General features: G+C 51.7%; 1 protein-coding gene across 5 annotated transcripts; it reads right to left on the bottom strand.

Moving 5' to 3' along the window:
- Positions 1–12,111: 12,111 nt before the first annotated feature.
- Positions 12,112–48,294, bottom strand: GPT (glutamic--pyruvic transaminase). Of its 5 annotated transcripts, none has more exons than XM_083359707.1 (12): positions 48,260–48,294; positions 27,258–27,426; positions 24,340–24,429; positions 24,011–24,119; positions 22,548–22,681; positions 21,158–21,401; positions 18,577–18,656; positions 18,096–18,232; positions 16,369–16,543; positions 14,279–14,434; positions 13,521–13,633; positions 12,112–12,826 (listed from the first exon to the last, which is right to left on the bottom strand). In XM_083359707.1, exons 2-12 carry the CDS (start codon positions 27,393–27,395, stop codon positions 12,730–12,732), a joined length of 1,473 nt encoding a protein of 490 aa, XP_083215833.1. In that variant the 5' UTR covers positions 27,396–27,426; positions 48,260–48,294; the 3' UTR covers positions 12,112–12,729. The 5 variants fall into 5 exon arrangements, with proteins under 5 accessions (XP_083215833.1, XP_083215831.1, XP_083215832.1 ...); XM_083359705.1 differs by lacking the exon at positions 48,260–48,294 and adding an exon at positions 40,418–40,829; XM_083359706.1 differs by lacking the exon at positions 48,260–48,294 and adding an exon at positions 30,994–31,180.
- Positions 48,295–56,808: the final 8,514 nt, after the last annotated feature.

The raw sequence follows: 56,808 nt of genomic DNA, 5'->3' as shown, positions 1-56,808 counted from the left end.
GGCGTGAGAGGGGAAGCACGTGGGGTGCTGGAGGGGGTCCAGAGGGCACTTTGCCCCAGACTTCTGGGTCCCAGCTGGCACTTGGCTGGCTTCGCCACCAGGGACGGTGCCGATGTTATCCATCCAGTTGTGTCCAACGCTGGGAGGAACTTAAAACGCTCCGAGAGGGAGGCTCCTGCAGATCTTCGGGACACCTCCTGCTCAGAAGACGTAGGAGGTCCTCTCGGAAGGTCTCCCCCCACGGCCCTTGGATCCCTGCCAGCTCCCCCATCCTACAACAAGAGTGCCCCCCCATGGACGACTCAGGGGGGAGCAGCAGAAAGCCACTTCAGCTGACCTGAAGCCCTTCGGTCAGGTGGGTGTCCTGCTTGGCCTCTGGACCCTGTTCTTCTGCTCTCCGTGACCATAGCTGGACAGAGTACAGGGAGTCCTCAACTTAGGACCGTTCATTTAGTGACTGCTCAGACTTACAATGGCACTGAAAAAAGGACCATTTTTCGCCCTTACGACCGTTGCAGCCTCCCCGTGGTCACGTCTTCAAAATTCGGAGGCTCGGCAACTGGCATGAACCTAGGACTGTTGCAGCATCCCAGAGGGGTCACGTGATCCCCTTTTGGGACCTTCCGATGAGCAAAATCCACGGGGAGGCCAGATTCGCTTAACGACCATGTTACTAGCTTAAAAACTGCAGTGATTCGCTTAACAATTGTGGCGAGAAAGGTCGTAAAATGGGGCAAAACTCACTTTACAAACTGTCTCGCTTAGCAGCAGAAATTTTGGGCTCAATTGTGGTTATAAACTGAGGAGTCCCTGCACAGTGACTGCAATTAAGGGGCTCATTTTTCAGCCTGGTGCATGACTAGATGACCTCCAAGGTCCCTTCCAATTCTGTTATTCTGTTAATTACTATTTAGTGTTTGTTGCCCGTAAATTAAGGAACACATTTATCAAACCAACTGAGCTGGTCCACTGGCTAATTCTTCTCATAGTCAGGAAGTTTCTCCTTATTTCCAGGTTGCTCCTCTCCTTGATGAGTTTCCATCCGTTGCTTCTTATCCTGCTTTCAGGTGCTTTGGAGAATAGCTTGACTCCCTCTTCTTTGGGGCCGCCCCTGAGATACTGGAAGAGTTGCTATCATGTCCCCCCTCGTCCTTCTCTTCATTAGACTAATTAATAATAATAATAATAATAATAATAATAATAATAATAATAATAATAATAATAATAAGAAGAAGAAGAAGAAGAAGAAGAAGAAAAAGAAGAAGAAAAAGAAAAAGAAAAAGAAAAAGAAGAAGAAAAAGAAGAAGAAGAAAAAGAAGAAGAAAAAGAAGAAAAAGAAAAAGAAAAAGAAGAAGAAGAAGAAGAAAAAGAAGAAGAAGAAAAAGAAGAAGGAGAAGGAGAAGGAGAAGAAGAAAAAGTAGTAGTAGAAGAAGAAGAAGAAGAAGAAGAAGAAGGAGAAGGAGAAGGAGGAGGAGGAGGAGGAGGAGGAGGAGGAGGAGAAGAAGAAGAAGAAGAAGAAGAAGAAGAAGAAGAAGAAGAAGAAGAAGAAGAAGAAGAAGAAGAAGAAGAAGAAGAAGAAGCAGCAGCTCTGGCATTGGGGCAACCCCTGGTCACTTTAGGACCAACTGACTCCCATCACGGGGGGGGGGGGGGAAGTCTTCTCCAAATTAACACCTACCAAATGGCTGAACTATAACTCCCATCTCCCCCAGCCAGGCCACTGGGGGGGGGGAGCTGCAAGGCAAGGCACCTGGAAGACCACAGTGCCAGGCTCTGCTGCAACAATGAGATCCGGGTGGGCTTCTGTCAGCCGGGGCAGCGATGCGGCTCAGCTCTCTGGAAGAACGTTGGAAAAGCGCCCAGCGGGCCAGGTGCCCGGAGGGCAGATCGTATCTTGCCGAGGGAAGACAAAAGAGGGGAACGAACGTCACGGCCTCTGGTGTTCTTTCAAAGAAAGGATTTGTGAGGTGTTCTCACAATGAATTGTTAAAGGTGCTTCCAAGCAAAGGCATCACGCAGAGATGCAATCGTATTATCTTTATTTATGATAGATCAAAGAGAAAGAAATACTTGGCATGAAAGCATTCATGCCTGCATGTAAGAGAGAAATAAAATAAAACAAGCTAGCATAACATGACTAAAAGAAGGACTAAGAGCTAGGAGAGTAGAAATGGAGACTAGAAGCTGAACTTAGAACTAGAACAAAGAGCAGCCCCTCGTGCAGAGGTATTTATGGGGGGTCTTGGCCCCTCCTTGACCATAAAACACTTTCACCAATGGGGCTGTGGGTCCGAGACCCTTGGCTCATCAGTGGAAGCAAAGAAGCCTCTTTGCCTCCATCTGATGACCCTTTTGGGGAACTGCCAATGGCTGGCACTAATCATCTAACAATTCCCCTTCTTGCCAGCCAATGACAGGGACCAGTGAATGTGTGTGAGGGGCGAGCAGGTGTCATTGACATGCATAAAAACATTCAGAAGGCCAAACACAAACGCTTACACAGAAGGTTGTGCCGGTCAATGGGAACAGGCTTGGTAAACAGATCAGCTATCTGGTCAGCTGTATTACAGTGCTCAACATGTATAAAACCCCTTTTGGTAAGCTGCCTGACATTTTCGTAGCGTATGTCTATATGGCGAGATCTAGATCCTACTGCATAAGCCTCTGAGATTGCAATGGCAGCTGTGTTGTCCTCTAGAATTTGGATGGGCAGAGGGGGAGATGCCCAGATGCTTGTTATCAGCTCATTGAACCAAGTCAAATCATTGGCCGTGTCTGACAGGCTGGCAAATTCAGCCTCGGCCGTGGAGCAAGAAATAAATTTTTGCTGCCTAACATTCCAATGTACTGGGCAGCCATTTAGCAATATGAGGAAACCAGAAGTGCTCCGTCTAGTTTTGGTGTCGCCAGCCCAGTCTGCGTCTGAGTAAGCGGAGAGCTGGGCCGTCTTCCCCTTCTCTGGTTCTAGCATAAGGAGAGCATCAGCTGTGCCCTTTAGGTATCTAAGCACCCTTTTAACAGCAGTCCAGTGGAATTCCTTTGGGTGTTCCACATGCCTGGACAATAGATTCACAGCTAAAGCTATGTCAGGTCTGCTCCAGTTGCTGATGTATAGCAAGGAGCCAATCACAGATCTGTAAAGCGTGTTATCTGTGAACTCAGGACCGTCCTTATGGGTGTGGTTGTAAAAGTCGCTTTGCATTGGGCTATGCGTAGGATTAGATTCTGTCATTTTGCATTTGGCCAGTAATTCCTCTATCTTTTCTTTTTGAGATAGAGCGAACCCCCCTTTAGTGGCCAAAATATGCACACCCAAGTACTTGTCAACCCGCCCCAAAGACTTCAGAGTAAACTTTTCTTCCAGGGCCTTGGCAAATTCATCACACCCTTTCTTGTTAGGCCCTACATATAATAGATCGTCCACATAAACTAACACCCGTTCTGTGGTACCCTTGGAGTTGCGTGTGAAAACACATTGGTCTGCATGAGATGTATGGAAACCAACTCACTCTAAATTCTTTCTAAGACAGTCATACCATAATTTCCTTGACTGCTTAAGACCATATAACCCTTTGTGAAGCAACCATGTATTTCCCCCTTCTTGCTGGTAGCCAGGTGGGGCCCTCACGTAGATCTGCCGGTCCAAGTTGGCGTGGAGGTAAGCCGTCTGGATGTCGAATTGGAAGACTTCTTCTCCCAGAGCGGCTGCAGTCACGAGGGCGGCCTTGACGCTCTCTGCCCGGACGGTTGGAGAGTAAGTCTCCGAGTAGTCCTCCATATAACGCTGAGCGAAGCCCTGGGCTACCAAACGGGCTTTATACAGGTAGAGGCCATTGGCAAGTGGTTTTGCCTTGTAAACCCACCTTGTGCCAATGACTTTCCTCTCCTTTGGAGGTTGTTGGGGGGTGAAGACCTTAAGTTGTTTTAAGCTCTGCATTTCCTTCTCCATCGCGAGCTGCCATTTCTCCTGCTCTTCGATGGGCAGCTCCTGGATGTCAGAGAAGGATTTTGGGGTGACCACAACGCTGTTGACAGACGCTATGTGGCCAATGTCAATTCTCTTTGGCGGGACCCCCTTGTTGGACCGCTTTGACCTCCTTACCTTCTGCCACTCACCGCTCTTTTCTTCCGTGGGTCTCTGAGGCATCGCTGGGGGTGAAGACGGTGTGTCTTCCTCCATGGGACTGGATGCATCTTCGTCTTGTTCCTCACTTTCGTCGGTGGCAGGATACGAGGTCGCCTCTGATGATGTCGCGGTCAGTGTGTCCTTGCTGGGTCGGTTGGCATATGGGCTCAGATCATTTGAGTGGATCTGAGTCCAATTGGAATCCTCTTCGAAAGAGGCAGATTGGGAAGTCACAGGCCTGCTCCCTTCTCCCAGGAAACGATAGGCCTTGGAGCCAGGAGCATAGCCCAAGAACCTTAGTCTCTGGGAAACAGGTTTCCCCTTCTTCCGCAGCTGCTTGGGGATATGTACCCATGCATAGGTACCAAACACGCGCAAATGTGCCAGATTTGGTTTCCTACCGTGAACCAGGAAATATGGGGTCTGGTTCACAACACTGCTCCAGGTGCGGTTTAAAGTGTAATTGGCATAATGAATTGCCTCCCCCCCAGTATGATTCTGCGACACCCGCGTCTGCAATCAGACTACGCATCATGGTTTGCAGGATTCCATTCCTTTTCTCAGCTACACCATTTTGCGACAGGGTGAATGGTGCAGTTAGAAAATGGCGGATGCCCTTATGCCTTACCCAGTCCTGGAACTTCTGAGACATGAACTCAGCCCCGCGATCGCTCTGCAATTGTGCGATCTTGGTTTTGTACTGGGTCTCTACGAAGTTGTACAGCGACTTTATGGCGTCAAAGGCTTCAGACTTCTCTGTGAGAGTATACACGTGACCGTAACGTGAAAAATCATCAACGGCAGTGAGAAAATACCTTTTCTTTCCTAGGGATGGTGTAAAAGGCCCAACCAAATCAACATGTACTAGTTGGTAAGGGAATTGAGTCTTACGGGATGACACCTTTGGTATAGGAGCAGCCTTCCTCTTTGTTTTCTTGCAAATGGCACAGTCCAGAAACACGTCACAGTCCTTGAGCTGGACTCCCTCAGCAAACTCTCCCATCTTTTTAACTACAGGGAAGCTTGCATGTCCTAGCCTTCTGTGCATGAGGTGGACGCACTTATTGTGAATTGGGTTTCCCATTGACACTCTCTTGGCTCTTGTTGCTTTGAGTGTTGCTGTAGGTGCCTGCTGAGATTCAGGCTCCTTGCCCACACTGCCTTTGGAAAGCCTTGGGGCAGGTTGTGGTGCCTTGGGAGAAAAATATGGCAAGCCATTTATTATTGTAATATTTCCAATGACCTTCTGGTCTCGGGTGACATGACCTCCCCCCTTGCGAAATAGGACTTCCACTTTGTCATCGTCACACAATTTGGTGATGCTCAAAAGGTTGTTGGCTATGGAAGGCGCGTGCAAGACACCTTCAACTTTCCCAAGTCCAGGTACAGAAACAAAACCCTCCCCAACAACTAAAGCAGTATCACCGTTTGCAACCTTGACAGATGAGGTAATTTTCTTTAACCTTTTAAAACCTTGACTCATATTAGTAATGTGAGAAGAAGCTCCAGAGTCCAGTAACCATAAGTCAGTGGAGCTATCAGCCTTTGTTGTGGGGGTGAGGGAACAAGTATGCAGTGAATTTCCCTTGCCCCTGCCACGCCCCCTTCCTCCCCCTTTGCCTCTTACTTGATTGGGACCACGTTTAGGGGCTTGATGTTGATGGGGGCAGTCTTTCTTGAGGTGCTCCTCAGAGCCACAGATGAAACATTTAAGCAGAGCATTAATTTGCTCTGAGTTGTGGCGCCCCCTTCTGGCTTGCTGAGTGGCGACTCTAGCGTATTCTCCAGCATTTCTCCTTCTCCGATCTTCTTCAATCAGTCTCCCTGTGAGGTAGGACAGATTTATGTCTTCCCTCTTGACCGCTTCGAGTGAAACAATGAAATTGCTCCAACTCCTGTCTAGAGAAGTAAAAATTATGGAGAGCATGCTCACATCAGACACAGGAAAATCTCTGGAAATCAATTCTGCCCTGAGTGCCTTTAATTTTGCAAGATATTCAGGCATGCTGGCACCAAATTTCAGTTTGGTTGTATAGAGCTCAGTTGTATATCTGGTGATGGAACCAATGGTATCGCTGTTGAATAATTTATATAACAGTTCCCAGACCTGAGCAGCTCTGAGACCAGCTGGGATGCTAGGGAACAAGTTATTGTCCAGGGAACTGAGTAGAGCAGAATAAGCCTGCAAGTGTCGCAGCTCTTCTTGACGTCCCCATGGGGGAGGGGGTGGTTTTCGAACCATTTGTAGAATCCCATTCTTTAAGAGATATAGCTGTATATCTTTACTCCAACTGCTATAATTTTCTCCCGCTAGTTGCAGTTTTTTAAAATCTCTAGGAAGGTCTGTGGCTAGAAACTCGGACCCATATTCAAAAAATTCTGAAACGTCCATTGATGTAAAAGGAAGCGGAAAAATGCTTACTCCTGAAGTTGTTCCTTCATTGAATCCTTCAGTGAAAGGGGTCCCTCTAGTGGTCGAGGAGGGAATCCTTTCTTGATTATTTATTGACTCCAGATGGGCATGCCCGGAGACCATGTGACCCGGGGGAGGGCGTTGTTCAGGGTTTCTCCCTTCTTCCCATGAGGCATTGGGGGGGCGGAGCCCAGATTTACCAGCCCGGGGTTGCTTCAATGGATCCTCCCGAGAATTAAAACCACATGGATTTTCATCATTGCCTGGCTTGCCTTGAGGAGCCCATTTCTGGTCCTGAAGACCTGAAGAGAAGGTGGGAGGCCGCGGGGGTTGATTGTTGGGAGGCTGCAGGCTGGATTCCCCCCGGCAGTTGGGCCCTGGGGAGAGGATGGGAGGCCTTGGGGGGGGTGGGCACCCCCGGCGTCTGTTTGGCCGCTGTCTTGCTGGCCTCAAAGGCAGTGGCCAGAGCTTGCATGGCTGTCTGGAGAGCCGTTGTAACAGTTTTGGCTGGACAGACATCATTGCTATCATAGCATTTTAGGCTTTGTGGTGGGGAAAACTCAGGATCTTGCATGCTGTCTTGGCTGGAAGCCAGGGATTGCATGTCATTTCTGCTGTATGCCAGGGACTGCTGGCTATTTTGGTTGGAAGCCAGGGACTGCTGACTTTCCAGACTTAAAGAAATCAAGTCTTTGTTAGACCGTGTGGGCTTACAGGGGGCGGCCATCTTGGTTCCTGTTCCAGACCACGTGGGCGGAACCATCTTGTTTCTGCTTGCCCCAGGAAGTTGTAGCTCACGGCTGGGAGGGGGGTTTGCGCCAAAAGCCCTGGGGTCCCGGGGTCACTAAGGGTGGCAGGCGCCATATTTGGGAGCCTCGTGGTGTCTAGGGAGAGACTCACCAGGGTTTCTGAGGCTTCGGTTTCCTGGGCTGCCTTCCCCCTCCCTTTCCCCTGCATTGCAAGGATCTCTTTAAGCAGCTCTTCACGTTCCTGTGCAGTCAGTTTACTCACGCGGCGTTTGGTTTCAGCCAGGTCCGTCTCTGCAGCATCTGAGCAGTCTTGGACAGTCTGCAAACCTTGTATGCTCTCCTCTGTGGCATTCAGTTGTAGAGAGGCATGTGAAGGGGTCCTGGACGCTCTGCTGGATCCTCTGATGGAATGAAGGTCATTTGCGCTCTCATCTGCAGCTGAGGTTGCTTCAGGGACTGGTCTTGGATGTAGGCAGGGAGGCTGTCTTCGATCGATGACTTCTGGTCACGATAGTAGAAGTCCTGCCATCTGTTATAAATGGATTGGAGCTGGGCCTTTCAGACATCTTGTTGGCTAGTTCCTGGCTGGCTTGGAAGCTTTCCTTTAAACCATCCTCTGGCTACCAACTTGTGAGGTGTTCTCACAATGAATCGTTAAAGGTGCTTCCAAGCAAAGGCATCACGCAGAGATGCAATCATATTATCTTTATTCATGATAGATCAAAGAGAAAGAAATACTTGGCATGAAAGCATTCATGCCTGCATGTAAGAGAGAAATAAAATAAAACAAGCTAGCATAACATGACTAAAAGAAGGACTAAGAGCTAGGAGAGTAGAAATGGAGACTAGAAGCTGAACTTAGAACTAGAACAAAGAGCAGCCCCTCGTGCAGAGGTATTTATGGGGGGTCTTGGCCCCTCCTTGACCATAAAACACTCTCACCAATGGGGCTGTGGGTCTGAGACCCTTGGCTCATCAGTGGAAGCAAAGAAGCCTCTTTGCCTCCATCTGATGACCCTTTTGGGGAACTGCCAATGGCTGGCACTAAACATCTAACAGGATTGTCTGTGGCCAGGACCGGGGCAGGATTGACCCGCCGTGATGAGAAAGAGGTTGCAGGTTCGCTGCCTTCCAAGGCTCCCGTCTGCTCTCTGGGGTAACGTCTCCCCCAAAGGCCCAGGCTGAAGCCTCTTCTCTACAGGGCTTAGCTCCCTCTCCTGATCCGGGAGCGGCTCAGCCCAGACGTAACAGAGGCGGAAGGGGCACCTCGGACCCCTGCCTTGATCTCTTTGTGGAAAACAAAAAGATTGGCTATGGTTTTTCGATGCCCAGGTGAGCAGAGGGTCAGCAGAAAGCGTTAAGATCGTTGGCGGTTTTAGGATGAGAAAGGGTATAAAAGGTTGGGACTGGACCCGATTGATTTGCCACTGGCCTAAGGCTGTCCTTACTGGAACTGCTATGTCGCTGGACCTCATTGCAAAGGGTTTTTAACGTAAGTGATGCTTATGTGTCTGTTCCAAATTACTGCTGAAATACACCTCTGGATCTTAGAGAAATGTTGTTTTGTGTTGCTATCCCTTGTCTTTTTCACTGGGTTTTTCCACAACACCTTTAAGAAAGCACTCAAGAGGGAGGGCTCTCGTCCCAACAGTCATCAGTCACTGGAGGTTTTACAGACTGGACAACCCTTTGACTGGGATGGTACAAAGTTCCTGCCTTGAGCAGAAGGTTGGGCTACACCAGGGCTAGGCCACCTCGGCTCTTTTAGGACTCCTGGACTTCAACTCCCAGAATTCCTGAGCAGCCACGCTGACAGGAAAGGGAGAGGTTTCCAAGCTGAGCCATGCTGGCTCAGGAATTCTGGGAGTTGAAGTCCGCAAGTCATGAAGGGGCCAAAGTTCCCCATGCTGGCTCAGGAATTCTGGGAGTTGAAGTCCACCAGTCATGAAGGGGCCATAGTTCCCCCATGCTGGCTCAGGAATTCTGGGAGTTGAAGTCCAGGAGTCATGAAGGGGCCATAGTTCCCCCATGCTGGCTCAGGAATTCTGGGAGTTTATTTATTTATTTATTTATTATTTAAATTTATATACCACCCTATTCCCGTAGGACTCAGGGCGGTTTACAGGGAAAATTAAAATACATAGTATACAATTCAATCAATTGAAGTCCACGAGTTATAAAAGAGCCAAGGTTGCCTACCCCTGGGCTACAAGGTGTGCACAATTCTTAGGCAAGGGAGTATTTTGACTATGTCACCAATTTCATGCATATTGGTCACCTCCAAGCTGTATAAACTCAAAGGCTTAGTGCAGGGTTCTTCAAACTTGGTCCTTTTATGACTTGTGGACTTCGAATCCCAGAACTCTTCAGCCAGTTATACTGGCTGAGAAATTCTGGGAGTTGAAGTCCACAAGTCACAAAAGGGCTATGTTTGAAAACCCCTGGCTTAGTAAGGTAAAGGTAGTCGTTTCTGACTCTAGGGGCCAGTGCTCATCTCCGTTTCAAAGCCGAAGAGCCAGGCTTGTCCGAGGACGTCTCCGTGGTCATGTGGCCGGCATGACTAGATGCCAAAGGCACATGGAACGCTGTTACCTTCCCACCGTAGTGGTCCCTATTTTTCTACTTGCATTTTTACGTGCTTTCGAACTGCTAGGTTGGCAGAAGCTGGGACGAGTAACAGGCGCTCACTCTGCTCCGCGGCAGTCGGGATTCGACCCGCCAAACTGCCGACCTTCTGATCGACAGGCTCAGTGTCCTAACCCACTAAGTAGATATAAGCATATCAGGCGATGCATATTTGTGTAGTGAGGGAGTGTGTGGCCCAAGGAGATCTTTTCCTCAGGCAAAATGAGCCAAAAAAGAAAAGAAGAGAGATTTATCTGACTGTGAAAAGTCAAAAGTTATACTTCTGGGCACTTCAGGTAGGTTACAGTTCTGGAATATGACAGCACTGGAGGATGATGGGTCCCTGGTAGCATCATGTTTGATTTTTCTCCAATCTTTGGCAGTTAATGTGCGTCTTTCCTCCCCCCCCAGCATGTTTCTCGCAGCCATGTTGACTCTTTGCAACAAAAGGTTTGAGGGTTCTGTGATGGGGCCCCAATATCTTAGCAATTTCAAGAGGGCTGCGTCCCCTCTGAAAGACTTTTTGCAATGTTTGACTTTTCAGAGTCAGTTAAATCTCTTCGGCCCATTTTGCCTGACCGGGGGGGGGGAAGCTGCCTAACAATTGTGCGCACCTATAGTGTGTTGGCCACACCCTCTCCTCATGACACAAATACACATCACCTGATATGCTTATATGTACTAAGCCTTCAGGTTTATACAGCTTGGAGGTGGACAATATGCATGAAAATGAGGACATGGTCAAAATACTCCCTTGCCTAAGAATTGTGCACACGGTGTAAAGACACACACACACACACACACACACACCCGAAAGGTCCCCTTGTAGCCCTGTGACTCTCTAAGCGTGGCCAAGATGGCTCCTGAAAGGAAAGACGCTCGGAGCCAGCCTGATCCGCCCACCCTCCTTCTTCCTCTGGGCTTATCACCCACCGTGTTGTTGTGATTCAGGGTCAGCCTGTGGGTTCAGCAGTTGGGTCGGACGACTCAGAGGAGGAGGAGGGGGGTGTTGAAGACCTTGCTGAGGGGGTTGAAGATCTTGCTGATGAGAGCCCTCAGCCAGGCCCCTCCCACTTGGTCACCACGGAGACCCAGCTGTGTGAGCCTGACAGCGTGGATGAAGATGACCCACAGCTGGCCCTGTTCAAGGACGCCCAACGCAGGAGGCAGTCAATTAGGAGCAAACAGAGGAAGGCAGTGGGGCTTCTCGGAAGGAGGCAGAGAGAAGCCACGCCCTGAACTCTATATAAGGGGAATGTGTGGGGAGGGCTGGTTTGCTGAAGGCACCCGCTTGGATAGTTCGTGTTTCTTAAAGCTCCTGTTTCTTGGTTTGTCTTGTTCCGTTTGTTTTTGTGGTAATAAATTTGGCAGGCGTAATTCCAGCCTCTTGCCTTCTTGAAAAAGGGGTTGTCCCTGCCTTTTCTGCAGGGCCGGTAGCAGGCTGGTATAGAACACGTGTGTCCCCAGAAGGCCCAAACCACGTGGGGCAACTGCACCCTGACAGAGGCAGGATGCAACCTATTGATCAAGCCTTCCAAAGATGCTGTTTTCAAGAGTCAGCTGGACTCTCGTTGTTTGAAAACGTTTCGCTTCTCAGCCGAGAAGCTTCTTCAGCTCTGACTGGATGGTGGGGAACGGAAAGACCTGTGCATTGGGGAAACGAAAGAACGACCTCGCAAATGAAGGGCACAAACCCATCGGGAAAAAGATCCAGCACCTCCATCTTCCTTTCAAAGACGAAGGCCGCTCTTTCGAAGGCAGCGAAGTCCACATTCTGGCCAGGGAGGACCACCGGTATGAAAGAGGGATCCAAGAGGCCATCTATGTCTAAAATGAACGCCCCTCCCTCAAGAGAGGGGGAGGGATACGACCTCATCCAGTCTACAAGACAAGTCCTTTCAGCCCTTCCGAGAAGGCCCCACACCCATTTGCACACTCAGGTGATCCTGAGGACAGGGATAAACCTCACAGGTCGCTTTAACGACTCACTAAAAGGAGGCAAATGACCAGCTCTCTGCAAGGAGTATAAATCCTTCCCTTCCCCACCATCCAGTCAGAGCTGAAGAAGCTTCTTGGATGAGAAGCGAAACGTCTTCAAAGGAAAAACAAGGAAGTCCAGTGGCCTCGTGAAAAAGCCCCTTTGGGTGCTTGACCTTTGGGATAACTGTGACCTGGATGACAGAATCTCCATTCCTAGTGATCAAGCAGGTTTTATTGATCCTTTCCCATTCACAGAAACGTGAGGGGGGGGGGTGTCTGGCCCTTTCTTCCCTCAGGGCACAATGTTCATCTCGGAAGGCTTCGGGGCCACCTCGGCCGGGCAGCTTCTCCCGATGGGGTCTCTGAAGGCCACGTGGATTGCAACCTTCCCTGAGCCAGCAAGACCCCTAGCCAGGTCCACGAAAGGGGAGCCGAGAACACGAAGGCACATCTGCACAGGGGGCCGAGTTAGGAGGCAGGACCGGCTGAGCTTCTGAATGGGGAGAGGTCAACAAGCCAACCCCACAGGGGACAGCTTGGCTTGATGACCCCAAATCCCTCAAGGTCGCTGGTGGCCAGAGCCGACACGACTTGCTTGGTAGGAGAGGTCCATCCGCAGAGCCTCGAGGGTCCATTCGTGGTCAGGCCTGGCTGGTGATCTTCTCAGAGGCCCATCTGCGCTCCGAGCCTTGCCCAGCCATCGGTGGAGAGGAGAAGGGTGGGGCTGGGGGCACTCGTGAACCCTGAAGGTGGGATGAAGCTTAGAGGGTCATCCCCCCCCAGCCCACCCGCTGCCCCAGCTTCTGCACAGCCCGCCTTCCCGGGCCAGAGCCCAGCTACGGCTGGGAGTACTCCTGGGTGAACTTGGCGTGGAATTGGCTCAGCTTCTGCAGGAGGGTCTCCAGCTTCTCCTCGGGAGGCAAAATGGTCATTCTGGGATGGAGAGAACGAGAAGAGAAACTGTGTGGAAAGGGAGGGAGGGAGGAAGTGAGGGAGGGAGGAGATTATGGAGGAAGGAAGGAAGGAAGGAAGGGAGGGAGGGAGGGAGGGAGGGAGGGAGGGAGGGAGGGAGGGAGGAAGGAAGGAAGGAAGGAAGATTATGGAGGATGGATGGAAGGAAGGACATTATGGAGGAAGGAAGGAAGGACATTATGGAGGAAGGGAGGGAGGGAGGGAAGAAGGAAGGAAGGAAGGAAAGAAGGAAGGAGATTATGGAGGAAGGAAGGGAGGGAGGGAGGGAGGGAGGGAGGGAGAGAGGGAGGAGATTATGGAGGATGGATGGAAGGAGATTATGGAGGAAGGAAGGATGGATGGATGGAAGGAAGAGGATAAGGAAGGAAGGGAGTGAGGGAGGAGATTATGGAGGAAGGAAGGAGGAAGGAAGGAAGGAAGGAAGGAAGGAAGGAAGGAAGGAAGGAAGGAAGGAAGGAAGGAAGGAAGGAAGGAAGGAGGCTATGAGAGTACAGGTAGTCCTCAACTTATAACCATTCATTTAGTGACCTTTTGAAGTTACAACCGCCCGGAAAAAAGGGGCTTTTGACTGTTTTTCACACCTACAACCATCACAACATCCTGGGACAGAGACCACAGAAGTCCCCCCCCCAGGAAGGGCCGAAGAGGGGCTTACCTGAAGTGGAAGGTGCCTTCTCTCTGGCCAAAGCCGCTGCCGGGCACCACGCAGATGCCCGTCTCCTCCAGCAGTCTGAGGCAGAAGAACATGTCGGGCGCCTGGCCCTGGGCCTGCAGGAGGAGACCGGGGGGGGGGGAGGAACCGGGTTCAACCGCAAAGGCTTCGCATTTCAGCTCCAGCGCTCGGTCCCGCATCTTTTACGGCTCAAGCATTAGAAGTAAGGTTGCAGGGGGAGTCAAAATAGCAGCAGCTCTACGGAAAAGCTGCTTTCTCAAGAGGCCACTGGATGTGGTTTCCCCCTTTTCCTTTGCAGAGTCCGCTTTATTTGCATATTTGCCCCCAACAATCTGGGTCCTCATTTTACCGACCTCGGAAGTCAACACCGAAGCGGTCAGGATCGAACTCCTGGCGGTGGGCAGAATTAGCCTGCAATGCTGTGCTCTAACCACTGCACCACCAAGTCAAAACCGCGCCCTTGAAGCCCCATCCCCTTGTAACACTTGGATCGTGCCACAGCCATCTTGACTTTTTTGACCCTTGTGAGCACGTAGCCTTGTGTCCCACCCTCACTGAGCAGAAGGTGGGGCCGGACCTTGCCCACCTGACCCAACCCTTCCCTCCCTCCCTTATTTTCCCAGCCAGGCAAGCAAGCTCCTCCTCCCGGTCCCTGCAGCGTGCACATCCACCTACACACACACACACACACACACACACACGTCTCTGCAAAGGCCGGACCTGTGGAATGCCCGCCTTACCTTTGCTTCCAGCACAGCTCGAGCGGGCAGCTCGATCCGGGGGAAAGCATACATGGCGCCCTGCACGGGGTTGCAGTGGATCCCGGGGGCCCGGTTGAAGATCTCCTCGGTCAGCCGGGCCTTCCTGGCCAGAGCGCCCAGGACAGCCGCCTTTTCCTGCAGGCAGGTAGGGGGACAGGTGAGGAGGGCGCACAATCGCACTTAGCCCCGCCACCACACTGGTGTTTAATGCCCACTGCCCGACACACACATTGGATTTAGCCGCTCCGAGGCCCCCTTTTGAGCAGTGTGTTGGGGGAACCCACTAATGGCGGCCTGGCTAGCTAAACCAGGGGTGTCCGGTCTTGCAACTTTTAGACTGGTGGGCTTCCGTTCCAAGAATGAGGTTACCTACTTGGGTCATGAAACGACTGCAAGCAAATAACCAAGCTCAGAGGGCATAAGGACACCCAAAGTTGTCCTCGTCCTCTCCTTCCTCCTCCTCCTCCTCCTCCCTGCAAACCCCCCTCCATTCTAGCACTGATGATGTTCCCTAGTTGGGTCATGAAACGTCTGCAAGGAAACGACCAAGCCAAGAGAGCAGCAGGGACCCCACATTCCTCCTCCTCCTCCTCTTCCTCCTCACACAAAAAGCCTCCCGCATTCTCTTCGTCATTTTGCCTGGATGCATTTAACTAATTTCTACGGCCTTTCAATCTCATAATCAGGTCTGAGCAGCGAGCGAAGACGTTAAAAAAACCCGCATCCAAATTAATTCAAAGAAATGAAGTGTCCCGGACGAGGCGCCAAGAGCCCCTGCAGGCGGGGAGGACATCTCCCGTTCCAGGCACACAGGATGGGCTCCGTTTCTGGACAAAATGTTCCGATTTCTCCCTCTGGGGCCGCGTGTTCCCGTGGCAGGGGACCCCCTTTCTCCAGACGCTGCTGTGCCAAAGGAACACCCAGCAAAGCAGAAACGGTGCCCAGCTTCAGCCGACGTCATGGCTGCCATCTTGACTTTTTTGCCCCCCCCCGCATGGTGGCAGATGCAGGGGGTGGTGGTCAAAAAAGGCAAGATGGCAGCCGCAAGCCGTGCGGGTTTTTTAATTATGCGGGCTTCCCTCCGAGTAAGCGCTGCCTTGACCCAGGTGAAGCTACGCAGATTTCAAAGAAAAGTTCAAATCTCACACCGTGCATTACACAGGTGGTCCCTGACCTACGACGATTCATTTAGTGACCGTTCAGCATTACATCACTGAAAAAAGTGACTTATGACCGCTTTTCACACTTACGACCATTGCAGCATCCCCAGGGTCACCTGATCAAAATTCACTGACTCGTGCTTATGACGGTCGCAGTGTCCCAGGGTCATGTGATCCCCTTTTGAGACCTTCTGACAAGGAAAGTCAATGGGGAAGCCAGATTCACTTAACAACCACATTAGTAACTTAAAAAGTGCAGTGATTCACTTAACAACTGTTGCAAGCAAGGTCGCATAATGAGGCAAATGTCTCACTTAGCAACAAATTTGGGCTCCGTTGCGTATCTGCCACTATCCCCATTCTCATGCCCTCTAGACCTGTGGGTTGACAATATCCACAATCCTCAGAGGATGCTAGCTGGGCATGATGGGTTTTGTAGTTCAGAGATCTGGAAGGTCTAGGACTCAGAAGGGCCAACATAAAAAACCCAATAAGGGTAAGTCCTCAACGTATGGCCACGATTGGGATCAGAATTTCCATTGCTACATGAAGTAGTCGTTAAGCGAGTCACGCCCAATTTTACCATCTCTTTTTTTTGCCACAGTCGTTAAGCGAAGCGTTGCAGTTGAATCGTGGATGACTCCGCTTGTCAAAAGTCAGCTGGGAAGGGACACTGGAGCTTTTGCAAATCTCTGCCGGTTGCCCAGCAGCCGAGTTTTGATCACGCGTGGATGCCGCGACGGTCGTAAGTGCGAGGATTTGTGTCACCTCACTTTTGTCAGAGCGGTTGTCGTAACTCTGAGCGGTTGCTGAACAAAAGGCCGTAAGTTGAGGTCTACCTTCCATGGCATCCAGCGGAAGTTCTGGATCAGGGGCGCCCCACTGCCCCCCTGCCTCTTCTGGGCTCACCTGGCTGAACTGCTGGTAGGAGGGGTCTCCTGGCTGGGGCCGGTTGACCACGGCGTCCAGGAGAATCTGGCCAGTCACGGGAGGGCATAAGCGGACGGAGACCAGCTTGGTCAGCTGTTGCTGGACAGCCGGGTCCATATTAATCACCTCCATGTAGCCTCCACGGAAGCCACACCTGGCAAGGTAAGAGAAGAGGAGGCGGGCCTTAGAGGAAGCTCCTGCCCTTCCCCGTCCCACCAGCAGGGGGAGGCAAAGTCAAGAAGGAAAGCCTAAGGTGGTTTTTCCAAAAGGAAAATGGATTTCCTTAGGGTTTGTTTGTTTCTTTGAAAACTTTTCGCTTCTCATCCAAAAAGCTTCTTCAGTTCTAACCGAAGAAACCTCCTGGATGTTAGAACTGAAGAAGCTTCTGGGATGAGAAGGGAAACGTCTTCAAAGAAAAACAAGATAGTCCAGTTGCTTCCTGAAGAAGCACCTTCGGGATAACTGCCACCTGGATGACGGAGAATCTCCAGTGACTTTCTTGGTTGTTGATTTTTTCTTTGAAAACTTTTCGCTTCTCATCCAAAAAAGCTTCGCTCCTTCTAACATCCAAGAGGTTTCTTCGGTCAGAACGGAAGAAGCTTCTTGGGTGGGAAGCAAAATGCCTTCGAAGAGAAAGCAAGAACGTCCGCTTCTCTTTTGTCCAATTGCCAGGTGACTGCCATGCTCGCCACCGAAGAAGCCTCTTAGATGCTAGAACCGAAGAAGCTTCCTGGATGAGAAGCAAAATGTTTTCACGGGAGAAAGAAAAAAACCCAAGAAAGTCCAGTTGCCTTTTGGAAAAAGCCCTTTGGGGACAACCGTGACCGGGATGACGGAGGATTTCCAGAGACCTCAAGAAGGAAAAAGTTCAGAGAAGAGCAACTAAGATGATCCAAGGCCTGGAGGCTAAAACATAAGAAGAACAGCTGCAGGACTTGGCTTTGGCCGGTCTAAAGAAAAGAAGAAACAGGGGAGACACGATAGCAGAGTTCCAGTATTTGAGGGGCTGACAGAAGGGAGAGGGGGAGGGGGGCCATGTTATTCCCCAAAGCACCAGAGGGAAGGACGAGAAACAACGGTTGGAAACTCATCAAAGAGAGAAGCAACCTGGAATTAAGGAGAAGCTCCATCACTGGAGGGTTTTAAGAAGAGGCTGGACAGTCACCTGTCTGAGACGGTACAGGTTCTCCTGCTCGAGAGGGTGGCTGGACTAGAAGACCTCCAAGGTCCCTTCCAGCTATTCTGTTCTGTTCTATTTCCTATTCCATTCCATTCCATTCCATTCCATATTTTCTATTCTGTTCTATTCTATTCTATTCTATTCTATTCTATTCTATTCTATTCTATTCTATTCTATTCTATTCTGTTATTGTTCTAGTCTATTATTAACCTATCCTATCCTATCCTATCCTATCCCATTCCAAATTATTCTATTCTATTCTATTCTATTCTATTCTATTCTATTCTGTTCTGTTCTGTTCTGTTCTGTTCTGTTCTGTTCTATTTCCTATTCTATTCTATTCTATTCTATTCTATTCTATTCTATTCTATTCTATTCTATTCTATTCTATTCTATTCTATTCTATTCTATTCTATTCCATTCCATTCCATTCCATTCCATATTTTCTATTCCATTCCATTCCATTCCACTCCACCCCACCCCACCCCATCCCATCCTGGAAAGCCAACCCAGCCCAGCTACTCACTCGCCCATGAAGCCTTTGGAGATGGAGTGGAAGGAGGCCAGCTCCAGGCTCTCCGAATACTTGGGGCCCATCTCAAAAAGCACCTTCTTGAAGGAGTGGAACTTGGAGCCCTCGGCGTAGACGTTGTCCTGGTAGACCTGGGGGGGGGGGGAAACCAGGTGGCTGGGAGGCTGCGGGGAAAACGCAGCTGGGCAGGGGAAATGTGAACCCACTTAAGTCCCCGGGCTTCTTTCCAGATGTTTTCAATTACAGTTCTCCTCATCGTCCTTGACCGTGCCGATTGGATCTGGTGGGACCCCAACATCTGCAGGGCATCACATTCACAAAGACGTGAGCCAGAACAGAGGGCCAGGAGCACGGGTGAAGCCTGACCCGGGGCACAAGTCTTCTCCCGCCTCAAGGGCCCCACCCTGCAAAGGGAAGAGTTGGGGGGGGGCAAACAGCTCTAGGGGGGGGGCAGGAGACAATTCCAAGACTGTACCTCATCAGCCATGAGGAAGAGATGCTCTTCCCAAGCAAAGCGAATGACCTCTTCGATGCATTTGCGGCTTTGGACCTGACCTGCAGAGAAAGGAGAGGAGGGCGGGGGGGGGGAGAGGTTGAATGAAGCAGCCCTCGCAGAGAAGGAGCCCGGGGCTGGGAACAGCGGGAAAAGGGAAACAACCCCCCCCCCCAGATGGGTCTTTGCCAAGGGGTCAGTTTAATGGTCAAACGGCCAAGCGCTGAGTCTTCTGAAGAAAGGCCTCACCCCACAAAAGGGGCTGAAGTGCAGGGCCGGGGGGGGGGGCTTCCGGCCTTGGCTGTTTTCTAGGGAACATCATCAGTGCTAGAAGGTGGTGGAGTTTGCAGGGAGGAGGAGGGGCAGGGGAATGGGGAGAGGGAGGACTGTAGGGTCCCTGGTGCTCTCTGAGCTGGGTGGTTTTGTTGCAAATGTTTCATTAACTGACTAGTTAACATCATCAGTGCTAGAGGGGAATGGAGTTTGCAGGGAGGAGGAGGAGGAGGAGGAGGAGGAGGAGGAGGAGGAGGAGGAGGAGGAGGAGGAGGAGGAGGAGGAGGAGGAGGACTGTAGGGTCCTTGGTGCTCTCTGAGCTGGGTGGTTTCGTTACAGATATTTCATTCCTCTAAACCAGCGTTTCCCAACCTTAGGAACTTGAAGATGCGTGGACTTCAACTCCCAGAATTCACGTTCCTAAGGTTGGGAAACGCTGCTCTAAACAGCGTCATCCTTGCTAGACTGAAGAACATCAGGATCGACGCAGAGACCACATAACCCACACCAGGGCTCTGCAACCTGGACAACTTTCAGAGTGCTGGACTTGAGCTGGTGGAGGAATTCCGGCAGCTCCAGTCCACAAGTCCTCGTCAAGGTTGCAGAGCCCTGACCTAAACTAGCCATGAAACATCTGCCAGAAAACATCCAGACTCCACCGGCACCAAGGCCTGGCCCACCCAGGTGAACCCAGACCTTTTCAAGAGCGGCAGCATCTCCTGGCTTTGGATGACCTTGCTGGGCTGGTTTTTTTCTAACGCACATGAATTTCCAAGCGGGCTTTGATAACGCCCCCTTGAGAGACTCTTGAATAAACTTGGCTCCGAGGCTGTTTACAAAGTCCCCTGCGCTGAACTTGGTGCTGACCGACTCAGTTCTGCTTCTTCTCCGTCTCGGCAGATGTCAAGAGTGGTGGTGGGGCTCCTGTCAGCTCACCCCTCCCGTCCCAGGACGAGTGACGGCCTGAACAGGAGGGCGCCCGTCTCCTGCGAAGGGCCCCGAGGGAAAGCCAGGGGGAAGTCAAGAACCAGGCGGCCGTGCTGGGATGGCCCGAAGGGGCTCTTCTTACAAGCTAGATTTTTCCACCACGCTAACCTAGTTACAGGTAGTCCTCGACTTACGACCAACATTAAACCCAACATTTCTGTTGCTGAGCAAGGCAGTCGTTCAGTGACCTTCCTTGCCACCGTTGTAAAGTGAATCAACACAGTTGTTAAGTGAATCCGGCTTCCCCATTCTCAGAAGGCCGAGAAAGGGGATCACGCAACCCCGGGACGCTGAGAATGTCATAAGTACGAGTCAGTTGCCAAGCACCCAAATTTGGATCACGTCGTCCTGGGCATGCGGCAACGGTCGTAAGCGTGAAAGATGATCAATAAGTCACTATTTTCAGTCACTAGATCAGGGGGTCTTCAAACTTGGCCCTTTGGTGACTTCTGGACTTCAGTTCCCAGAATTCCTCTGCCAGGCATGTGTGCCTGGCTGAGGAATTCTGGGAGTTGAAGTCCACAAGTCATCAAAGGTCCAAGTCTGAAGACCCCTGCACTAGATGAATGATTGTTAAGTCAAGGACTACCTGTACATGAAATCATGGTTCATTTTCTTTGTTTGCAAATGTAGCCCACCATGGTTTGTTTGTGGTCCAAGGTAGTGTGTGAACACAGGCAGGATTTGTGTTGTGCAAAGAAAGCTGACACACCTGGTGTCTTCTGGGGTTGCTCTGAGAGATTATATCCCTCTTCTGCTACTCTTGAAAGTTCCCACTTTCACCCCCTCAAAGTACCCGTGGTCTTGTGGACCTCCTGGGAGCAGAAGAGAAGGACAGAGAGACCCAAACCTTCCAGGAAAGGCAGCCCCCTCCCCTGGCTGGGGGGAGACAGTCTATGAGGTCCTCGTCCCCTTGACTGTCCCCCCTTCCAGTCCAGGACCTTCCTAACAACGACGTCTTGACTTCTGCAGGACATCGGGACCAACAGAGGCAAGGACCACGTAAGGTGTTCCTCAGAAGCTGGTGGCTCTTGGACCACAGACAGGCGGAGCCTCCAGGGAGAAACTGTGGCCCCAGTGGCCACGTTTTTGGAAAAGAGCCTTCCACATCACTCCGGCAAGGCCTAGCCAAGGCTGCCACCAGGTCCCTGCAGGAGAATCTCCCAGGAGGGCTTCTTCAGCAGAAGCTGCAGGAGAGGCCCGCAAGCTCCGTCCCCCAAAAGACGGACCTTACGGGTGGCTTGACACCACTGATGGGGTCTTCAGAGGCGCCCTCTTGCACTGCCACCCAGTGGGGCCCTACCTGTGGGATTGCCCGGGTTGATGACACAGAGGACCCGCGGTTGGCAATGTCTCCGAGCCTGGACCAGCGCCCTCCGCAGCTCCTCGGTGTTCAGAGCCCAGCAATTGTCCTCGTCCAGGTAGTAGTTGATCTGCTGCGCGTGGAGTTCGGCCAGCGTCGCTGAGTAGAGCGGGTATTGGGGGATGGGGATCATCACGCCCGTCCGGGAGGACCCCTCCCCGGAGACCAACAGCTTCAGGATGCTCTAAGGGAGAAACCCAGAGGGGAGTAGCAACACCAGCAGCGGCTCAGAACGGTTGCAGGAATCGGTAGGGCTGGTTTCATGAAGAGAAGGACCAGGGGCGACAGGAGAGCAGCCTTCCAGTATCTATTGGGGAGCCCCCTCCAGTCTGAGCAGCCCTCGCCCCCTCGCCCCCACCTGCCTGGGGGTCCTGGGCAAGGCCATCTCCCCCCCTTGGCTGCCCCACTTCTCCCAGGAGACGGGAGCGCCAGGAACAGAGACAAAGGGGGCTTTGTGTGGTGGTTGCCATGCCTGGCGCTGTCCTTGGCGAGGCAAGCTGCGAAGGAGTCCTGCCAGGGGAGGGCATTGGGGGGGCTAGCAGGAGGCCCCACAGGTGCCTCCTCGGGAGGGGCAACTCAAACGGTGGCACCTTTGGAGAGAGGAGGAGCGGGGGAGGGGGAGGAGGAGGGAAAGGAGGAAGAGGAGGGGGGGGCAACAAGGGGGAGGAGGACGGCAGGAGGAGGAAGAGGAGAAGGAGGGGGAGAAGGAGGAGGAGGAGGAAGAGGAGGGGGAGGGGAGACAAGGGGAAGGGCTGAGAGGGAGGGAAATGGTCCAGCCGGCTTTCATGGCTAAAACTAGAACTCACAATCTCCCAGGTTCTAGCCTGGTGCCCCGCTTGGGTCCCTCGGGGACAACCAACAATCCACTTTAACTTCTGAACTGCAACTCTTTTACCCCTGCTGGTTTTAGCCCCCGCTTGGCATTACTGGCTGCATTTTCTTGCTTCTCTTTTGGCATGTTTTTACATGGCGGGTTTTGGTCCTAGCACTGATGCGGTTCCCTAGTTGGGTCGTGAAACGTCTGCAAGGAAACCACCCAGCTCAGAGGGCACCAGGGACCCCCACAGTCCTTTCCTCCTCCTCCTCCTCCTCCTCTTCCTCCTCCTCGTCCTCCTCCTCCTCCTCGTCCTCCTCCTCCTCACACGTCACTCCCTTCTAGCACTGATGATGTTCCCTAGTTGGGTCATGAAACGTCTGCAAGAAAACAGCCCAGCTCAGAGGGCACCAGGGACCCCCCCCCGAGAAATCTTTCTGCCCTTCAGCCTGCTGCTATCTGAATTCACATCTCCCCCCCTTTCCACAGTGGCTCCCCCGGGCTTGGGCTCCGTACCACAACGGCGCTGCTGGCCCCCGTCGACAGGTAGATGTTCTCCGGGTTGGAGGGAATCCCCCCATCTCGGCGTTGGATGAAGGCAGCCACATCCTGACGTATGAGCTCGATCCCAGGACTGGCACTGTAGGCCCCTGAAGGGGGGAGAAGGCAGGAACAGAAAATGGGGGGGGAGGAGGAGGACTCGGCTCTGCAGCCCAGACTGGGGGGGGGCGGCGAAGGGGTTTAATGAGAGGAAGGGGAGTTTGCCGGTCCGAGCATCAACTGCATCAGGGCTGAAGGGGAAGCCCTGCAGGGGCCACGGATGGAGCATCAGGTATTTATTATTCTCTTCTATTTATAAAATAAAGGTAACTCTGGGCAGCCTATAAATTTTATGCATCAGGTAACTCTGGGGGGGGGGGCACGCCATGCTCAAGGCCACTCAGCCTGGGGAGCCCACAAATGATACCACGGTCTCATCTTGGCCTAATCGGTGGGATCGCAGGTGACGCCTACGGGGGTCCCTCGCCCCTCCTCGCCCTCCTTCAGACCCCTTGCAAAGAGGAGGGTCCGAGGCTTGGCCTTCAATCTAGCCACCCCCCACCCCAGGTCTCCAGAAGATGCTTAATCCAGAGCAACCCAAGTGGCTTTGCACGCCCCCCCCAGGCCCCCCGTAGGACTGGCCCTCCGTATAGAGGGGCCAGGAGCCAGGGGAAGCCCCCTCCCCATCTGAAAGAGGCATCTTTCTTTGCTCCAGAGCAAGGCTCTCCAACTGTGGCAACTTTAAGACTTGTGGACTTCAACTCCCAGAATTCCCCAGCCAGCATGCGCTGGCTGGGGAATTCTGGGAGTTGAAGTCCACAAGTCTTAAAGTTGCCACAGTTGGGGACCCCTGCCCCAGGTCACCAAGGAGACCATCTAGTCCACCTTGACCAGCCAGCACCGCCTACTAAAATCTGGACCTTTCCTCAATTTACAAAGAGTTCGTTTCGTGACCGTTCAAAGTTACAACGGCCCTGGGGGAAAGAAAGGATTTATCACCGTTTCTCACACTCTCGCCTGTTGCAGCATCGTCACCGTTCCCCCGATCGAAATTCCGACGCTTGGCAACTGACTCACACTTAGGACCCGTTATAGCATCGTGGGGTCATGCGATCCCCTTTTTGTGACCTTCTGATAACGGGGAAGTCGGATTCACTTAACAACCGTGGGCCTCATTTAACAACTTGCAGGGATCCGCTTGACCACTGGGGCAAGAAAGATCGTAGAACGGGGCAAAACTCACTGAACCACTGGGCGGAAATTTGGGCTCACTTCTTGGACGTAAAGCGAGGACTACTCATGCTTCCATGGAAACAGAGATCAAATTTGTTCAGAGGGATCAAATCGGAGGGTCTGGCTCTTCCCGGGGGGCTCTCAGAGGCTCAGGTGGTGGGGGAGGGAAGGAAGGACCCCCACTACAAGGATGTCCAGACACTCACCAATGCTCTGCCCTCCGCACGCGGCCAGGAGTCGCCGGGCTTTCTGCTTTGCATCTTCAGGAAAATCGGGGGAATTCAGGAGGTCGGGGTACATGCAGAGGGCGCTGACCTGTGGGGGGGGGGGGCAATTAGGGTGATGCTGCAGCCTCCCCATCGCCTCCCCATCCCCCCCCAGGTCTCACACCCGAGGGATTCGTGGGCTCTCTGCACAGACTCAGAGGCCCTCTGTTCTGGATACCGAGGCTGTGGGTCAGTCTGAGGGCCCCCCTGGCAAATGGGGACAAGCCTGACCAGGGGGAGGGTCTCTTCCCCCCCCCTCCTGGACATACCTGGCGCAAGAAGGTGATGGGCTTCTGCCCCATAGCTTGCGCATCCCCAATGTTGGCCGCAATCACTTCCGCGAAGGGCTTCTTGACGCCCTGCAAGGGGGAGATGAAAATGCTTGCTTTTGTTGCCATTTCCCTGTACTGTTAGTCCTCGACTTACGGCACTTCATTTAGTGACCGTTTGAAGTTACGAGGGGACTGGAAAAAGCGACCTATGGCTGTTTCCCACACTTACGACCGGTGCAGCCTCCCCAGGGTCACGTCATCAAAATTCAGACGCCTGGCAACTGACTCGTATTTATGACGGTCTCAGTGTTCTGGAGGGGGGGGGTGTCACGCGATCCCCTTTTGCGACCTTCTGACAAGCACAGTCCAGGGGGAGGCTGGATTCATTTAACGACTATGTTGAGACTTGACAACTGCCGTGATTCGGTGGCAAGGAAGGTGGTCAAGTGGTCCCAAACTCACTTAACAACTTAGTAATGGAAAGTTTGGGCTCAGTTGTGGATGTAAGTTGAGGACTCCGTGTGCTGGGGAATTCCAGTTTTGCTGGCTGGGGAATTCTGGGAGTCTACAAGTCTTAACGTTGCCAGTGTTGCGCCCCCCCCAATATCTGAGGGGCTGCCCCAGAGAAGAGGGGGATTATTATTATTCTCCAAAGGCCCTGAAGGCAGGACAAGAAGCAACGGAGGGAAACTCATCCAGGAGAGAAGCAACCTGGGACTAAGGAGGAACATCCTGACCATTAGAACAATTGATCAGTGGAACTACCTGCCTCCAGAAGTTGCGAATGCTCCAACACTGGAAGTTTTTAAGAAGAGATTGTCTGTAATGGCATAGGATCTCCTGCCTGAGCAGGGGGCTGGACTAGAAGACCTCCAAGGTCCCTTCCAACTGTTATTCTGACTTCCTTCCCCACCTGGCTCTGACGTGGGGGAGAAACGTAGAGGACATCAAGGTCAGCGTCCTTGAGCACCTTTGCCTGCCTCCTTATCGCCTTGGAAATGATTGCAGAGTATTTGCCTAAACGTTAAGGCGGTTTCTCGGGCGTTGATTTCGTTCCTCTGCAGGCAGAGGCACTGGTAACAGTACAGCAGAGTTGAAGGGACCTTGGAGGTCTTCTAGTCCAACCCCCTCACCCCCACCACTCAAGCAGGAGACTCTCTACCAGGAGGGTTCAACCTTGGGAACTTTAAGGATTGTGGAGAAATCCCCAGCCCTACACCATCTCAGTCAGATGGCTGTCCAGTCTCTTCTTAAAAACTTCCAGTGTTGGAGCATTCACTGCTTCTGGAGGCAGGTGGTTCCACTGGTTGATTGTCCTCACTGTCAGGAAGTTTCTCCTTAGTTCTAGGTTGCTTCTCTCCTTGACTAGTTTCCATCCGTTGCTTCTTCTCCTGCCTTCAGGCACTTTGGAGAATAGCTTGACTCCCTCTTCTTTGGGGCAGCCCCTGAGATACTGGAATGCTGCTATCCTGTCACCCCTAGTCCTTCTTTTCATTAAACTGGACATACCCAGTTCCTGCAACTGTTCCCTATGTTTCAGCCTCCAGACCCCTAATCATCTTTGTTGCTCTTCTCTGTACTCTTTCTAGAGTCTCGACATCTTTTTTACATCGTGGTGACCAAAACTGGACGCAGGATTCCAGGTGTGGCCTTACCAGTGCAGTATAAAGTGGTACTAACGCTGGACCCATCCAGTGTATCAACACTCATGGGAGGAGTTGCCTGTATAATAATGGGAATTGTAGTCCCTGCATATCTGGATGGACAGAGGTGCTGGAACAACCGCCCAGGACCAATCAACTTGGCACCTCGCAGCCTTCAGCTGCTCTGAGGGGTCAGGCCAGGCTCATGCCAGGAAACCAGGCACCCAACTGCCTCCACGTCTAGGTCAGTCTCGGAAGTGGAGTCATCCGCAATGAGGTCAGGAGGTCATCAAGAAGAGCCCCGCAGGTCTGTCGCCACCAAGACAAAGGCTTAGGAAGGATCCTTCCCGATCAACCTGGGGCAGGAGAGGTGATCTACTCTGGAAGTCCCTGACGGCCGTCCTGAGTCCCACTTTGCGGGATTTCTCCTGGACAGGGGTCTTCTCTGGATCCCACCACACCAGCTCTGATGACCAGGAAGAAGACCGCCCTTCTTTCCAGGCATCCCATAATCTGAGAGGGTCTCTATGCAAAGCCTCCCACACCCCCTCCCCAGTCCCGGGCCAGCCTCCCGGCTTCCTTCTGCCTTTCCCTTCGGTTTGATCCGTCGGCCTTAAGGACGTAGGGCTTTACAGGCAGTCCTCGGCTTACGACCACAACGGAGCCCAACTTTTTTTGTTGCTCAGCAAGGCAGATGTTCAGTGAATTCTGCCCTGTTTTACGACCTTTCTTGCCACAGTTATTAAGTGAATCACTGCAGTTCTTAAATTAGTAACCCGGTCATTAAGTGAATCCAGGTTCCCCACTGGCTTTGCAGGTCAGCAGGTTGCAAAAGGGATCATGTGACCCCCCCAGGGGACACTGCGACCGTCATAAATGTGAGTAGGTTGCCAAGCATCCCAAATTTGAGCACGTGAGGCTGCAATGTTCATAAGTGGGGAAAGCAAACCTAAGTGACATTTTTCAGTGCCGTCGTAACTTTGAACGGTCAGTAAACGAACTGTCGTAAGTCGGGGACTGCCTGTATTCCAGGAGAGTCAAGAACAAATGGCCGGTGTTGAAAGAAGCTGCCCACATGATCATTTTAGGTAGATTGTGTGATGGGCGGGATGTAAATTTAATCCCTAACCTAAACTGAATTAAAAAAAACACTCAAATAAAAAGCGAAGCGAAGCAAAAGTAAAGCAAAATCTAATAAAGAAAGCGAGACCACCTTTCCATCTTTCACGAACTCACGAACAGACAAGTGACCCGGTCAGTTGCCCGGCTTACCTGCTTCAGCTCCTTCTGCAGCTGGCTGGCCCGGGCGACGATGGGCCCCCGCACGGCGTACTCCACCTTCCGGACGTGGGGGCTCATGGACTCGAGAGTCAGGACCCGGTCCTTCGGCACTGCCCGGCTGTCCGCCATCCCCGGCTGCTTCGCCTGCCGCCGCAGCGCCCTGAAATGCCAAGGAGGTTCGGGGCTGAGCGAGAGGACCCCCCCGGCAGAGCGGCCCCCTCGCCCGGACCCCGGGGAGCCCGTCGCTCAGGGCCACCCTGGCCAAGCGAAGCCTCGGCATCGGCCCCAACGGCTTCAGCTGCTTCCCCGGGAAAGAGATCCGCTCCTCGGGATCCCGGCTGGGGGAGGGAAGGCAGGATCCCCGGCACAGGTGGCCAAACGCTCTCCCTTCCCAAAGTTGCTGGGAGTTTTGCGAGGGGGGGGGCTGGCTCAAACCCAACCAAGGTGGGAGCCCCCTCCTCTCCCAGCCTTGGGCTCAAGGACTCCCTCGCCCCCAGGCCCTCTTCCCTGCCCCCCCCCAGCCGAAGGAGGGACCCACCGGGATCCCAGGCCAGGCCAGCAGCTGCTCCCAGATGGGCCGGTGGGAGGGAGGAGACTGGCTGCTCCTTTTAACCCGGGGCCGGTGGGAGGGAGGAGAGCGGCTGGGAGAAAGCCGGGCATTGTGCAGGCGACTTAAAGGACCTGGCCCTCGCACCGCCAGACCCACGACGAGGCAGGAACAAAGCCGAAACTGGCTGTCCCACCGAGGCCCTGCCTGCCAAGCGCGGGCAGCGTGCCCAGGTGGCAGAGAGCAGGGAGGGAAGGGCTGGCTGGCTGCCTCGCCCTCCCTTGCCCCCGGAGGAAGGGCGGCCAAGAGGAGGGATGCGAAGGCTCAGCACGAAGCCAAAAGGCCTGGCCAGCATGCCTGAAGAGCCACCCCCAGCCCCCAAAGTGCTCTAACCCCCCACAGGATCCCTTCCCAGAACGGGTGGCATCTGGGCACTGCCAGTTGCTTGCAACAGGTCCATTTTTTTAGGCTTAGATTTTTTACGCTATTTCCTTTATTATTGTATTGTATTGTACAGGCGGTCCTCAACTTACAACCGTTCTTTTAGTGACGACGACAACGAAAAAAGGGACGTATGATTATTTTTCACACTTAACGACCGTTGCAGCACACACACACCCCGTGGGTCACGTGATCAAGATTCAGACACTTGGCAACCGACCCACATTTATGACAGTTGCAGAGTCCCGGGACCACCAGCAGATGCTCCGCAGAGAAGCAGAACTTCATCTCCCAGAATCCCCCTGACCTTGCTGGGCTTCTGGGAGATGCTATTCAATAAGCAGCACACCAGGCTGGGGGCTACTTGTGGGACGCACTGGGCTTCCTTGTGGTTGTTGGTTTGTTTTTTTCCTTTGAAAACGTTTCGCTTCTCATCCAAGAAGCTTCTCCCTCGAGGTTCTTCCCACGAAGAACTGAAGAAGCAACACAATTTCAAAGGGAAAAAAAGCCAGTTGCCTTTTGGAAAAGCCCCTTTGGGACAATCCCAACTCGGGTGGTGGAGAATCTCCACAGATAATGCAAGGCTACATCTAGAAGCCCCCCCCCTCACTCCCCAGCTCTTGTGGACCACCACTTTGCATCAAACACAGCGTAGGATCAATCAATCAGAATAGAGCTGGAAGGGACCTTGGAGGTCATCTAGTCCAACCCCCTTCTCTGGCAGGAAGCCCTATACCATTCCAGACAAATGGCTGCCCAGTCTCTTCTTAAAAACTTCCAGTGTTGGAGCATTCACCGCTTCTGGAGGCAAGGAGTTCCACTGGTTAATTGTTCTGACTGTCAGGAAGTTTCTCCTTAGTTCTAGGCTGCTTCTCTCTTTGGTCAGTTTCCAACCATTGTTTCTCGTTCTGCCCTCTGGTGCTTTGGGGAATAACGTGACCCCCTCTTCTTTGTGGCAGCCCCTCAAATACTGGAATGCTGCTATCATGTCCCCCCTATTTCTTCTTTTCTCCAGACTGGCCAAACCCAAGTCCTGCAGCCGTTCTTCGTACATTTTAGCCTCCAGGCCTTGGATCCCTTTAGTTGCTCTTCTCTGAACTTTTTCCAAAGTCTGAACAACTTTTTTCTGATATGGTGACCAAAATTGGCTGGAGTATTCCAGCTGTGGCCTCACCAGGGTTTTATAAAGCTGTGCTAATACTTCTTGTGATCTTGATTCTGTGCCTCTGTTTATGCAACCCAGGATTGTGTTTGCTTTTTTGGCGGCTGCTGCACCGTCCACTAGGACTTCAAGGTCCCTCTCACAGCTGCTGGTCTTGAGCCAGGCCTCACCTAATTTGTATTTATATCTTTGATTTTTCCTGCCTAAGGGTAAGACTTTGCTTTTCTCTACTTCGAAACTCATTTTGTTGGATAGGGTCCATTGTTCAAGTTGGTCAAGAACTTTTTGGATCCTGACTTTGTCTTCTGGGTTGTTGGCTACTCCTGCCAGTTTGGTGTCATCTGCAAATTAAATGAGCTCCCTTCTATTCTCTCATCTAAGTCATTGATGCTTTCATGCCCCCACCCCCCCACCCCAGTCCTTCTTTTCCCTAGGCTAGGGAAACCCAAATCCTTGCAACCGTTCTTCCTACCTTTTAGTCTCCAGGCCTCGGAGCCTCTGAGTTGCTCTTCTCTGCACTTTTCCCAAAGCCTCAGCATCTTTTTTGGCATGGGGGGACAAAATGGATGCAGTCTTCCAGGTGCCCATGGGAAAACCCTCACTAAGAGAAGCCACACCTTCCCCCACACCTCGCACAGCCCTGTGTGTTGTCACACCGCTGGAGGTGAGCCAGACGCCCTTAACACTGCCCAGGTTGGCCAGAAAGGTGGCTTTGAGGGGGCCAGGCGAAACGCCACTCTGGGAAGTCACCCCCAAGGTAACGGTGACCGCTGGGGAGAGGCAGAGTGGCTCAGGCTGGGTCCCAAGTTGGCTGGGGCGATCCGAGGAAATCTGATCCTGAGCAAACACGCTCGCCCGCAAACCTGAGGAACAGGTTGGGTCCTGAGCGAGGGTGAAGCCGGGTCAGGAGAGGAGGCAAACTCTGGCAAGCCTCAATGCTCAGCTCCCTGCAGGCCACCCAGGACACCCGGATTCCACCCCCCAGACCTCTCTGAGACAAGAGGGGCCCTCGGGAGCCCCCCTGAGTGGGCTGCTGGTCTCTGTGCAGAGCCCCAGGCGGCCTCCCTCCGGCACAAAAGGGGAGGGAACAACCAGAGCCCCCCCCCCAGAAGCCTCTTGGGGAAGAGCTGAGAAGAATCACCCCTCTCCAGTTTGGAAGCTGCGCAACCTCCCGACCCAGAAGCCGGGATTCGGCCGGCTCTTCTGCACCGACAGGGAGATCGGCGTGGCGTAATTTCTCAGATCGAGTGACGGCTCTTAATTTCCATCCGACAACTTCTCCTTTTTGGAAATCTCTTGCCAGATCGAGCAGGGGGTTGGACTAGAGCAGGGGTCTCCAGCCTGGGCAACTTTATGACACGTGGACTTCAACTCCCAGAATTCCCCAGGCAGTGCATGCTCCTCCTCCTCCTCCTCCTCCCTGCAAACTCCACTTCCATCTAGCACTGATGATGTTACCTAGTTTGATAATGAAACGTCTGCAAGAAAACCACCCAGCTCAGAGAGCACCAGGGACCCCATAGGTGGGCAAGAGGAGCCCTGAGCCCCAGCCCAGGAGCAGAGCTTCCCCGTCCTACCTTTGCCCCCCCCTCCCAGACGGGCCGTGGGGAAGGCGTCGCCAGAGCCTCTTCTCGGGGGGGGCAGGGGGGGGGTTTGCTGGAGACCGAAGGGAAGCGCTCAGGGCTGGGCCCTATCAGCCCGGCTGCCTCCCCTGCTGGGCTGGGCGTGATAAGGGGCAGGACGGTCCTTGCCCAGCCGCTCTGGGAGCTTCTGGGAGCCACCGAAGGCTCCGGATGAGGCCAGCCTCCCTCCTGCCTTCCGGGCCTTCCTTGAAACGGGCGCTGCCAGCTGGCACCTGGCCCCAAAGGAGAAGCTCTTGCCTGGAGGGGGCTGTGCCTGCATTTATATCATTTTATTTCAGTTCAGTTCATTTTATATTTTATTTTATAACTTTACTTTACTTTAACTTTACTTTAACTTTACTTTAACTTTACTTTAACTTAACTTAACTTAACTTAACTTAACTTTACTTTACTTTACTTTACTTCCCCTCACCTAACCTTTACTGTATTGGAATTAATATGGCTGCCCCCTCCCTTTCAGTGACTCCAGGCAGCTTGCAAAATATAAAGTAGCCAACACAGGCAGTCCTCAATTTACGACCATCCACTTAGTGACCGTTTGAACCCTTCACAGCTGCCTGGTCACCCCGTTGGCTCATTCCGCAGCTGTAGGTGTTTTTCTCCTGTGCTGAACCCCCAATACTGCACCACGGAAAGTCCCCGACTTGCAACCTTTTGTTTAATGACCATTTGACATTACAATGGCACTGGGAAAAAAGGACTTATGCCCGGTTTTCACACTTAACGACCGTTGCAGCATCCCCAGGGTCACATGATCAATATCCGGGCATCTGGCCCGACTCCTATTTATGATGGCCGCAGGGTCCCAGGTGACCCCCTTTTGCGACTTTCCCAGCTGGCTTTGTTCCCAGAAACACTGACAGGACAAACCAGTAGTACATAAACATAGAGCAAGCCCCACTGCCTCCTCCTCCTCCTCCTCTCTGCAACCTCCACTCTCTTCCAGCACTGATGATGTTACCTAGCTGGGTCATGAAACGTCTGTTAGAAAACCACCAAGCCCAGAGAGCAACAAGGACCCCGTAGTCCTCCTCCTCCTCCTCCTCCTCCTCCTCCTCCTCCTCCTCCTCCTCCTCCTCCTCCTCCTCCTCCATTCTGCACACAGCCCCTTCGCTTCCAGCACTGGTGACGTCAAGAAAACCACCCAGCTCAGAGAGCAGCAAGGACCCCACAGAAGAGAAAGAGCCGAGTCCTGTCAATCACAGGTAGGCAATCTTAGCAGTTTCAGCGGGGTCTGCCCTGGTCTTCAAGCCCAGGTTTGTTTCCTAACCCTGGTCCATCAGCCTCCTTAGTCAACAACCTCACCTGAGAAAGCAGGCTAACCCTGGTCCAGTATTTTCCACGTTGGTTGGCAAAATGCCTCAACATGTCAACCAGGAAAAAACAGAGAGAGAGAGAAGAGAGAGAGAGAGAGAAGAGAGAGAGAGGAGAGAGAGAAGAGAGAGAGAGGAAGAGAGAAAAGAGAAAAAGGAGAGAGAGGAGAGAAAAGGGAGAGAGAGAGAAGAGGAGAGAGAGAGAGGAGAGAGAGAGGAGAAGAGAGAGAGAAGAGGAGAGAGAAGAGGAGAGAGAGAAAGGAGAAAGAGAGAGAAGAGAGAAAGAGAAGAGGAGGGAGAGACAAGAGGAGAGAGAGAGAGAGAGAGAGAAAAAAGGAGATTTTCCTGGCAGTCGTGTGGAAGTGGCTGGCTCTGCCTAGGGAGATTTTGCTCGGCTCTGCCTGCCTGTCACCCTCAGATCATGGAGGGTCTCCCAGCCAAGGACTAGCAGGATTCAGCTTTGTTCAGCATGTGAGACGAGACTCTCAAAGAGCTGAGGGTCGGCACTGGGCGATGTGTTGGGTGGAAACTATCTTTACACTGGCCTTCAACTCAGAATGGATGGAGAGGTTCTGAGTGGCGCAATTGTTGAGGAGCGATGGGGGAGTGTGGTGGGAAACGAAAACTTGCGGAGGAAAGCTAAAAGGATTGGATTTGGATTGGAATACCTCATTTGGCCAAGCGTGATTAGGCACACAAGGCATTTGTCTCCGGCACAGAAGCACTCGGTGTACTTGCAAAGCAACGGAGAGAATAATAATATTAATAGATCAAAGATCCACATCTGCCTCTCCCACATCGGGTAGGCAAAAATGCCAAATCCTGACTGAACATCTGACTGTGCGACAAATCATAAAAACAGTAAAAAGGATAAATAATAGTAACGATGGGTTAATACACATACACATTAGACAGAATAACAGAGCCGGAAGGGATCTTGAACATCTTCTAGTCCAACCCAAGCAAGAGCTTCCCTCCAGACGTTGTGGCTGCTCCATCACTGGAGGTTGCCAAGAAGAGACAGGACAGTCACTTGTCTGATATAAAACCCTACTGAGGCCACACCTGGAATACTCCAGCCAATTTTGGTCACCATATCACAAAAAAGATGTCGGGAGTTTGGAAAAAGTCCAGAGAAGAGCAACTAGGATGATCCAAGGCCTGGAGACTAAAACATATGAAGAACGGCTACGGGACTTGGGTCTGGCTAGTCTAAAGTAAAGAAGAAACGGGAGACATGATAGCAATTATTCCAGTATCTGACGGGCTGCCACAAGGAAGAGGGGGTCAAACTATTCCCCAAAGCACCAGAGGGCAGGACAAGAAACAATGGTTGGAAACTGACCAAAGAGAGAAGCAACCTGGAGTTAAGGAGAAACCTTCTGACAGTGAGGACAACCAACCAGTGGAACAGCCTGCCACCCGAAATCGTGGGCGCTCCATCAATGGACGCTTTTAAGAAGGGACTGGACAGTCACCTGTCTGGAATGGTATAGGTCACAGGTCTGCAACCCGCGGCTCCGGAGCCACATGAGGCTCTTTCAGCCGTCTCCTGTGGCTCCCAGTCCTCTGCCATGTACAGTCCCCCCCCAAAGAAAAGTGGGACTAAAAAAGTTCAACCAATCAATTCAAACATGCAGGGTAGGTGCATATCTCGCCTTGGCTCCACTCTTCAGTCAAACCCTGTTCTGCACATGCACACATGTATGCGCATGCGCACACATTTTTTTGCGGCTCCCAGTTTTTCCTTTTGTGAGGGAACCGGTTCCGAGTGGCTCTTTCACCGTTTCAGGTTGCTGACCCCTGGTATAGGTTCTCCTGCTTGAGCGGGGGGCTGGACTAGAAGACCTCCAAGGTCCCTTCCAGCTCTCTTCTATTCTATTCATTTCATACATACATAAGAATGAAAATAACTTATGAACCATGTAAGGACAGGCTTGGGCAACTATGGCCCCTTTTAGGACTGGTGGACTTCAACTCCCAGAATTCCTGAGCCAGCCACGCTGAGGGGAAAGGGAGAGGTTTCCAAGCTGAGCCATGCTGGCTGAGGAATTCTGGGAGTTGAAGTCCAGGAGTGATTAAAGAGCCAAGGTAGCCTACCCCTGTCCTAGATCCATAGGGTTCCCCTCCACTACATTCACGACTTTGCCCTGGATTTTTCCTACTCAAGCAGAGAACTTTGCCTTCCTTTTGGAAAGCCACCTGGTTGATTTCTTCCTGGCGTTCCGGCTCATCCAACTCTTCCCGAGTTATGAGGTTGCCCTCCCTCCTCACCTCCCTCCCTTGGTGTCCCGACTTCTTTTTAAACCGTGGAAGGATGCCGGCTGAAGGCAGGAGAAGAAGCAACAGGCCTAAACAACTGTGGGGCTGTGGCTTTCTGACTTTTCTTCCTCCAAGGTCGGCTTCTGGAGCTCTTCCCCGTCTGACATTGGTTAACTCGGTGGGAAGGCATCCACGCACTTCCAGGATCTTATTTCCGAGACATTCCCAAGCCTCCCTCTGGCCTGAGGTCAGAGGGGGGATTCAGATATGTCAACAACCGGTTCTCTGTGTGGATGACGCTTCCAGAAGTCCATTCTGGGCCAGGGCAACAAAAAATTAGCTACTGCTTCTGCCGAACCGGTGCGAACCGGCCGAATCCCACCACTGCCCGACACGTCTGTGGCTGCCTGAGCCCCAAGATGGTTCTTCTTCCCCAAAGCCTCTCTGGCTTTCTGTGGCTTAGGATGAGATCCATGAGAGGCCCTCACCTCCACTTCGATCTTCTGGAAAATGAAACGTTCTCTGAGACAGTCGAGGGGTTTTGAGGGACTCTGCAGTCTTGGCCAAACAGGCTTTCCCAAAAGATATCTGCCTCAAGTCTCCCATCGTAATTTTGAATTTATTTATTCGATTTATATACCGCCCTTCTCCCGTAGGAGTCTTCTCTAAGGGGCTCCAGGAGAGCTATTCCCAGGTCTTCTGCAAAGAGTGCAGAGAAGAACAACCAAGAGGATAAGAGCTCTGGAGGGCAAACCCTGCAATGAACATGTAAAGGAAATGGGTATAGGGTTTCCTGCCTGAGCAGGGGGTTGGACTAGATGACCTGCAAGGTCCCTTCCAACCTATTCTATTCTATTCTATTCTATTCTATTCTATTCTATTCTATTCTATTCTATTCTATTCTATTCTATTCTATTCTATTCTATTCTATTCTATTCTAATTCCATTCCATTCTACCCCATAATTCTATTCTATTCTATCCCATAATTCTATTCTATTCTATTCTATTCTATTCTATTCTATTCTATTCTATTCTATTCTATTCTATTCTATTCTATTCTATTCTATTCTATTCTATTCTATTCTATTCTATTCTATTCTATCCCATAACTATTCTATTCTATCCCATAACTATTCTATTCTATTCTATTCTATTCTATTCTATTCTATTCTATTCTATTCTATTCTATTCTATTCTATTCTATTCTATTCTATTTTATTCTATTATTGTATCCTATCCTATGCTATGCTATCCTATGCTATTCTATTCTATTAGCCCTGGAGACCAAACGCTACAATGAATATGTAAAGGAAATGGGTTAGGGTTAGCCTAATGTTAATGTTAATTTTATTTGTATACCGCCCTTCTCTCGAAGGACTCAGGGCAGTGAACAGGGCACATATAAAATACAGGATACAAAAGTTAAAAAAGAATTAAATACAAGGCCAAAGCTAAAACAATAAATAATAATATGAGAACCACAATAAAATCCCAACCCATCCCCCATCAGGCCAGGCTGGCTTGTTCGAATAAATAGGTCTTCAGATCGCGTCGGAAGGAGCGAAGGTTGGGCGCCGTCCGGAGCTCAACCGGCAACCGATTCCATAGCTCCGGCGTGCCCACAGAGAAGGCCCTCCCCCTGGGGGCCACCAGACGGCATTCTCTGATCGGTGGCACCGAGGAGGCCCTCCCTGTGGGAACGCACAGGGCGGAGGGAAGTTGACGCCGGCAGCAGGTGGGAAGGCTTAGGGGAGACCCGATACCTGTCTTCTGCTACTTGAAGAGCTCTCCTAGAGAAGAGGGTGCTAATATATTCTCCAAAACACTCCAGAGCAGGACAAAAAAGCCATGGACGGAAGCTCCTCAGAGGGAGATCCAATCTGGAAATAAAAATCCCTGCTACTGTGAAAAGAAGGACTAAGGGTGCCACGACAGCAGCCTTCCAGTATCTCAGGGGCTGCCCCAAAGAACAGAGGCAGTCAAGCTCTTCTCCAAAGCGCCCGAAGGCAGGACGAGAAGCAACGGATGGAAACTCATCAAGGAGAGAAGCAACCTGGAACTAAGGAGAAACTTCCTGACGGTGAGGACAATTAACCAGTGGAACCACCTGCCTACAGAAGCTGTGAACGCTCCAACACTGGAAGTTTGTAAGAGGAGACTGGACAGCCATTTGTCTGAGCAGGGGGTTGGACTAGATGACCTCCAAGGTCCCTTCCAGCTCTATTCTGATCGACGGAGGATGATTAATCCACAGAACAGCTTGCCTCCAGAGTTAGGGGTGCTCCATCGCTGGAGATTTCCAAGAAAAGACCAGACTGCCATTTCTCCAGGATGGAAGAAGGTCTCCTGCCTTGGGCAGGGGGCTGGACTAGAAGACCTCTGAGGCCCCTTCCAGTGCTGGGATTCTATGATTCTGCCTACGGTCACCTCCCACGACAATCAGTCTTGCTTCCATTCCTCATCTATTCCTATTCAAATGTACTTGTTTAAACCCTTAAATTCCTAAAGCACAAAGTCGCTTTTTTCAGGAGGCCACTGGACTTGAAGACCTTTCGCTTCGGCTCTGACCGGATGGTGGGGAAGGGAAGGATCCAGTCAGAGCCAAAGAAGCTTCCTGGATGAGAAGCGAAAGGTCTTCAACTCCAGCGGCCTCCTGAAGAAAGAACCTTTCGGACAAGCCTGACCCGGAGGGCGGAGAATCTCCGGAGACCTCCTAAAGCACAGTTCAAAAGGAACAATTAAAAATCCCAATGGAGCATCTATCTTTAAATACCGTCTCTTATTCCTTCAGGGTAACACACACACACACACACACACACACACACACACACACTATTCTTCTCCAGAGGCTCTTGAACCAGCATCCCCCAGAGATACGGTCTCTGCAGCCCTGATCATGGTCCCCCCCTGCGTACACCCAAGGGACTGAAATGAGAATAACAGAATCACTGTGCTGGAAGGGACCTTGGAGGTGATGATGATGATGATGATAATGATAATAATAATAATAAGAAGAAGAAGAAGAAGAAAAAGAAGAAAAAGAAGAAGAAGAAGAAGAAGAAGAAGAAGAAGAAGAAGAAGAAGAAGAAGAAGAAGAAGAAGAAGAAGAAGAAGAAGAAGAAGAAGAAGAAGAAGAAGAAGAAGAAGAAGAAGAAGTTGGAAGGGGCCTTGGAGATCATCTAGTCCAATCCCCTGCTCAGGCAGGAAACACTATACCATTTCAGGCAAATGGCTGTCCAGTCTCTTCTTAAAAACTTCTAGTGTTGGAGCATTCACAGCTTCTGGAGGCAGGTGGTTCCACTGGTTAATTGTTCTCCCTGTCAGGAAATTCCTCCTTAGTTCCAGGTTGCTTCTCTCTTTGGTCAGTTTCCATCCGTTGCTTCTTGTCCTGCCTTCAGGCGCTTTGGGGAATAGCTTGACTGCCTCTCTTCTTTGGGGCAGACCCTGAGATACTAGAACACAGCTATCCTGTCCCCCCTCACCCTTCTCTTCATTAAACGACACATACCCAATTCCAGCAACCGTCCCCTATATGTTTTAGCCTCCAGACCCCTGATCCTCTTTGTTGCTCTTCTCTGCACTCTTTCTAGAGTCTCAACATCTTTTTTACATCCTGGTGACCAAAACTGGACGCCGGATTCCAAGTGTCGCCTTACCAAGGCCTTGTAAAGTGGTATTAACCCTTCACATGATCTTGATTCTATCCCTCTGTTGATGCAACCTAGCACCGTGTTGGCTTTTGGGGCAGCTGCAACCCACGGCTGGCTCCTATCTAGGGTCTCTGCACGCTCTGCACTAGCAGGAGACCCCCTACCCTTCCAGACAAGGTGTCCAAAGCATCTACTTTTGAGTGAGCAAAGCAGGGCCCTGCTTGAGACACCCAGAAGAGGTCAGGTGCCCCAAGTGAGCCCCCCCCAATCTTGCTTCCCTTGACAAGGGAAGGCCAGCTGACTTCAGCCTGCCAAGGAGCCCCCAAGCAGAGCAGAGACTTCTGGAGGGCAGGCAGATGTCGCAAGCGCCCGCTGGACCTCCCCCCCCCAGCCTAGCCTCGCCCTTTGCCCCCACCCACCCACCCACCCCGGCCTTCCTCCCTTCCTCCGAAGCAATCTGCTCTCTGCCTCGGGACCCTCCCCGTTCAAACTCCAGCCCAGCAGAACGGAGATCCTGGTCCTCCTTCCCAGCAGCCAGAAATCCAACAGGTGCAGCTGTCACCTTGGGATCCCCCATTGCTCTGTCGGATGTCAGATGACCTGGCCATACAATGCTTGAGGTCTTGCCCAGATCACACCCCAGTCCCAGCCGTGGAGGGAGAGGGTAGCCCCCCACCCCGTGGCTTTGAAGGTCACCTAAGGAGACCACCGCTGGTTGCCCCCAGCCCCCAAACAAGCCCCTACATTGAGCATTGAGGCTGCGTCATAAAAGTTACTCATTTGGACAGCCTTCTGATTGCACAGGCAGTCCTCTACTTAATTCGAAGTTACAACAGCTCTGAAAAAGGTGACCTGGCTGTTTTTCACCCTTACAAACCGTTGCAGCCTCCCCAGGGTCACGTGATCACATTTTGGTTCACTTGGCTACTGAATCATATTTATGACGGTCACAACATCCCGGGTAATCACACAATCCCCTTTTGCAACCTTCTGACAAGCAAACTCAATGGGGGAAGCTGGATCCACTTAACAACTGTGTTACTAACTTTACAACTGCTGTGATTTGCTTAACAACTGTGGCAAGAAAGGTTGTAAAATGGGGCAAAACCCATTTGACAGCTGCCTCGCTGAGCCACAGCTGTGGGTTGTAAGCCAAGGATTACCTGTACACAACTTAAACTTTTCCATTAACCCGCCCAGCAAATTGTCTCACAAAAAATGATAGTTTGATCTGTGGTCTCAACTCACATATAGCACAGGAAAACAGACAAAGGCTTTCGACGCAGAAGACGTGCAAAATGCTAAACTGGGTAGGTGCTAATCTGGATTAGATTAGGGTTTGGTGGTTTAGCTTCTGGGGCACAGCCGGTGTGTTTGACTCGCGTATAATTCAGTCTATTATATTTTTTCCCCCATCCCAAAAGTTAATTCAGTGACACCCACGAGACTGTCTCTCTCCGAGGTCTGCGGATAAGCCAGTTTAGGATGTCGGGCAAACGTTGCCAGTTCATGAAAGGCATTCAGGGTTAGAGCACGCACGGGTAGTCCTTGTTTAGCAACTGCCTTGTGCAGCAACCGTTCACAGTTACAACCGTGATTAACAAGGAACTCTGTGAACCAAGCCTCGCCTTTACAACCTTTGCAGGTCTCAGCCTAGAGCAAAGAAAGCTGAAATAAGATCACAAGGACTTTGCTCAAGGATTGAGTGGCTGGTCCCAGTTGTGTTCTCTAAATGAGGACTATTCTGTACTTGGAAGAATATTCTAAATTTGCTGGGGAGGGAGAGAGGGGGAGGGACACACACACACAGAGATGATGCTTCCCCCCCCCCTCAATGTGGTGGAGACACCAAAGACAGCGTCAGCCCTTTGGGGAGGAAAGCCTTAAATATCCTGTGGCTGAGGACCCTGAGGCCGGGCAGAGGGGAGGGGGCTAGTGTGGAACGGGGAGTCCCAACTCTACTCCCACCACAGCCAAGGGGGTCCTTGGGGGAACCATCCCACTTAGCCCAAGAGCTGGGGAAGGACGGGGGGGGGGGCTCTAGTGGGGAAGGAGCTGGACTGGGAGAGGAGACCCAGCTTGCAACCCCCTCCCAACCAGCCAGGGGAGCCCTCCTCCTGAGCCCAACCTACCTCACAGGGCTTCTCGGTGGGAGACTGGCGTTCCTGAAGGAAGAGGCCGACTGAAGTCTTATCAAGAAATAATTCAGATATTAGGCTGAGACGCCAAATCAACCAGGTCAAAGTCTCCTTTGGCTGAAGGTATCCCGTAATCATTAGCTCACCGGCCTGACTACACCCACTCCGAAGGAGGGAAGACCGGGCGAACGCCCTCTCCTCCTAGGCCACGCAAGGGCACCCCGACTGTGCGTGGGGAGGCCAGAGGGCAGCCCCCCCCACAGGCCGGGGGGGGGGCTCGGTGGGTCCCTTGCAAGGCGGCCCTTCTCAGAGGGCATCGCCTGGACTGGCCTTCTAGGAATCCAGGTCAGAGAAGAAGCCGTGGGAGGGAGGAAGGGAAGGAAGAAGGGAAGGGAGGGAAGGAGGGAGGGAAGAAGGGAGGAAAGGATGGGAGAAGGGACGAAAGAAGGAAGGGAAGAAGAAAGCAAAGGGAGGGAGGGGGAAGGGAGAAAGAGAAGGAGGAAGGGAGGAAGGAAGGGAAGAATGGAGGAAGGGAGGGAGGAAGGGAGGAAAGAAAGGGAGGAAAGGATGGGAGTGTCAAGGTAAAAATCACCTTTGTAGAGGGCGACGGACCGTGCTTCGGAGAATGCATGATACACTTGCAGGAAGGCAAGAAAAACACGACGCATAATCTTACTAAATACCTTTTACTTACAAAATATAAAAACTAAATATATATTATACAGAGCTAGCTAGCTTCATCCTAACGTAACAGACAGTAACAGCAAAGTGAAAAAAAAACAATACAGATAATAACTCTGGGAACTTCTTCTAGACATGCGCACTAAACAGACTGAAACCATAACATAGCTAGTCATATGGGATTCACTATGGTTACCAGATAAGTTATCACAACAGGTGCAGAGAACAGGGGAAAATGTACAGTTAGAAATGAACTTTTCTGACGAACAAAAAAAACGTGCAGTGACATTCCCCTTCTTTCGTCAGCAAAGTGAAGACTCAGGTAAGGCACATCTTCTCACGCAGATACTCATGCTGGGCTGTAGGAAGTGGTTTGTTCAGCATGTCAGCAATTTGATCACGTGTAGGCACATACTGTAATGTCACAAAACCTTGTTTAACCAGTTGCCTTATGTTTTGATATCGGATGTCAATGTGTCTGGACCTTGAACCTGTAAAACGTGTTTCAGAAATATAAACCACAGATTCATTATCTTCCATTACTGTGATTGGTCGAATCGGATGTGTCCAGATATCTGTGACTAAAGCATCAAACCAGGTTAAAGAATTGCATGCATCAGACACACAAGCATACTCAGCTTCTGTAGAGGAACAAGAAACAAAATTCTGTTTACGCACATGCCAGTAAACAGGACATCCATTTAAAAACATCATGTAACCTGATGTACTTTTCCGTGACTTCTTATCACTCGCCCAATCTGAATCTGCAAAACAACATAACTCTGCATAGTCAGTATGTGTGGGTTCCAACAACAACTTCATGTCTTTTGTGTGTTTTAGATACCTCAATAACTTTTTAACACATGTCCAATGAAACTGTTTTGCCTTGCCTACGTGTCGTGATAAAAGATTAACACTAAGTGCAATGTCGGGTCTAGTCCAACTACTAATATATAGAAGCGACCCAATGACTGAGCGATATAGTGTTTGATCTTCGAACTCAGGACTTGGTTCATGTGCCAAAATGTGAAAATCAGTTTGCATGGGTATACTCACAGGTTTAGCGTCCTCCATGTTACAGTGATGTAACAGTTGTTCAATCTTCTCTTCTTGTGTGAGACTAAACCCCTTCTGAGTTTTGGCAATTTGAACACCTAAATAAGTGTTAATACACCCTAAAGACTTCAACGTGAAAAACTTTTGTAAAGCTTTAGCAAAAACCTCACTCATCTGCTTATTTGGACCAATATAAACAATATCATCGACATAAACAAGAATTATCTCATACCTATTACCGGATCTTTTAGTAAACACGCATTCATCTGTTTCGGACTTAATAAAGCCCATTGAATTTAGTTTGTCAGAAAGACATAAGTACCACATTAAACCAGACTGTTTCAGACCATAAAGACTTTTGTGTAGAAACCAGGTATCCCCTTCTTGCTGTCTGAAACCTGGAGGACCTTTGACGTAGATGTCTTCATCAAGATCAGCGTGAAGATAAGCCGTTTCAACATCGAACTGAAAAACTTCCAGGCCAAGGATAGTTGCAGTGGCTAAAGCAATTTTCACACTTTCAGTCCGCACTGTGGGTGAGTATGTATTTGTATAGTCCTCAGGATAACGTTGAGCAAAACCCTGGGCTACGAGCCTGGCCTTGTACAACGACTCACCATTCGGCTTCTTTTTGATCCTGTAGACCCATCGAGTACCAATAACTTTCTTGTTTGCTGGAGGGCTTGCAGGTGTAAACACTTGGAGTTTTCTTAAACCGTCCATTTCAGCCTGCATTGCCCCAAACCATTTATCCTGTTCTGATTCAGGAAGATGTTTGATCTGTGTGAACTTCTCAGGTGGAAGTGTTACATTACAAATCAAAGGTACAGGTGTTTTTGTTACTTGCCACGAATACCGTTTTGGAGGGATTCCCTTTGTGGACCTCTTGGAACGTCTCGGGCCAACCGTCCATTCTTCTTCTGTGTCGTCCTCGTCTTCATCATCGTCACCAGCAGCAACATCGGCGGCTTGCGAAGACGGAACAGTAGGTTGAGAAGAACTCGTGGAAGGAACATTCTCCTGTGATTCTTGATCAGGTTGCGTGGCATCAGCAACATCATCTCTAGGAAAATAAACTCCAGGATCGTTAGAATGAATCCTGGACCAGTCCGCATCTTCCTCAAAAGTAGCAGATTGTGAAACCACAATAACATGATGAGAGTCAATGTATTTGCTCCATTTTGAATTATCATCAATGCCCATAAATCTCATCCTTTTTGCTGCAGGACCCCCTTTCTTTCTTTGGGCTAAAGGAATATTCACCATAGCATATGAACCAAAAATATGGAGATGTGAGAGATCAGGCTTGTGTCCATACAACATGAAATAAGGGGTCTGATTTATCACACTACTCCAAGTACGGTTGACGATATGGTTAGCATATTTGATAGCTTCACCCCAGTATGGAAGACTAAGGTTAGCATCTTCAAGGAGGCAACGCATCATGGTTTGTAGAACTCCATTTCTGCGTTCTGCCACCCCATTTTCAGCTGGAGTATAAGGAGCAGATGTCTGATGTACTATCCCATTCTCACGCATCCAGTCCTGGAAACGCTGAGACATGAATTCAGCACCGCGATCACTCTGGATTCTGGCAATGTTGACCTCGAATTGGGTATAGACAAGACTAGCAAAGTCTTTAAAGATCTGAAAGGTCTCAGATTTTTCTTTCATAGGATATACATATCCATATCTAGAATAATTGTCAACGATTGTCAAGAAATATCTTTTACCACCAAGTGTTGGTGCAAAAGGACCAACTATGTCAGTGTGTACCAAATCAAAAATGCGTGTTGACAGGCGTGTAGCGCGTTTTGGAATTGCTGCTGCCTTGGATTTGGCTTTCTTGCAGACAGCACAGTCCAAAAACACCTTACACCCCTTTAGATCCAAACCTCTTGCGAACTCTGGCATCTTCTTCAGGACACGGAAACTGGCATGACCCAATCTTCTGTGCCACCTATGGATACACCTGGAATGCAAAGGTTTACCTGTTAGTGCATTCTCAACTTTAGCATTTTTATTAGGAACCCCAGGCTTGCTGTGAGCAACCTGTGTCTTTTTTGTATTTTTATTATCTTTAGGAACCTTTGGAGTAGCAACAGGATCTCTCTCTGGGACGTCTCTCTCTGGGCCTGTGCTCTTTGGAACGTGTATACTTGCCTGCTCTTGCTGCTTAGGCTTTGGTTTTAAGTAATAAACACCACCAATCAACATGGTTTCAGCAACAATATCTCCGTCTTTGACTATATAACTTGCTTTTTCAAGATGGTGGACCTGAAAATGAGAAAACCTAGACAAATGACTCTGACTAAGCAAATTACTACTGGCAGACGGAACATAGTAAACATTTGGAATGAGAGCATCAAGCTCTTCAATATAGACAGTTCCTTTTCCCATGACCTGAACAGGATGATTGGAAAAAGAGTAAAGTTCACGAAGTTCAGGTTCAGGCTCGTGCATCTCAGTGTAAAGCTCTTTTCTGTAGGTTACATGTAATGCTGCTCCACTGTCCAAAGTCCAAAGAAGTCGTCTGTCATACTCTGGTTGAGGCTGTGGATCGTTGGTCACAACCAATGTGACAAGTGGAGCATGTGGATCACGCCTGGAACCACGACCACGACTTTGTCGTCCGCCTCTACCTCTGCCTCCTCTGGAATCTGTTCCTCTGGGCTGGTATGTGACGGGCGCTGGAACTCGTTGGGGACAATCCCGGGTGGCATGTCCCACACGATTGCAGATGTAGCATCTTGGCATCCTTGGAACGTAGGTCCTTCCACGGAAGGCACGCCTCGCTGAAGCTCTTGATGCAGGTGGTTCCCTTAAATGTGGCGCAGCTTGCATAACTGCCTCTTCTTCGGCTAAGATTCTGCATACATGATCCACTGTGCGTTGAGCAATAGGCACTTGATTGATCTTGGAAATAGCATCTTTCCACTCATGATTCAAAGAATTGATGATAATGCTGATCATTTGAAAATCATCAATAGGATAGCCTTTTTCACCCAGTTCTTTTCTAATACCTTTCATTTTAGTCAAATGTGCTCCAATATGTTCACCAGGTTTTAATCTGGAACCATGGAACTCAGACAAAAGCAAACATGTAGACTCAATTGATGTAGGCCGATAACATGCCTCTAACTGAGTCCAAATTTGTTGGGCAGTTGCATCTTGTGAAAACGTGAGCTGCAATTCAATGTCCATTGACATCAATAATGTTGTGCATGCTCTATTATCCAAGTCCCATATGTCAGGAGTCCATGGCTGGGCAGGAGGATTAAACACCATCATGTGAGTACCTTCTCTGCGTAGCAAAAGTCCAACCTCACTGACCCATGCCCTGTAATTCTGTCCTGACTTCTTTAATTTTGAATCACCAGCCAGTGGTACAATGGAAGGTGTTTGATGAGGAAAATACAATTGAGGTACTGGCTGTGCAGGTTGTGCAATCCGACCATAACCTGCAGGGGGCACCAGTGGCGTCTGTCTCTGGACATGCGGCAGTTGCATTGAAGCTGCCGGTAGTCTTGGTGCTGGCTGTGACTGTCTTTGAGCTGCTATTCCACCCTGGCCAGCAGGAGGCGCTGGTGCTGGGGCTGGTGCAGTAGCATAACCTGCAGATGACTCTGGCCTTCGCATATAAGAACCCGGTGGCAATTGCATGTGGGCTACATATGGCTGTGCTCTGCCAGGTAGAGGGGCTTGCATAGAAGCAATATTAACAGGAGAAGCAATAGTAACAGGAATCCTAGCACCATCAGGGACTGGAGCCTCAGATGATGGCAGAAATCTTGTATCTCTGAGCAAAGACTCCTCCATAGACAATTGCGAGAGTGAGAGCTCCAATTCATGTCTTAATGCAGCTTCACCAGTAGATGGTGCTATAACATTTGCTTCAGGCATCACTGTGGCTCTGTATGTCCTTTGGGACAGCCCATGATCATGTGACATAGGAGCCTCCGGTTCCCATTCGTCTTGCATGACACTCAATGATGGGCGTGACTTTAGCTTTGGGGAAGAAGGAGGCAATATGGCTTCTCCTTGTGGGTGTGGCAATATGGCCGGTTCATGCTCATAATTCCTTTCATATTGCTGAACCATTGACACATATTTCTTTGCCTGCTGCAAACGCCTTTCAAAAACCCCAATTTGTTCACAGTAGCCTTGCATAGCCCTATCTCGCATAGTTTGCTTGGGGCTTGAAGGAGCAGAAGAAATTTTCTTCGGCTGGACTTTAGGTTTCGCTCCAAGCCTTTGAAATCCATCCTGAGCCCCTGGAGTGTGAACATTTCCAAAAGCAGCTGCCAGGGAGCTTGGAAAAGTAGAAAAAGGAGTGACTGACCTTGCATCGTGGACAGGAGCAGGCGCGTCTTCTCCAAGGCATGTGGCCGAAGCTATCGGAGTTTTTAAAGTCAAAGGGAGCTGCGGACGAAAGAAGGAAGGGAAGGAGAAAGCAAAGGGAGGGAGGGAGGGGGAAGGGAGAAAGAGAAGGAGGAAGTGAAGGGAGGAAGGAAGAGTCTTCCCGGTGGGAAACACGTGGCGGGCATAGACCACAGTCTGCCCCCCCCAGCTCCACCGACCCCCCAGCCCAGCCCAGGAGCCCCTTGGCCCGCTCGCTTCTGCCAGCCCCAGAGGTGACCCCGATCCGGCGCCAGACTTCCTTGGGACGCCAACCGGCCGGGTGGAGAGTGGGGGGTCCTTTGGTGGCCCAGGAGGGTCTCCAGGCGGCTGCACCTGGGCGCCCAGCCCGGACCCGGGGGGGGGGAGGAGGGGAGAGAAGACCGCCCCTTCCAAGCCGAATCTCTTCCCCCTCCCCCAGAGCGAGTAGCCCATCCAGGCGGGCAAAAAGCCCCTTTCATCCCCCAGCCCCACCAAATGGGAGTTGTAGTCCTCCGAGGCCGTGGCTCTCGAGGCACCCGGGGCGCGACCCTCTGTCCGGGCTGGCCCAACCTTTTCTCCTCCTGCCGCCCCCCCAAGGCTGCCCCTCCCTGGCTGGGCGCGCCCCCTCCTCGCCTACCTGCATGCGGGGGGGGGTCCCCTCCAGCCGAGGCCGCCGCCTCTCCGGCAAACCTCCTCTTCCCCCAGCAGGGCGCCCGCGGGCGCCGGCGGGCAGGGGGGGGCGCCGCAGCCCGGACAGCTCCGCCGGTCCCGCTGCCCTCCTGGGGGTCCGGCCGAGCGCCCCGGCTCCCCCCGCTCAAGACCCCCGGGCCACCAACCCCCGCCCCGCGGCTGCCGGTCCGGGAAAGGCCGGGCGGGGGTCGCAGCGCTCCCGGGGCTTTAGTTTGAGCTGCCCTGAAGAAGTTTGGTCAGTCCTGAAGATTTGACACCCCCCCCCCCCGCCCTCCACCCTCCGCCTCCGCCTGTTGCCTTCTTGGCGCCAGACGAGCACCGGTCGCCGAGCGGGACTCTGAGCATACGCAGAGTGCCCGGCCTTAGGTGGTCGGGAATGAATGAAGTGGTGCCAGCTTGGCGTATTTATACGGCCCCTGGGGATCTGCCCCTCCCCAAAGCCCCCCCCCCCCGGCAAGGTCAAAATAGCAGGTTACGGCAGGGGTCTTCAAACTTGGCCCTTTTATGACTTGTGGACTTCAATTCCCAGAATTCCTCAGCCAGCTTGTCTGGCTGAGGAATTCTGGGAGTTGAAGTCCACAAGTCATAAAAGGGCCAAGTTTGAAGACCCCAAATGTATCCAGGGACGGGAGATACTTTTCCCCCCAAATGATCGGGCTTTTCCCAGGGGTTCAGGCGGGGGCCTCACCGGGAAACCAGCCCTGATTGGGGTGGGGTGGGGTGGGGGTCAAAAAAGTCAAGATGGCCACCACCACCTGGAGATGGACACGGGTCCCTTTGGCATCACATTTGCCTGGTTACGGGCGCCGCCTTGACTTTTTGGACCCCGTAGTAGGCAAAGTGTGGAAATGGACGCTGGCGCCCCCCACTGGCCTGGGCCCTCCTAAAGCCTCCCCCGTGTCCAGCCCACCCCAGCCTCACTTTTCAAAATGAACCCAAAGAAAGGGATGCCCGGCGTGCCAACCCTGAGCAGGGGGGTGGGTGTACCCGCTTGCCCCCTGGTGCCCGAGGACCTCGCCTGCCGCTCACCTGGCCAGGCAGCCTTTGGAGAAGGCGCAGCTCACTTTGCCTGCCATGCTGCCTCCTGAGGAGGGGCTTAGGAGGGGGCAATCGTGGCCCTGGCTCACTTCTGCCAGATGCCAGGCGATCCTCCTCCGGTCGAGAAAGGACGGCCGGGGCCCCACGTGCTCCCTGGCTGGGCATTTGACACCTGTCCCTGCAAGTGTGTGGGGGGGGGCGAGTGACATTCCAGCACTTGGAGGGTTGGAAAATCCGCCTGGGCACGAAGTCTGGATCTGAGCCCCAAAGGGGCTTTTCTGAGAATCCGCTGGTTCCCTTCTCACCCAAGAATCTCCTTCTTCAGAGAGGGAGAGAGTGAAGGAAGAGAATGAAAGAAAAGGAAGGAAGGAAGGAAGGAAGGAAGGAAGGAAGGAAGGAAGGAAGGAAGGAAGGAAGGAAGGAAGAAAGGAAGTCTGGGGAACTGAAGAAGCTTCTTGGATGAGAAGTGAAATGTTTTCAAGGGAAAAACCAAGAGAGTCCAGTTGCCTGTTGGAAAGAAAAGCCCCTTGGGGACAACCTCGGGTAGATCCGAGCACCGGTTTCCCAAGCGGCTGCCGGCGGACGTTGTGGTCTTCCAGGAAAGAGAGAAGCTGCTTTGGCTGCTGCCCTTCCTCAAAAGAGCGTCTCCTCAAGAGGGAGGGAGAAGACCCTGCTCCCTCGCACGGACACCTGGCACCCGAGGGGAGAAGCCAGCTGGGGAGGGACTGCCAACTGGCTATCAAGGGCCTCCCCCCCAGCACATGACGGCCTGCTTTGGGGACAGGGAGGGCTGTAGAGTAAGGAAGGAGCAGGTGGGACGGCAGGGCGGGGGGGGGGCTTCTGGTTCAGAAGCTTGACCACACCATGAGTGCTCTTATTTGGAAAAGCATCATGGAGGAGGAGGAGGAGGGTGGGGTGGTATGGAGTGAAATAATAGAATAGAATAAAGTAAATAAAGTAACAGAGTAGAGTAGAGTAGAACAGAATAGAATAATAAATAGAATAGAATAAGGAACGGAACGGAATAGAATAGAATAGAATAGAATAGAATAGAATAGAATAGAATAGAATAGAATAGAATAGAATAGAATAGAATAGAATAGAATAGAATAGAATAGAATAGAATAGAATAGAATAGAATAGAATAGAATAGAATAGAATCTGGGAGGGACCTTAGAGGTCTTCTAGTCCAGCCCCCCCCCCCCGCTCAAGCAGGAGCACCTGTACCATCTAAGAAGAAGAAGAAGGGGAGGGGGTGATCAGCACTCACCTGACTGTTTCAAACGAAGGTCCTGGACCTTGGAAGGACAGCAAGAAATCCTTTTATACCAGCAGCTTCGGCCCTTTGTGACCTGCCTTGCGCAAGGGGGACCTCTGGAAGCTGACCAGCTGGCAGCTTCTTCCAACTCTCTTGCCCACCTCTCGTCTTGCCTGACCACCGATGTCCAGAGTCCAGCCTAGCTGCTCTCAACTCCCTCTCTGCACCTCGCAGCCAGCCAAAGACCGCCGGCTCACAACCCCGGCACGGCCTTTTCACCCGTGGGCAGAGGGCAGGAGGGACAGCTCAAATGTCTTCTCCGAGTCCGGGCGGAGGGTGCAACCCGCCAGGCGTGTCGGAGGAGGTGGTGGTGCAAGAGGCGAGGGCCGCAGGTAGGCCAGGCCGGGCCAAGCGGGGAGGGCGGGGGCAGGAGCATCAGGTTCTGCTGGCTTTGGGGCCAGGGAGGAGTTCAAGGAACGGCCTCTCTTGACCAACAAGGCTTAGTCAACCCAGGAAGCTTCAGAGAAACCAAACAAGGGCCTTTGGGCCAAAAAAATCCCCCAGGCAGTTCAGGAAGTTCACAGCAGTTTAAACTCAGGACCAGGAAAAAGCACAGCCTCAGCTCCAGCCGGCCAGCTGTGCTCCAGCTGTTGCCCAAGGTTCCTGCATTGAAGGAACAGAGTTCACGCTCTCTCGGGGGAAATTCTTCGGAAGCCAGCGGCCCAAATGGTTTGGTGTGTATGATCATGGGAGACACGGTGACACAGATGCTAGATAAACTGCCAAGTCGTGGCAGATGGTGCAAGGTGGGGTCCCCGACGCCTGGCTGGGACAGAGAGTCCTTGCAGAAGTTGAGATCAATCAGAAGAGAGCTGGGAGGGACCCAGAGGCCTTCTAGTCCAGCCCTCTGCTCAAGCAGGAGACCCTATGCCAGGGGTCCTCAACCTTGGCAACCTTAAGACTTGGGGACATCAACTGGCTGAGGAATTCTGGGAGTTGAAGTCCCCAAGTCTTAAAGTTGCCAAGGTTGAGGACCCCTGCCCTATTTGAATTTCAGACAAGTGGCTGTCCAGTCTCTTCTTTAAAACCTCCAGTGATAGATCACGCACAACCTCTGGTAGCAACTTCTGTTCCACTGCTTAATTAATAAAATAACAGAGCTGGAAGGGACCTTGGAGGTCATCTAGTCCAGCCCCCTGCTCAAGCAGGAGACCCTACGCCATTCCAGACAAGTGGCTGTCCAGCGTCTACTTAAAAACCTCCAGTGATGGATCACCCACAACTTCTGGAGGCAACTTCTGTTCCGCTGGTTAATTGTTTTCACTGTTACGTTAATTGTTCTTGCTGTTAGATGCAGCCAGGCAAACCAGCAAGAGCTGCCTACAGAGTTGGGAAGAGTTAATTTCCTGGGAGTGTATTTTTCCGAATTGGCAGCTCTTGTTTGGCCCGAACCTTTGGAATTGAAGGATTGAACTTCTGTGTGGTGGGGGTCTTCGGGTAGACCACTCAGAACAGACTTTTGTGCAGAGGGGGTGGGGTGGGGTGGGTGGCAAACTGCTCAGGCAGGCAGGTGCTTGGAAGGTTCGTAGAACCCTAAGGCCAGATGGGTCCTGCCCCAGGGAAGGAATCCTTATTCCGCCAGGACAAATGGTTGGATCCCATGATGAGACCAGGTTAATTCCTGACATTGTACGCCACCACTCACTGCCTCAGGGATCCCCTGTGAGAGACTTCCTGCGAGGCCCCAAGAACCAAGAGTGACACGTGGCCTTACTCAAGAGTAGCTTCCTCGTTGCTCTTCACCTATCGACAGAATCTCGCCAGACTGAAGCAAGCATTTGCATTACTACAGATACTGTATATTCTGGGAACAGCAAGAAGGAGCTGGTTTAACCTCTTCAATCTTTCCAAGCTCCGCTCCCTCTGGTAAAGCTGCACCGCCCTTCGGGTAATCCAGACCGCATTCCACCCCAGTCCAGCTACTCCGATCTAAAGCTACTTTGGGAGGGGCGCAGGAAGGGTGTCGCCTGAAAGAAGCCAGGTTTCATCCTGGTCTTGCATAAGGTGAGAGTCGGGCAGTTCCAGAAAAACACAGAGTTGAGTGAAGGCAGCGAGGTGGCTTATTCCTCGCTATCATCGCTGTTGCAGGGAAGGGAAGCTGCGCTGCTGTTGTGATTCAGGGTCAGCCTGTGGGTTCGGCAGTTGGGTCGGACAACTCAGAGGAGGAGGGGGGTGTTGAAGACCTTGCTGAGGGGGTTGAAGATCTTGCTGATGAGAGCCCTCAGCCAGGCCCCTCCCACTTGGTCACCATGGAGACCCAGCTGTGTGAGCCTGACAGCGTGGATGAAGATGACCCACAGCTGGCCCTGTTCAAGGAGTAAACAGAGGAAGGCAATGGGGCTCCTCGGAAGGAGGCAGAGAGAAGCCACGCCCTGAACTCTATTTAAGGGGAATGTCTGGGAGGGCTGGTTTGCTGAAGGCAACCGCTGGGATGGTTCATGCTTCTTAAAGCTCCGGTTTCTTGGTTCGTGTCTTGTTTGTTTTTGTAGCTATAAATTTGGCAGGCGTAGTTCCAGCCTCTTGCCGTTTGTGGAGGGGTTGTCCCTGCCTTTTCTGCAGGGCCGGTAGCAGGCTGGTACAGAACAGCTGCCTCCAATGCACCTTTTCTGCCCTGGATCCATAAGACTGGGCAGCCTAGGAGAAACGGGGCAGTTAGGAAGACGATGAACAAATGACTCTGGAAAGAGTGCAGAGAAGAACAACAAGGATGATTGGAGGGCTGTAGGCTAAAGCATATGAAGAACGGTTGCAGGAATTGGGTACGGCCACTCCAGAGAAGAGGACTAGCGGGGACATGATAGCAACTCTTCCAGTATCTCAGGGGCTGCCCCAAAGAAGAGGGAGTCAAGCTATTCTCCAAAGCACCTGAAGGCAGGACAAGAAGCAACGGATGGAAACTAGTCAAGGAGAGAAGCAACCTGGAACTAAGGAGAAACTTCCTAACAGTGAGGACACTTAATCAGTGTAATAGAAGTTGCCTCCAGAAGTTGTGGGTGCTCCATCACTGGAGATTTTCAAGAAGAGACTGGGATGATAGGGTAGGCAACCTTGGCTCTTTTATGACTTGTGGACTTCAACTCCCAGAATTCCCGAGCCAGCCATGCTGAGGAGAAATGGAGAGGTTTCCATACTGAGCCATGCTGGCTGAGGAATTCTGGGAGTTGAAGTCCACGAGTCATAAAAGAGCCAAGGTTGCCTAGCCCTGGTATAGATTATTCTGTTATTCTGATCTAGCCAGCCTTTAAAAAGTTGATCTGGGATCGTGGGTTGGATTGGGCACACAAATGTCTTAACAATCCTAGCAGTCTTGTAGTTGTGATCAGCCAGGTACCACCTTCACCTCCTACCATGCTTGGCTTGGCCAACTGATGAGTGGAAACAAGCCTTTCCAGCGCAAAGCCCTGCACGCAATCTGTGGGATGGCGCACATGTTGGCCAGGTGCCATCCCAGTACAGAAGCCCCACAGATGAAGATCAGGGCTTTGACCTGGAGCTCCGGTGATTCTTCAGGAGTTGGTGGCCCACCAGCATAGCTCGGAGGCTAAACAGATGCCCTCCTTCTCAGTGTGGCTTGGATTCAACCCCGTTGTGCAAATAGGAGTGGGAAATACACAGATACAGTATGGGCTTGCTCCTATCACCTGTCTAATTCTGGAGCAGTGAAAGCTACAACAACCCTCCCACCACCACCCCAAAATCCTTACCAGTCCAACCATGGTCAACCCAAGATGGCTTATGTTTTGCTTGCTTGGGTTTCAAGCAATGTGCACGTTGCATGTGTCTGACTCACGGGGCTGTGCCTGTTTACTGCAGGTGCCCCATTCCTGACAAGCAAGGCCAAGGCCCACGGCTAATCCTTGGCAGGTCTTGCACCAGGTTGAAGCAATTTGCCCACCAAGGACGACACCCGGAGCAGGTGTCCTTGAGGATCTCTGCTGAGACTCGGGAAAGAAGCAACAGATGGAGGCTAATCAAGGAGAGAAGCAACCTAGAACTAAGGAGGAGAACTAGGGGAACTTCAAACTTGGCTGCTTTAAGACTTGTGGACTTCAACTCCCAGAATTCTTGAGCTAGCATGGTTGGCTGGGGAATTCTGGGACTTAAAAAGTTGCCAAAGTTGGACACCCCTGCCTTAAAGCATCTAGATCAGGGGTCTTCAAACCTGGCCCTTTTATGACTCGTGGACTTGCAACTGCCAGAATTCCTCAGCCAGGCACGCTGAGGAATTCTGGGAGTTGAAGTCCACAAGTCATAAAAGGGCCAGGTTTGAAGACCCCTGATCTAGACTGCATGAACCAAAAGCACAGCTGGCTGAGGAATTCTGGGAGTTGAAGTCCACAGGTTGTAAAAAGGCCACAGTTGCCTGCCTCTGATCTGGAGTCTTAGTTTAGGGCCTCTTGGCAGAAGGTACCAAACTGTCAATCATAGATCACAGAATAACTGGGTTGGAAGGGACCTTAGAGGTCTTCTAGTCCAACTCCCTATATACCTTATACATCGGGGAATAATGGGATGAATATGAGCATCCAGGGGCTGATGATGTAACAGTAGTGGTTGGTGAACTGGTGTAAGGAAAACAGCCTAGTTTTAAATACTGGAAAAACCAGAGATCATTGTCAATTTCAGAAAAGGCAGGCACAGCCACACTTCTCTGTGCATTAATGATTCACCTGTGGAGAGGGTTACCAGCATCAAATTCCTGGCTGTGCAACTAACAAGTAGGCTGGCTTGGTCAATCAAGACTGAAGCGGGCACAGCAGTGCCTGCACTTTCTGCGTTGCATGAGAAAAGCACATCTTCCCCTGTCCTGACCACTTTCTACAGGGGGACGATCGAGAGCATCCCGTCGTACTGCATCACAGTCCGGTTTGGAAGCATCCCTGCTTCAGACAGGGAGGCAGGGCAGAGAGTGGTGAGGAGGGCTGAAAAGATCATGGGCAGTTCCCTCCCTCCCATCCAGGACATGGCACAGAAGCGTTGCTTGAGCAGGGTCCGTAAGATTATCTGGGGCGCTACTCATCCTCTTCACCACCTGTTTTCCTTGTTCCCTTCTGGGAGGGGGGGGCTTCGTGGTATCCGTAGCAGAACATCCGGATTCAGCCATAGTTTCATTCCACACGGCATTAACCTTGCGAACTCTCAAGCTTCCTCCTCCCGTTACATATTCAAGGTGGACAGTATTTAATATTTTATTGTTATGTATATGTAGGGGTGTGGGTCTATACCTAGGTTGTATATAGTATGTTCAGGTGTGCGTTTCACTTTGAGAGCAGGCCACTAAATTTCATTTTTGATGTGCGGCCTTGCGCCCACAGTAAAAAATGACAATAAAGGTTATCTTATCAATATAAATGTCAGAGGCTTCATTAAGGCCAAGGAGGAGGGGATACGGAGGAACGGATAAGCAGAAATCAGGAGGTGGCCTGGTCCAGTGGGATGCTCAGCCTTGACCGGTAACGGAAAGAGAGCCAGGCACGGGAGGGAGGGAGGGAGGGAGGGAAAAAAGGCACCGGAGCTGAGGTTGAAGTCCTGGTCTTTGTCTGAGGGTCCACCTTAGCACGTGTGTGCAAACATCTTCGGACTTTAACTGGGCTGGGGGATTCTGGGAGTGACACGGATGGACACCCCTGGTTCACGAAGAATCAGCCGCGCTCCCTCGCTGCTAGAGAGCTGACCGCTGTCCCTCTCCCGCCTCCCCCAAGCCCAGAGTCCGAATGGTGGGATGCATGGAGGGCAGCAGAGACACACACGAACACCACCAGCCGGGAGTCTTCCAAAAGGCCTTTAATTATAGAAAAAGTGCAAACCAGAAGCCGCTGCCTTCCCTGCTCGGTCCCAGAGGGGTGTGTGTGTGTGTGTGTGTGTGTCAAGGGCAGCCTCCCACGGGTGGGGTTTCTCCCCCGCCCTGGCTGGGCTGCTGCCTGAAGCAGGAGCGGGCCTGGCAGGCTGACCCTCGCAGGAGGAAGCAGGGGAGGGCAGCCTCTGGCATCCTAAGCCGATTTTTAGCTGCCGAGAGGGGGGGTATCTATTTGGTGGGGGGAGTACCCAAGGCGTCCCCCGGAAGAGCCCTTCTTGGTTTGGAGAGGGGTTCGGTTTCCCCTCCGCTTCAGCCTCAGCTCCCCGGCCGGCCGCAGGGCAGAGCTGGGGCAGGTCACAGCCCAGCCTGGAGACGAAGCCGGGCAGACGAGACCCCCAAGAGCAATTGTCCAAAACGCCCCCCCCCCTCTCCTTCCACAGAGACAAAACCCAGGAGGAGCAAAAGGACGCTGGTTTTTTTCTTTCTTCTCCCCTGTCTGGTCAGGAAACCTGCCTTTTCACCTGCGATTAAGGTTTCTCAAGAGTACGGAGCCAGCCACGCCGCCTTAGAAAAGGCCGGGTTTCCCCCTGCCCCCCCCCGCAAAGACCCCATGAAAACGACCTTCCGAAGGGCGCCTGTGCTGAGGGGCACCCAGAGGGCATTCGCTCTGCCCCACTTCTTTGGGGAGGTAAGGGAAGAGGCCGGACTCCTGACCGAAAAGGCCCAGGAACGCAGGACAAAAGAATCCTCGGGCATGCAGGCAGTCCTTGGCTTAGGACCACCACGGACCCCAGAAGTTTGGTCGCTAAATGAGACACTTGTGACATGAGTTGTCCCCCTTTTTACGGCCCTTTCTTGCCACCGTTGCTGAGCGGATCACTGCAGTGGATAAGTTAGTAGTGCAGTCATTAAGTGAAACCGGCTTCCACCATTGACTCGGCTTGTCCAAAGGTCACAAAAGGGGATAGCTTGAGCCCGGGACACTGCGACCGCCGTAAACACGAGTCAGTTGCCGAGCGTCTGCATTTTGATCACGGGACCCGCATCACTCGTAAGGGTGAAAAACGGTCATATAAGCCCCTTTTTCCAGTGCTGTTATCACTTTGGTCACTAAACGAATGGTCGTTAAGTCGAGGACTGCCCGTGGTACAATATGGGGAGTACAACGTTAGAACAGCCGAAGAGAAGAGGTCAGGCGCGCTCCCAGCAGATGAAACCCAGTATGGGGCTTCCTGCCTGAGCAGGGGGTTGGACTAGATGACCTCCCAGGTCCATTTCCAACTGTTATTACCATCATTATGACTGCCAAATGGGCAAACGGCGTGGCCAGGCAGCTCCGAAGAGACACAAAACTCTGGGGGTGCGTCCCTAGAGGGATCCCCAGCAGGAAATAAAGAGGCCCTAATCCCGCCAGGTGGGGCTCCG

Source organism: Vipera ursinii (genome assembly GCF_947247035.1).
Source record: "Vipera ursinii genome assembly, chromosome: 3".
NCBI lineage: Eukaryota > Metazoa > Chordata > Lepidosauria > Squamata > Viperidae > Vipera > Vipera ursinii.
The sequence above is the reverse complement of the archived record's forward strand: the minus strand, read 5'-3'. Positions and strand labels throughout refer to the sequence as shown.

Excerpts from the sequence above, each read along its gene's own strand:
- GPT (XM_083359704.1), bottom strand. The coding sequence starts at position 27,926 with ATGCCCGGCTTTCTCCCAGCCGCTCTCCTCCCTCCCACCGGCCCCGGG. Across the intron at positions 24,120-24,339 it reads CCATCACCTTCTTGCGCCAG|GTCAGCGCCCTCTGCATGTA; the intron begins GTATGTCCAGGA and ends CCCCCCCCACAG. Across the intron at positions 14,435-16,368 it reads CCTACCAGCAGTTCAGCCAG|GAAAAGGCGGCTGTCCTGGG; the intron begins GTGAGCCCAGAA and ends ACCTGCCTGCAG.